Source organism: Neovison vison, chromosome 1 (assembly GCF_020171115.1).
Source record: "Neovison vison isolate M4711 chromosome 1, ASM_NN_V1, whole genome shotgun sequence".
NCBI classification, from domain to species: domain Eukaryota; kingdom Metazoa; phylum Chordata; class Mammalia; order Carnivora; family Mustelidae; genus Neogale; species Neogale vison.
Window position 1 is genome coordinate 316,720,448 of NC_058091.1, and position 67,852 is coordinate 316,788,299.

Below are 67,852 nucleotides of genomic sequence, written 5' to 3' on the forward strand. Positions count from 1 at the left end.
CTGACTCGGGCTTACTGCGAGCCCCCCACGGACAGGGCCCCACGGCAGGAGGCACAGAACACTGGTGCCATGCTTCCCACGTGAGGGGCGCACTGGGGCTAGTGACAGGCCTCCGGGGGCAGCAGCGACACCCTAGCCGTCCTAGGCACGTACTTGCTGAGGACAGCTCTCTGCGCTGTGCTCCTGAAGGGCCAGACCCGCGTCTGCCGTCCCTGTCCTGGGACATCCACTAGGGAGGCACGACATGTGGAAACGAGACATGAGTGGGGTCAGGGGACGCACTGCCGCCCCAGCCCCAGCTTGCGCCGTAGGCAGAGGCAGCCCGGGCTCCAGTCCCCTGCCCAGGACCCGCCTCCCTGCAGGTGCCCAGCCCTCCCGGCTTTCCCAGCACCTTCTCCAGCAGCAGGAGGGGGCAGGCTCATGCCCCCCCCCAAGGACAAGTCTCCAGGCTCCCCGGATCTCCCCGGCAGCCCTGGGGTGTTTGAACCCAGGGCTCGCTCTGAGACCTCCAGTTCTTTCCAAATCTGGACCTTGCCAACCAGACTTGAAGCCACTGCTTACACTGAAGGGTGCAAGTCAAAGGACAAGGGCATGAGAATGGCCGTTTTCCGCGTGCGCTCGTAGGAGTCCTGCCGACAGGCCCAGCAACAGAACTGCCATTCTTTGCAGAAATCTCCCTGGATTCCTTTTAGAAGAAACGCTATCAGGAGTGAGCATGTTAACAAGACTCTGTCCAGCCCCGTGAATGGGGCTCGTCCGAGAGCACCCAAAGCCCTGGGCTCGGCCGCAAGCGGCAGCCTCTGCAGGAACACAATGTGCATTGTGCTTCCCCCGGGCGGCCAGCAAGGGGCTCGGGGCCTGCGAGCCTCCTAAACCCTCAGCACACACCGTATCGGCCCTCAGACAAAGCCCAGCGGCCCCACGCAGCCCTGTCCGGCTATTGTCTCCAGCCTCTCGGGCTGTGTGTTTGCTCTGGGCCTGGCCTGATGCTATCGATCGCCAGGTGAGGTGGGGCTCTGGGCTGGGCAGGGAGGGCAGTGGCCGTCGGGCCCCCGGGGACCTGGCCCAGCTCCAGTAGCCTTGGGGGAGCCCGTGGACTCTTCCTGCCGACACGTTGGCCGTGCACTGTCCTGTCGGACAGGCCTGGAGAGTGGGGACCAGGTTGGCCTACCTGCCCCTGGGTAGCCCATCTCAGGGACAGGGACCCACAGCGGTGCATAGCACGGGGTGCAGACAGGTAGGGGAAACTGAGGCTTGTCTGCAAAATCAGACCTCGCCCGAGGCAGGCGGGGGTCTGGGCCAGGGGCGGTCCGGAGTGTGCGCATCCCGCATCAGCCTTCCGAGCAGAGACGGCTGGTCCTGTGTGGCAAGCAGAGCGTGGGAGCATCTGAGCTGGGGTGGGGGGCACACGCGCCTGGCTAAACCGCTCCCTCCTTCTTCGGCAATGTCCCCAGAGCCTGGGTGCAGAGGTCTCAGAGGGCGGCCCCCTTGGTGTCAGGGCCCAGGTCCTGCTTCCCACAGCGAAGGGCGAGAATTCACAGGCGCAAACGGCCCCAAGAATAAGATCTGCGGTCTCTAGGCCACTCTGGGCACAGCCCTGCCTTCAGAGCCCGGGTTCCCTCCCAGCCTGCGCCGTCCACAGCCCTGGGTGCGTTTTCCATGCGCTAGCAGAGGGCCTCCGGTACGGAGAGGGTGGGCGGCTCGCTCAGCCGGCCGCCGGCTCCCGGGTCCGCTCCGGGTCCGCTCCGAGCTGCTCTCCCTGGGCAGGCTCCCCCGTCGTCAGCTCTGCACCCCGGGCTCCAGCTGGAGGGACGGCTGCACTGCCTTGAGGGGTGATGTCTCCCTCCCAGAGGGTGGGCTTTCGGAGGAAGGGGAGCCATGAGCAAGTGTCCTAGAAGACGGGCAAACCCGCACAGGAGGCAGATCCAAAGGCTCTGAGTCCTGCGGGGACAGAACTCCAGGGCTACAGGGCCTCGGGGGGAGCCCAAGGAGTAGAGCGGCATGACCACCCGAGTGGGGGAATCTCCAGGGAGCGTCGGCTGAGTTCTGGATCAACAATGACTTGGGGCGAAGCAGTGCCAGGAGGTGGGCAGGCCCAGGGTGCAGGGTGACGGCGCTCCCTCGTCTGCGTCTGCAGGCGCACGGCTCGTCTCGGACCCCTGCAGACGGGGGCCCCTCTGCACGTGCAGACGGAGCAGGTGGAGGGCAAGCCCCCTCGGTCCCAGGACGTCGTGAAGTGAGCATGAGGTGACGACCGGAGCACAAACCGGCACCGTACCCAGAAGGAAGGATCGACTGAGGGTTAGAAGGGGAGAGGCCGCACCTCGTCCGTGGGAACCACGGGAAAACCGGGGCGGCCGTGTGACCGTGAGAGCGGACGCTGGGCAAGAGTCTTCGAGCAGAGGGGCCTCCCGCTCGATAACGAGTCCGGCCACGCTGAAGACAGACCAACCCTGTTTACGTCACGGAGAGCAAAAGCTGGCAAGCCTAGAATGACCAAGCCACCAGCGGAGATGACAACGTTGCCGCGTCCCTTTACTACTGACCTGAGCTCAGACGTAGCCGACCCGAGAACACGACGAACCAGTTTGACCGAATGGACAGACGTGGGACCCCAGTTCTGACAAGGCCAGAACACACCTTCTCACCCAGAGCACGTCGGGTATTTTCCACAAAAGCCCAGATGCTACGTCACGAAGCAGGTTTTAACAGATCTAGGAGGACTGACATCATCTGTGAGGAATTCCATGATCTCGGCGACAAGGGACAGGAGCGACCCACAAGTGTCTGGAAACGAAGCAGCTCCTGAGTGACTCACGTCAAAGAAGAAATCACAGCAGAAATCAGAGAGTCTTTTGATGTGAAGAAGGAAAACCAGCAGAGGCACCGCTGTAGTCGTAGAAGGGACTTTACAGCTTCTTGGGAAAATCATGAATTTTAAAAAAAGAAACACTGAAAATCAATGACCAGAGCTTCCAGTTCAAGAAGCCAGAAAAAGAACATCAAAATACAAACAAGGAAGGAAAGAAAGAATAAAGAAATGTGTGAATCGGAGACAGAAAGTCAACAAAACCAAAGTCTGGTTTTGTGAAAAGACGAAGGAAGCTGGTAGACCTCCAGAGACACGGGTCCCCAGTGAGAGAAAACGAGAGTGAGCCAACATGAGAACAGAGAGAGCCGGGGGCGCCTGGGGGGCTCAGTTCCGCGTCTGCCTTCGGCCCGGGTCCCGGGATCGAATCCCGGCGCAGGCTCCTGGGCCAGCGGGGAGCCCGCTTCTCCCTCTCCCCCGCTCGGGCTCTCTCACGACCTCTGTCACTATCTCGCTCTCAAATAAAAAAATAATAAAATCTTAAAAAAGAGAGAGAGAGAAACATCACAGCACAGTCCTACAGACACGAGAAGGACACAATGAGCTTTACATTGATAAACATGAAATTTTAGGTGAAATGGGCCAATCCCTTGAAAATAAAATTTACCAGAACGGATACAAAAAGAAACAGGAAGTTGGAATGGTCATGTACCTACTAGAAGAGTTAAATTCATAGTTTAGTATTTCCAGTGTTCACTGGAGAATTCTTCTGTGCCTTGCCTATCTTTTATTATATTTTTTCCCTACGTATTCTATGTTTCCGATGCTACGTAAACAGTGTGTCTACACGCACTGTCGCTTCCGGACGAGTCTGTGGCAGTGCGGGGAAGTACAGCTATCGCAGAAGGCTGGTTTGGAAGCCAGCGGCCTTGCTCACCCAACTCTCCCTAGTTCCAATCATCCGTCCGCAGGTCCCCGCGCAGGCCACAATCCCACATGCCCGGAAGGGCGGCTCTGCTGCCCCTCCCCCGTGCATGCCCCTGTCCTTACCCGTGTCCCCGTTGACGTCTATAGACGCGTGGAGCAGCTGCGGGACACACACTTCTTCCAGTCCGCGCGCTCCGACTTGCCGCCGTTGCCTCGAGCGGATTCTCGATCTCACCGCCTCTGCGGGCACATTGCCGAGGGCTCTGCGGTCTGGTCACCGAGGGGCCGCAGGCGTGGCTTTTCCAGTATTTACTCCACCTTTCTCTCCCTCACCTTGCTGGGCCCCTGTTACCCGCCCTATGTACTTGTGGGTTCAACTGTGAAGCCTCGTGTTTGGGGTGTTCCCGAACAGGGTGGGTTTCTCGGTGCAGCTGGAGGCCCTCGGGAGCAGGGCTCTGAGAGGTCCGAGCCTGGGACCCATCGGATGGTTTTTTGTAGGAGCTCAGGGTCAGTGGTCTGCCTTGGACCTCCGCTGCAGACGGCATGGGGTTCCAGGGCTGTTTGTGGGGACGCACTACGTCACAGCTGACAGGCGGTGTGAGGATATCGGGGAGTGTGGTCCACGGTAGGGCTCCCTCTTCCAGAAAGAAGCAGAAGCCTGAGACCCTGCAGAGGAAGAGGCAGAGCCTGGAGATGGGGCTCCCACGAAGGGGGTCACCTGTGTCCAAGACCACCAGGATGTGCCTGGGTCTGTGTGAGGTCAGTGGACAGAGGGCTGGGTGGCAGACCAGGGAATGGTCAGGTTGGTTGGGGGGAGGGACCCTGCAGGAGCACAGTAGTCCCAGGAGCCACGGTCACGGAAGACCCCTGGTGTCCCTAAGAGCCAGGGAGGACAGGCCTAGACCTCCGACCTGGCCAAGCAGAGTGGTGTGGGGCAGGTTGTGGAGCAGGGGTGCTGGGCTCGGGGGGGGGGGTCCCTGGCAGCGTGTTAGCATCCCAGGGGAAACAGGCATCTGGGACGCCGGTGGGGGCTGGGGTGCTGGGTGGCACTGTGTGCTACCGGTGCGCCCAGCCAGCAGGGTCCCCAGACGCTGCTCACCTGCAGGCTGGGTGCTAGTTTCCACAGGCTCTAGGCTCACCCAGGGCCACAAAGGCACCCGCAGCCCAACCACGGAAGAGCGGTGGCTCTGATTTGTAAGAAATGCGACTTCAGGGACGCCTGGGTGGCGCAGTTGGTTAGGCGACTGCCTCCGGCTCAGGGCGTGATCCTGGAGTCCCGGGATCGAGTCCCACATCGGGCTCCCAGCTCCATGGGGAGTCTGCTTCGCTCTCTGACCTTCTCCTCGCTCATTCTCTCTCTCACTGTCTCTCTCTCTCAAATAAATAAAATAATAAAAAAAAAAAAAAATTTAAAAAAAAAAAAAAAAAAAAAGAAATGCGACTTCAACCCAGCCGTCACTCACGCAACGGTACATCCGCCGTGGGGACGGCTGTGACCGGCTCCCAGAGGGGCTCTGTCCGTGCAAACAGCACCAGGCACGCAGCACATGCTCAGCAAACACGCGGAGAAGGACCGTGCAGAATCACTGGCTTGGAGAGTAACAGCACGGGTTTCCTTCCCTCTTCACAAAGAGCTGGTGTGATTCCTTGGGTATAAAGGTAAGTTCCTGGGGGTGACGGCGTGTGGGCAGATTTTTTTTTTTAAGATTTATTTATTTGACAGACAGAGATCACAAGTAAGCAGAGAGGCAGGCAGAGAGAGAGGGGAGAGCAGGCTTCCTGATGAGCAGAGAGCCTGATGCAGGGCTTGACCCTAGAACCCTGGGATCATGACCTGAGCTGAAGGCAGAGGCTTTAACCCATTGAATCGCCCAGGTACCCCGGCGTGTGGGCAGATTTAAAGTTACAGTAAATACTTAGCAGACTTCCTGTGCTGTCACCTAAAGCCCAAACAGGTTCAGAACTTTTGTCTGTTTGTGCACAAGATGTTTTCCTAAACCACAGGAGTGGAATTCATAACCAGAAGTCACTGTGACCGATGAGAGGTGACATTTCTCTGATTTTTCTGAAGTTCAGTTGCTCACAGACGCTTAGGAGAGAGCAGGGGGGTTGGGACTGGTTACTTGCATTATTTTACCTGTTTTCGGTATGTCCCATGGTCACGGCCCCTTTCTGGGTGCTAGGCACTGAATTGTGTCCCCCCACCCCCCCCATTCATAAGTCCGTCTTAACCCCGGCTGGGACAATATCTAGGCAGGGTCTCTCAGAGGTGATTAAGGTTCGCGAGGTCGTAAGGGTGAGGCCTGATCGAATGGGGCGGCCCTATAAGAAGAGGCTGAGAGAGCTCTCCCTCCCTCTCCCCACGTCCCTGCTCAGAGGACAGGCCCCTGAGGACACAGTGGCCCCCCAGAAGCCACCTGAACTGGACTCCGTCAGAACCCTGCTCCTGGACTTCCAGCCCCAACTGTGAGCAGACAGGCTTCTGCACTGTGAGCCCCCATCGGTGACACCGGCTCTGGTGGCCCAGGCAGACTGAGACCCTGTTCCTACTGGAAAACCTGCAGGTGACCCAGGCCCCCGGGGAGGGTTGGAGAGCGGAGGGGCAGGCAGCACATGATGGCAGGGCTGGTGAAGGCGTTATCAGACCGTCCTACACCGCGGGGTCCTGAGGACAGCTCCCAGACGCCCGCCACCATGCCCGCTCCCAGGCCCCCAGGTACACACGGCCGCGCGGGGGCGTGAGCGGCGCCCAGCGCACCCCTGAGGGGTGTCGGGCAGAGTTCTGCCAGATGTGGCTGTGGATGGGGACGGCCTGGGGCGGGGCTGCGGCAGCCCCGTCCGAAGCCAGGACTCAGTCAGGGAGACATGGGGCTGCCCACCCAGCCTGCGGCCCCTGCCCACGCCGGGGCGCTTCGGAGACGGGGGTCAGCCAGGTGTGGGTGTTGGGGGACGCGGTGCCCCACACCCCTGAGCCGACTTCCGCAGGTTAGCGCAGCCCCGGCAGAGGCACCGTCGGGCCCCAAGCGTCTCAGGAGCCCAGGCACGCTCATCCGCCACACGCCCACAAACCCTGCCAGGTAGCCCCATGAGCTGGCACCATTTCAGAGCCTCGCTCCTGACTCCGCAGTGGGCATCCCTGTCCCTGGTCCCTGGGACCTTCCTGCGGCCTCTGCCGCACACCGCCCGGGGCCGATCGCCAGGCCCAGCCTCCGGACCCAATCCTGCGCCCGCACGGCGATGCTCAGCTCCCCTATCCCCTGAACACTCCCTGGGCCTCAGAAGCAGCCCCTCCAGGGAGAAAGGGCACGAGCTCTCGGGACAAGCTCTTGGTAAAGATCCAAGACGGTGGAGTCACCGGAGGGTCTTTGGGCGTCACGGCACACGCCGCTCCCGTGGGAACTGGGGGCCTTCCTGTGCAATGAAAGGCCACCGTCGTCCAAGAGGATGCGCTTCCTAAAGGCGTCACTCAGCAACAGCGAGGGAAGAGCGGAGGCGTGTGTCTGGGCCCGGGGCCGTCTTGTCCCGCTGACAGCACGTCCGGGGCAGGAGGCTGAGAACGGTGCCCGGAGAGAAACGGAGACACAGCTGAGTGGGAAGCCAGTCCCCAGCCCTTCATGGTCCACACAAGGCCACCCTGGCAGGCAGTCCCAGCCCCTACGGTTGGACGCTGTGTTCGGCTCACGCCAGGCCTCCTCCCTCAACCGGGGATCCGGGGACCCCGCAGAGCCCTTTCCATCTGGACAGTCCACCCAGGACACCCAGGGAGGACTGATGACCTCTAGAGCACCCTCCCGAAAGGTCGCCCAGACATTCAGCCACCCAGCCAGCTCACCCTGCTGGGCAGGATCGCAACGGACTCCCTACTCCATTACCGAGGAGCACCCCCACCAGCAGGAAACTGGGGCGAGAACACAAGCAATGAAGCCGTCCGGCTCAGCTCCTGGCACCCGGACGTGCTTTCGGATACCCGGAGATGCCTCCGTCTGTCCAGCCACCCACCTGCCCCCCCACCTGCCCGCCTGGCCTCTGTCCATCCACCCGACCAACTTTCCCTGAATGTCCCTGCGTGCCAGGTGCCATTTCAGGAAGGGGGATGCAGCCATGAGCCCCTCACTCATGGAACAGATGTTCCACGGACTGCACAATCATTGAACCGAGTGGGGGGCAGGTCAGAAGATATGGAGGGGAAGAGCCGGGAGGGAGGGACGGGGGCTCCGCGTCACACCTGCGAGCTGAGAGATCGGCTGTGGGACAAGGACCTTGGGAAGGACAGGGGTGCAGCGGCACAGGTCCCCAGGAGGGCAGCTCGGAGGTCAGAGAGGGACCTGCTTCCTGGGGGGACTGGACCTTCCCGAGAGCCGAGCTGGGCAGGGCAAATGGAGAGGACGAAGGCGAAGGCGAGAGGGCTTTGCGGCAGCCCCACGGTGGCTGGACCTGCTGAGCGGGAGAGGGAGCTGCCTGGGCTGGGGAAGGGAACAACGAGGGCACTTGCCTCCTGACGTCTGCGGTGTCCGGGTGAGCCATCGTGGGGTACGGTGCGGGCAGGAAAGGTTATGGTGGACAACCTGCTCAGGCTTCGCTGGCGGCCGAGCCCTGGGGTGGAAGGAGCAACCCACTCCCGCGCTCACAGCCGGCTCCAAGGGCAGGATGGCCCATCCCTTGCAGGAGGAACAGGGGCCACGATGCATGGGGAAGGGAAGAACGCCTCGGATCCGCACCGCCCCTGGTCTGGAGGGAAAGAACCTGCTTTCGGACAAGCTGTTTCATCCTGTTAGGAATGCAGGTGTGTGTTGAAGACGTGGCTGCAGGCTCTCCGGCTGGCCCCCTCCTGGACATCCCCTCGGGCTCCTGCAGGGTCGGCCAGCCCCATCCAGTGTCTACGGATAAGCCTCGGCTTGGGGCAAGCTGTCCCAGGCAACTCGGGAGCTGAGCGAAGGCCACTGAGGGGCGCCCGAGGCCCCGGGAGCCCACCCTCCGCCAGCCAAGCCGGCGGGGACCCGGGGACCCAGGCGCTGCCCTCCGCCCCTAGCGAGGCGGTTGCGCATCGTCGCTTCGCCGCGCGGCTTCGCAGACCTCCGGGCCTGCGCCCTCCAGCCCCGGCCTCCAGCACCCGGCGGGCCGGTGGGGGAGGGAGGTGGACAGCACCGATCGCGGACGCCGGGAGGCGAGGTCAGGGCGACCGGCGGCCGGGGGTGGGCGTGTGCAGGCCGGGCGGGCGCGCCGAGGGCGTGCGGCGGAGACCGCGCTCGGGTGCGCGCAGCGGGGGCGGGAAGGCCCCGCCCCGGGGCGGGAGGGGGCAGCCGGATTAAAGGCCACCCGGCGGGCGGGGACCGGGACAGCAGCCCGCACCCGGAGCGCACCCGGAGCGCGCCCGGACGCGCGCCGCCCGACGCCAGCGCCCACGGCCCCGCACGTCCGACCGCTCGGGCGCAGCGCGTCCCGCCGAGCGCAGCAGGACCCACACGCCATGCGCGTCCCGACAGGCTGCTGAGCGCGGGCGGCGATGTCGGGGCGCGGGGCTGCGGGCTCCGGTCGGGGGCTGCTGCTGGCGCTGCTGCCGGCGCTCTGCGCGCTGCCGCGGGTGCGGGGCGTCGAGGAGGGGCCTGGCAGCGCGCACGGACACAGCCAGGGTTTCCAGGTGGTCACCTTCGAGTGGCTCCATGTCCAGGACCCGTACATCATCGCGCTGTGGATCCTCGTGGCCAGCTTGGCCAAGATCGGTAAGACGCCCGGGGCTCCATGGGTCTCGAGGTCGTCGCCCCGCCGCGACCTCCCCTGCGGCTTGCGCCCGCCCGGTTCGCGGGGACTGCGGGACCCGCCTGCCTCCCGGGACGGAGCGCGACGCCGGCGGAACGCCGGGGTCGGGGTCTCCGCCGGGTCTGCCGTCTTCCCCGCCCCGCGGCCAGCCTCCCCGGGAGCCAGGCCTTCGGGTCAGGCAGGGCGAGGCGCGGACTGCGAGCCTGGCCGGGCCCGGAGCCGCTGTGGCGGTCGCCGAGGGTGACACGGTCCCCGCCGGCGGGGCGCAGCCTCCGGAGCCCTGCGCCGCCAGGCTCCTGGGTTGGGTGTGGGGGCTCCCTTCTGCCGCTTCCAGGCCTGCAGACCTCGGAGCTGCTCCTGCCCTGGGGCGTCCCCAGCCCCATGTGCGGTCTGCGGCTTGTGGGGCTGTTTGATGTGGGGAGAAAGGGCGGTTCTTGCCGTCCAGGGCTGCAGTGCCGGTCGGTTCCCAGGGCAGAAAGAAAGCCTTTGGACTCAAGATTAAACCCAGTAAAACACCACGTATAGAAGCAATTTTTTCCGTTGACAGTGTTTCTCTTTTAAAAATCCTGGTGTGTGGGATTTTTCTTAACCTGCTCCAGTGAGCCAGCAAGTAGGAACCCCAGGTGACTCCAGGGCAAGGTGATGGGAAGGTCAGCCTTCTCGAGAGCTTAGGAGGACGGGAGTTGTGACATGTTGGCCCACCAGGGAGGGTCTTTCTGGAGGCTGTGAAACGGTGACAGCCTGTGGGACTTACTAGGTGGAGCTCGGGGCGGGAGCACCTCGTGTTCAGCAGGACAGGAGGGTCAGGCTTTGGGGGGGAACCTACCAGAGATTTGGGGGCCTGGGGTTTCGGGTACCTGGTTAGCTTGTGTCCCGTTCAGCACCGCCTGCTCTGTGCCCTACTCTGTGTCCTCCCTCCCTGGAGGTCCCTCTCATTTCTGCTTTCTGATTCTTGAATGCACTCACCATCCCTCTCCCCTTCCTCTTTCCCGCCCCGGCTGCTGGTCTCCGCACTCTGTCCTCACTGGGCTTTCTGGGATCTTGCGATAAGAGTAAAACTCCAGCACCCACGTGAGGTTTCGCGCTGTGTCTTCCAAACACATCTGCCGTGGGAGGTGACGACACTGGCCACTTTCTGCCGGTCACCTACGGGACAGGTCCGGCCCCACCATGGGGCTCTGAGAGCTCTGTCCACACACTCACACTGGAGTGACCTGTTTTTGGAACCAACCCGTTTCTGGGGCGGGGGGCGGGGCTTTTGTCCTCCTCCGCCTTCTCTCTCCTGTGAAACCGCCATGAGGAGGACATTGGGATGCTCTGGGGGTCCGCACCCGGACGTGGAGCACCCTGGCTTTGTAATGCAGACGTGGGCTTTCTTGGCGAGCTGGGGCTTCTCCTAGTCCTGCCCCAGCACCCAGACATGGAGACTGGCACCTGAAATTCCAGTGACAGTCACCAGCACTCCCCCCAGCCAGGAGGCCCCGAGGGGAGAGTCTGCGGGAAGGCGGGTGCACTGACCCGAGTTCTTGCCTGTCGCCGAGTTTGTTACTCACCCAGAGGAGCCACGTCCTTGCACGTCTCCGGTGCCTGGACCTGTCCTGAGGGCCCCTTCTCCAGGGTGGGGTGGCCGTGTGCTCCAGTCAGCTCTGTGTCCTGCTTGGGGCAAGCCCAGAACCATTTTCTCACCCGGAGACATTGAAGAAGGCTCGCGGCATGAACACCTTGTCCTCCTTCCCCTGCCGTTGTCTGGGATTGCTGACCCCCCTTGAAGGGACAAGAGTCAAGTCTTGGTGGAGACTCTGAGGGGTTCTCAGGACAACATGAAGAAGACCCTGAGGGCAGACCCCCAGAGCTGACCCAGCTCCCCCTGCAGAGCCCCCCTGCCCTGGGCTGAGCTCTGCCCTCACTGTCCTGTATGTGGAGGTTCCTGCTGTGGTGGCATTGTGGTCTCACGTGGGGACAGGCAGCACCTCAGAGAGACTCGGTCTCCCCATCTGAAAAAGTAAGCCAGGACTCACCCCAGGCCCAGCCCACTCCCAGCCTCCCCCTCAGGCTCGCCCCCTGCCTCCATTCCCTGGAACCCAGAATCCGCTGTGCCTACCCTGCACAGGTCCTCCTGGTGGCTCTGTGCGCAGGCCTCAGGCCACACGCCTCTGCCCTTTCCTTCTCAGCTCCCCACCCCCTTCTGGTCTGGCCCCTTCCCCACCGCCCCTCGGCTGACCCGAGGGGACGCACTGCCATCTCTCAGCCTTCCGGAGCCCCAAAACCACACCAAACCTTACCCGACCAGCCAGACCCCCTACTCTTGCTCAGCCCCACAGACCAAGAGCTCCAACAACTAAGCACTCCCCTCACCTCAGCGGCTGCCCGCAGTCCTGCCCAGATCTTGGAGGCTGGAGCTCCGCCCCATCCCCACCCCCAGGACCCTCTGTTCCCCAAAGTGACCAGAGGAGATCTAACCTGGTCAGCGGTTACCCCTGGGGCTTCCCCACTGCCTGGGCTCCTCCCCCTTCCCTACCCCGTGGACCTGGTTCCCAGCCCCCTCCCTGTGCAGCCAAGCCTAGCGCCTTCTCCTGAGCCCATAGAGCACTCTCCCACCTTCTCCTGCATCTGGGGGAGCCTGGAGGCCCCAGGGCCCTGCGGTCCACGCAGGCATGACGGGAGGGCGTGGACCCTGGCGCGCTCCCTCTGGACCCCACTGTCCAGGGTTCGTGCTCCTGAAGCTCTTCGGTGCAGGAGCAGAGAGACAGTGGGTTTCTGTCCATTTGCGAGCACATGCCAAATGTCGAGCAGCGGCGTCAAGGGTTCCTTTTAGCCCACATCCCGGCTCGAGCTGGGGACGTCAGGTTTCTTCCAGCCACGTGTAGCCTGCTGGGGACCCTGGGACAAAGCCCTGAGTCCCAATGATGGGATGAGCAGCTTCTTGCCGCCAGCAGTCAGGGCAGAGAAAGGCCAGAGGGCGGGGCCATGGCCCCCAGCCTGGTGGCCCAGGAGTCTGGGCTCACGGCTGCTAGCTGTACCTTTGCACAGGCGAGAGAGAGGTGTGGCTGCCTAACCCGTGGGCCCCCAGCCCCTAAGACCCCGTGGGGCTCAGCAAAGGACGAATCGTGAGCGTCTGGGCCTCCAGAGGCCCGCTGCCCGCTACTGAATCTTCAGGAAATTCCGAAGGCCAGGGAGCCCTCCTTCTGGGCCGGAGAGGTGGGGGGCTTCTGCAGTGGGCTTCTGCACCTGCCCCTGAGGGGGTGTACTTCCTTCCTCTGGACCCTGGGGGCCCCTGCGCCCGCAGCTGCCCGCCCCGGGGCCCCTAGGGGCCTTGGGCTGGGCTGGGCTATGTCCCCTTCATTGTGTTCTCTCTCCTTGGACCTTCCTTGGGGACCAAGGGCTGGGCCGGCAGCAGGCTCAGCGGCCCACACTGGCCGTGCTGAGGTCGTGAGGCTGTGGAGCACCGGGTGGAGGCCTCCCTGGGGCTGAGCCTGGGGCTGGGGCAGCTTCTGGAGACCGAGCTCAGCAGCGGCAGGGTCACCCGGATGGCGCTTCTGGGGGGAGAGGGAGGTTGGAGGCCCGAGGAGGCCAGACCAGGCCTTTGGTCTCTCCCCAGGGGTCACCAAGGGCAGGGGCTTGAACAGACGTGGGCTCTTGGACTGTTGTCTTGGTGGCAGGGCAGAGAAGGGTCAGGAGGGGCCGTTCTAGGCGGACGGCTCCCTTTACTCCCCAGCACTATGCAGGGGCTTTCGGGGCACAGGTGTCCAGCTGGCACAGTGGCTTTCGGGGCACAGTGGGTCCAGGGAGGGAGGTGGACACTGGGTCGGATCCGGAGGAGACTTCTGAGAGGGGAGCGGCGAGGGGGTCGAGGTCGTGCCGGGAGGAAGCCTGAGCCATAGGGACAGGCCGGGACAGGACGGCCAGGGTGCGGGGCCGCGTCGGTGTGGGCCGGCCGGTGAGACCCCGGTCGAGGGACCCCCTGTCGGTGTGGACGGGCCGGTGAGACCCCGGTCGAGGGACGAGCCTCGGAAGTGGAGCTCGTGGCGCTGCCGGGCTGGAGGCAAGGGCATCCCCGACGCGGACCCGCTGGCCGGCGGCAGCTTCACTCTCTGAGCCTCGGAGTCCGTGCTGCGTCCACCATGGTCTCTCTTGGGAAAGGGGGAAGCCCAGACTCACCCCCCCGGCCACTGAAACCGGAAGGAAACACCCCGGGAGGGCCCCAGGGGCTGGTGGGCCGGTCTGGCTCGGAAGGCCGGAAGCTCAGGGGTGGTGGCCGGTGGTCTCTCCTGGCCTCTCCCGTGGTGCCCTTGGGGCTTTGCAGGCCGCCGTCACCCCTGGTCTTGGGGGAAGAGTGCCCGGTGGCAGGAGCAGGTGTGTGGTACCTGTGGTACCTCTGGCCCGCGCTGTGCCTCCAAGGGAAGGGCCTCCCCCTGTCACTCTCCGGGCGGCGTGCAGACCTGGGAGCCTGCCTGTGCCATGCCGGCTGCTGGCTTTTCAGTCCAGGCCCTCGAGCCTCCCGGCCCTGGGATCCTGGGTCTTATTGCTTCCCAAACCCTCCCCATCACTGCGATTTTGCCGGTGACGGGGGTGCGTGGACCGGTGGCCTGGGACACACCTGAGCACCCCACCCACACCCTCCGTGTTCCCCGGGGTTCCCTCACTTAATCTGTGTTTTTCTCTGAGGTTCAGCCATGGGGACGGGGCATCTGCCCTGGGGCGTTCCCAGGCTGTGGGGGAAGCCATGGGGTGGTATTTACCTCCTGGGGTTAAAACCGGAAGCTTCTGGTTTTGACTTCGTGGGCTCTGGTCCTAGGACCAGGCGCTCAGCCTCACCCTGTCTGCTCTTTCCTGGGCACCGTCCGTCACGCTCCCCTGCGTTCTTGCCCTGAATCTCCCTCACTCCCCTCGAAGGAAGGCAGCAGGGGGTCTGGAAGAAGATGATCTAAAAGGACAGTGTGAGCAGCGGGAGTCCCCAGTGGGCCCCATCCTCCTAGGGGTGGATGAGTCAGTGGGTCCTCGTGGACGCCAGTCCTGGCAGGACAGATGCAGTCAGTGGGCCTGAGTTAGGACCCAGCATCCAGAGCCTAGAACCGAGGCTCCTTCCCAGAGCCTCTACCGTGCTGAACGTGTACGGGAAAGCCTGCGGGGGATGAGCCACAGGCCGCGCAACGCTCCGTAGGCATTTGGAGCTAACCTATCACACTGAAATGTCCCCAGGAAAGCGGGGCAAAGGTTGGGAGCACCGATAGCCTCCGGGCCAGCCTGCTCGGGGAAGGGACTCCCGGAAGGCTTTGCCTGGGCCAACTTCCTGTAAGCCAAGAGAGCCCTGGCGATACTCCCAAGGCTCCAAGCCACCGCTCAGGGTCTGGACCCAGGTCAGCCTCTGGGGGGTACACACGAGCTCTGGGACCGCGGTCGCCTGAGGCCCGTCTCTGTGCCTTCCTGGCCTGGCCTGCACTCAGCCCCACATTTTGTCTCCTGGTAGACACGTCAGGACACCGCCCACTGCCGCCCCTCCAGGAACGGGCTGCGGGTTCCTCTGTGTCCCTGTGGGTTGGAGGGAAATGTCCCTGCCACATCCACCAGGCCCCAGCCGGGGTCTAAGCTGGGGGTGCCTGCAGTTAGGGTTCCCGTCCACGCGTTTCCCTGGCGTCTGGGGTCCGTCCGGCAGCGGGTTTGCCCCAGAGCTGTCCACTGGAGCGAGGCACTCGCAAGCGAGGGACGGGACTGACCAGGGTCTTTCCATCTCCCGCCCTGCCTCAGCATGTACCCCCTTTTCCCTCTGGGAGGGCTCCTTGGCTCCCGGCTGGGGGCCACTCTCGGGCGCTGGGTCTGAGCTCCTGGTCTTGGGTCCTCTTGCCCAACCTTCCTGCACCCCAGAGCCCCCTGCCTGCCCCTACTAACCCCCCACCCCTTTCCCTATCTCCCCTCCATGCCTTGTGTCTCCTCTGTCTGCTCAGGCCAGCAGAGCAGGGGTGCTGCGTGAGCCCAGGAGCGGCAGCAGCCCCTCCCCACCCCAGCCCTGCCTGTAGAGCCTGTTGGGACCAGGAGATGCTGAGCTCCACAGGCCTCTGGGCTGGCGGGCAAGAGACCAAAAGTGAAGGGGGAGATGGCAGAGGGGCTTGTGGGGACAGCAGAGTCCCAAGGACAGTCAGGACAGGGGAGCAGGACAGCCCTGGGGTTGCATGGTGGCCTCCCACTGCACTGGCACGGCCCCTCCCTGTGTGGCTCCCCTAGACTCCACCCGTCAGGTAAACCCCCGCCCCCTGCTCCCGAGGACCTGAGGTCAGCCCCGTGAAGGCAGGGCCATGTCTGGTTCGTGCCGTGCCCTGCCTGCCCGGCCCCCGGCCTGCCCTGTGCCAAGCGGCATGGACAGGGGTGTAGGAGATGAGTAAGGCCCTGCAGGCCTGCTTCTCCTAAGCTTCATCCACACCTTCCAAGCTCTGGGTCTGGGAAGACGCTCGTCACCTGCCTTCTTCCCCCAAGCTGCCGCAGAGCCTCCTGGGAGCGCCGCACCCAGAGAGCACACGTGGCGGGGGGCGGCCCGTGGCTAAGCAAGGCCAGCGCCCGCCCAGAGCACCCAGGGTACGTCGTCGGGGCTAAGGGTGGGGAGAAGCTCACCCCACATGGTGCTCCCCCGGGCGGGCTGTGTCCCCAGGAGAAGCTGCGCTCACCCCCGACAGCCCTGGCTTCAAGCACGCCCCACTGCTGGCTGAAACCTGCGGCCGATTCATCCCCCCCCCAAGTCATGCCTCCTGGAACAGCACACCACAAATCCAGCAGGTCACAGCACGCCAGCTCTGGGGACTCGGGCACCTCTCCGCGTGGCTGCCAGCTCCCATGCTCCTGTGCCGAGCCTGGAACTTGGGTCCCAGGAAGGTCAGTGCCATCAGCGCGGGGACCACGGGGCGTGACTGGTCTGCTGTACTGATTAATGCAGTCTCCCATGCCTGGCTTGTAGCAGCTGCCTCTCCGGCTGCTGGGAAGTGCTCCCCAGTTCAGTGCTCACTTCACAATCGTCACCGCCAGGGCTGCTCTGGGCCACGGGACGCAGGTGCTAAGGGGCAAATGGGGTGGCATGGGATGCAGGTGCCACAGGACACAGGTGCCACGGGACAAGCACAGGTGCCACAGGACAAATGCAGATGCTGTGGGACACAGGTGCCACGGGACACATACGGATGCCATGGGGCAAGTGCAGGTGCCACGGGACGTGTGCAGGTTCCTGGGTGGGGCAGCCGGCGAGGTCCCACCACAGGATCTGTGGTGCTCTGTGCTACAGGACAACAAATGGAGGGTAGTGCAGAGGGGAATGAACCCGGTGGGTAAGGGCAAAGCATTTCAGGAGTGGAACAGCCAGTGGAAAGTCTCTGAGGTGGGCATGTATGGGTTTGTCTTAGAAGCAGCCTGGGGGGTGTCGGCCAGTGGGGGTGGGGGAGGTGCGGTCACAGGGGTCAGCCAGGCGACCAGTCACGTGCATCGCAGGGAAGAGGGGCCACGGAGGCTTCTGGGCGCAGGTGTGCATGGCTGCCCTGGGCGGGACCAGATTCCAGGGAGGACGAGGGCAACTCGGACCTGTCAGCCCACGAGCTGAGCATTGTAATGGGGGCCTTGTAATGCCAGCACAGTCCCTCTCATTGTATAAGGTTCTTCCCTTAAACCCGTTTGGAACAAACGAGTCAGACACCCGTCTGTGTGTGCTCTAGGGCTCCAGGAGCTGATCGGAGGTTAAGATCACCTCAAGGATTAAAGGCCTTCCCCTCCGAGTGTCCGTGAGACGAGACAGCTGTGCACTAAAGGGTCTCGCCGGGCCGCTGTGGTCTAGCTCCCGTGCCCCTGGCATCCCAGGGGGCATGGGACCGCCAGGCAGGTGAGGGGCGAAGAGGCAGAGTGCGCTCGGCCACTTGCCGGGCCTACCCTGCCTGCCACGCGCCACCCACTGGGGTGACGACGGCTGTCCGTGCTGGGCATGCTCTAGGTCAGCCAAGAGGCCCCGGGCGGGTCAGCGGTCTGGCTGTGGCCTCGGCCTCACCCCGGCCTCTCCGTGGAGCTGGCTGTGTCTCAAGTCCACATCTACAACCAAGTGTTCATTCATCAGTTCTAGAAGGAACTGAGAGCCCCACGGTTTGCTGGACACGGGGGTCAGAGTCCAGGCCGAGGAGTCAGACCAGCCTGGGTGTAGGCTCCCCGTCTGGGGCACAGTTGAGATGAGCCACATGGGAAGGGAGGGGGCCAGCCCGAGCAGGAGGGGTTGGGGGAGGTGGTCCAGGGGGGGGCTCCAGCCCAGGGGGCCTCCATCGGGGCTTGGGCCACCGGTCTGCGATGGCGGATGGCCAGGGCTGACGGTGGGGGCTGGGGGCCTGCTGCCAGCTGTGCACTTTCCGGGTGGGGGGTTGAACCAAGTCCCCTCACCCAGTAGGTCCCTCTGTTTGGGCACCGGGGTGGGATCCTGGCTCTGGGAGGCACCCTGGGAGGTCGCCGCCCGGACCCCCTGCCTGGGGCCAGGGACAGCTCAGGAGGAAGGTGCAGGGCAGCGTGAGGGAGGGCTGGTCCCGCTCCTCCCTTTCCTGGGTGAATCAGGAAGCCTCCGTGAACTCACCACCTGCCGAGCGATCATGCTAAAGTCCACGCTGCCCCTGAGGTCTCGGCAGGGACATCTTCTGCGCAGGCAGAACGGGGAGTTGGAAACGCCTGGTGCCGACAGCCTGTGGAACAACACGGGGGGGACACCGCCGGCTCCGGGGCTTCTGTCCCTTCTGTCCCTCCTGGGACTTAACAAGCCTGGTTGCTGGGGAGCAGGACACTGGGTCCCCCTCAGAAGGCAGCCCTCACACGCTGGGGCCTCGGTGCAGGTCACCTCCAGCCCGCTGGCCTGACGTGGGCCGGAACGGGGCCGCCCGCCGGAGGGGCCCCACGGGAGCACCGTGGCCGTGCCCGCGAGCGGTGGCGTGTGCGCCGCCCGGCTCCTCTGAGCTGTGAGGCTGTGCCGCCTGTGGCTAAAGGTCTGAAATCTCTTCCCCACGCGGCTGCTGGCTACAAGGCCTGCAGCTTCCTGGGGTCTCGAGGTACCCCCAGGAGCCTCTGCAGCACCAGCAGCCCCTGTGGAGGCTCAGGGAGGGCGGGACCGGCAGGCGCTCTGGGGACATGGGGTGAACGATCGAGTTATCATCACCCCCACACACGGGCCCAGGGGAGGGACTCTGCGCTCGCGGTCAAACCCTGCACACAGACCCTCGGGGGAGGCTCCCTGCCCAAACCCTGCAGGAGCCGCCGGGCTCCCAAGGGGGTAGGCCGCGGAGGAGCCTGGAGCTGCGGGATGGAGCAGAAGCCGTGTCATGGGGTCGCAGAGACCCTTCCAGCTCCAGAAGCCAGCAGGAGCCCCAGGCAGGCCCCCAGAGCAGGCCTGGGAACAGGGGGGCCCACAGCGGGGCCAGGCAGCCGCAGCCCCCCTCCACAGGGAGGCGACTCAGTGGCCAGATTCCCCCGAGGGCAGCTGGCGTCTGTGACAGGGCCGGCAGTGTGCGGGGGCCGCCCTGCTCCATGTCCCGTGGCCGCAGAGCCGTCCGTCTGCTCCTTCCGCTGAGGATGAGGATGGAGACCGGCCCCCTGTGTCCCTGGGGGTGGGGAGTGGCCGAGCCCCTGGCCTCAGCCGCTCTCGGGCAGCTGAGGGGCCCGGGGACACCAGCGCGGCTCAGTGCATCTCAGCCCCCCTGGGCCGGCCCCACACCCCTGACTCAGCTTCCGGGGCTGAGGCTGGGGCTGGGAGCCGCGCAGGAGGCCGCCGGGGTGGGAGGCTGAAGGGAAGCGATGCTGAGCAGCCATGGCCTGGCCAGGCTTCTGGAGGCCGGCCGCATCTCACACGCACGAGCCATTCCAGGGCCTCCTGCCCCGGGGCACCTGTCAGGTCTGGTGCCGCCTCCGAGGGACCCGAAGCGACCTTGTGGCGGGCTGGCCACGCTCCCTGTAGTGCCCCGGGTCCCCTCAGCAGGCACGTGGCCTGCGACCTCAGCCCTGTGGGAGGGACGAGGGTGGACGTCAGCAGGTGCACGGATGCATGCGGGTTGCTTTAAAGGTGCTGGGGGACGTCCCGTGGACATGGCGCTCACGGGTGCGCGGTGCCCGGTCGCAACAGAGGGTCAGGTGACCACAGCCGGGTGAAAACCGCCGAGACCAGACAGCTTGACAGCTGCTCCGGGTCCGTGGGTCGAAGGCTGAGGGTGGGGAGCAAGGACCCCCACGTGGCTCTGGGGGCCCGTGTCCCTCTGTGGCCAGAGACAGTGGCCCTCGGCACACACGGTGGCTCCCTGCAGCCCTGCTCCTTGGTGGAGCGATCCTGTGGCCTTGTCCTGGTGGGGGCTGGCTTTTACCCACTGGGTCTTCAGCTGAAGGGGCGTCCTGTGGACTCGGCCAGGCCCGGGGGGACCAGCCTGTGGCTGGCTGTTGGCCCTGCACAGCTGTGCCTCAAACCTTGGCCCCTGGTTTCCCTTTCCTTCCTGATACCTTGTTCCTTCCTGCCCCAGGGCTGGTGTGTTCTGGCCGCCTCTGGCACAGTGTCGCTAAGGTTCGGGTGGGGGTCGTCCAACCATCATTTAAGAAATATGGTCAGTGAGCAGAGCAGAGCTCAGGCGGGCGCTCGGGGGCGCAGGTGTGGCCCAGGCACTGTGACCCTCTGCTGGCCTGCGGTGGGTCAGAGCTCAGCCCTTCCCCAAGCACCTCCCCCACCCAGGGCTTACCTTGCTGGGGATCAACTGGAGAAGGAAGACAGTTTTAAGTTTCCGAGAAGGCCCCCGGTGTGGAGAATAAGCCTCTGTTGTCAAAACCCTTTCCTCATTAACTCAACAACGACGAGAATGTTCTGATGGCTTGAGGCTCCCGCAGCCCTGGCCTTGCCCGGCACCCAATTTCTTGGGTCCCCGAGGCCTGAGAGGGGAATGTTGAGGCCCAACGCCTGCTCACCGGAGGGGCCCTGCATGCGTCAGCAGAGGCAGGATGGGCACACGTGTCTGACGCCCAGGGACGAGGACAGGCTCTTCCGCCGACCAGACTCCCCGCTCGGAGCCTCGAGCACAGGTCAGGGTGGGGAATGCTGATCCCCAGGCCCAGTGCCCTGGGGCCCTCTTCTCACCCCCACACCGGCCCGGGCACCCTCCAGGGGCACAGGGGGTGGGGACCAAGGGGCTATGTCTCTGCACTTGCCTCTCCCCGGAGGCCCCCACCTTGCCCTCAGGGGCAGCTGACCGCTCGGAACCTCCCGCTGGCTTTCTGCTTAGAATCCTGGTTTTCTGAGGCCCTGAAGGCTCTTGCAGCGTCCGTGAGCCGATGTGTCTGGGACTCTCCCCGCAGAGCAGATGGCCTTCCTGAGCCGGGCGCTGGCTCGCTAGTGGGCCCACCCTGCGCCTTCCAACCCTCCCGGCCTGGGGCCGACCCGGAGCCAAACACGAGGACCCGCACGGCCGCGTCGGCTCCCAGGAGAGGGCAGGGGGAGGCCGGCTGACCCTGGGCGGCTGCCAGCGGAGGGAGAGGCGCCCGAGAGCCGTCCCACCCGGAGCTGGGGCCGTTGTCCTCCGGCCTGCCACTGCACCGGCCCACGGGGCCACGTTTAGCTAGATTCTGCCTAAATCCACGGAGCCACCGAGGCCTGACGGTGGGGAGTTCAGATGAATTGTCCGCTTTTCCAGAATCAAGGCTGTCCTCCCTTGTAAGTGCCCTCTGCCTGCATCGGAGGGAGCAGGGCAGGGTCTGCGTGTCCCTGCAGCCTGAGCCGGGCGGACGCTCAGCCGCGCAGAGCCCCGGGTACTGGCCCCACCAGAGCCCATGGAGGAAGCGTGCGGCCGCCATGCGGGAGGCCTGCTGTGCCCTAGCGAGGGCTTGCGGGTCACGGCCTCCACGGAGGCCTTGTCACTTCCCACGGAGCTCCTGTCCTGGGAGGGACACATGTCAGGCTGTTTGGGGGGTGCTGGGCCTCCATCCCGGTGGCGGGTGGGGGGGTAGAGGTGGCATGTCCAGGGGACTCAGCGGGCACGGTGTCCAACACGCCTGTTGGGTCGGGGCGCACGGCTGCGGTGCAGGGGCCGGCTTCTCCCGCAGAGAAGGACTCACTGGACCCCTCACGCCCCGCACGAGGGAGCAGCAGCTCTCCACCGAGGGGGGGCGGAGGGGGCGGGGGGGCTGCGGCCTTGCCCCCCATGCCGCTGGTCCCCGAGGCGGGGCTTCCGGCCCAGCTGCGCTCACGTCCACGCACGCCCCTGCCCTCGTGTGTGAGTCCAGAAGAACCAGGTTGGACGGCGGAGCAGCAGGCGGGAAACTGCGGCGCTTCCCACCTGGTTCCCGTTTCCCGGCCTCCCCACCTCCCAGTCCTCATCCTTAACACGCTGTCACCACCGTCGGGGGCCTGGCCTCCTAAGGCCACTTCACGGTGTCGCCACGCCCCCAGGAGCACCCACACCGCGTGAGCGACGCTGACTTTCAAGTATTACGAGACTCGATGTTTCCAGTGAAGCTGTGAACTTACACAGTCAGTGACCAGCCGGAGCAGGGGGGCCCCGAGCCCACCCTCGGCCCCCCCGGGCGTCCGTCTCCTGCTCCTGCCGCCGCTGAGGAGCCGGTACGACCCTTCGTCGTTTCCCGGAGTTTGCCCGTGGGTCTGCTCTCGGCGTGTGTCGTGTAGCCTGCGGGGCCGGACGAGGGCAGAACAGGGACGTTTGACGTGGTAGCATCGTACTGAGTATTTTCAGTGCCTAGAAGTCCCCTCGGCTCCACTGTCGCCCCCCCCCACCCAGCCCCCGGCATCACGGGTCTTTCTGCTGCCTCTGTAGTGTGGCCTTTTCCAGAACGCCCCAGACCTGGGGTCCTGCTGTACGGGCGTCCAGAATGCAGACTGACTTCTTTGACGTTGTAACATGTGTTGAACATCCATCCGTGGACTTTCCTGTCCCGAGAGCTCACTCCTTCGGGCCCGAATGATACTGTCTGTGGGTCGCAGACTTGTTCGTCCTTCACGCACTGAAGAAGGTCTTGGCTGCTCCCGAGGTCTGGCCCTTGTGAACAGAGCTGCTCAGACGTCCGTTTGCAGGTTCTTGTGTGGACATAAGGTCTCAGTGCCTTTGTGTGAGTACCAAGGAGCGTGGGTGTTGGGTCGCAGGGTAAGGATAGGGTTAGTTCTGTAGCAAGCCACTGAGCTGTCCTCCAAAGTGGCCGCCGGTCCCGCGTTCCCGCCCGCCCCCGCGGCTGCACGCCTGGGCCGGCATCCGGCACTGGCAGTGTTCGGGGCTTTAGTCATGTCGGGAGACGTAGAGGAGTGCCTTGTTGTTTTGACCTGCAAGTCCCGAATGAGGGACGACGCGAGCGTCCTCTCCGATGCCCGCGATCCGGCTGCGCACCTTCCTGGCTGACGCGTCTGCCGGTCTGTCGCCCACTTCTCGGTCGGGCGTCTCTCTTCTCCCTGAGGTCCGAGCTCTTGGTGTGTTCGGGACGCAGAGCCTTCGTCACACGTGTCTTGGGCCGGCGTCTGCTCCCGGCCGGCGCCGGTCTCCGCGTTCTCCGTCTCTGTCTTCCAGGGACCAGGCGGTCGGACGGTCCGCGAGGGCACTTTCTCTGCTCCGCCTCTCACGGGTCGCGCCGCGGGTGGCGCGTCTCAAACGCCACCACCAAACCGGGGCCCGCGTGCCCCCCTACTCCGTCTTCCAGGAGGTATACGACCCCGCATTTGCCACCGAGGCCCGCGTCGCACGTGGAGGCCCACGCCCCGAGGGCTGTGAGGTCTGTGTCCCGCTCCTCCTGCCGCGCGCCCCGCCGTTCCCGCACCGCTGGCCGCGGAGACGGTGTTCGCTCCTCTGTCCGAGGTCGGGACCGCGCTCCTGCGGGTCTGTCTCGGCAGCTCTGTCCTTCCGCCGGCACCGCGCGGACGCCTTGACTGCGGTGTAGGTGAGTCTCGAAGTGGGCGAGTGTCGTCCTGGACTTTGTTCTCCTCCGGTGCTGTGCTGGCCGTTCCGGTCTCTCGCGTGTCCGTGTGACGCAGTCGCCCGCTGGAGCTCTTTACTGTGTTCACGGTCCTGCGGGAGGAACTCACGTCTTGACCCTGTCGGGTCTTCCTATCTGTGCGTGGGGACTGGACTCTGTTCGGTGCACGTAGATGCAGGCTTTACTGGAAGTCTTCATCCAAGTGTAGAGATTTTCCTCATGTGTGTCTTGGACATATTCTGTTAGAGTCATACCTAAGGTGGATTTTTTTTAATTTTTTGTTTGTGTTTGGGTGCTGATATAAATGGCATTGTGTTTTAAATTTCAAATTCGTGCCTTCGTTGCTGGTTTATAGGAAACGAATCAATTTCGCATACCCCGCAGCCTCGCTACGCTCGCTCCCTGGATTCTCTGCACAGAGGCCACATCTAGGAGCACCCCCGCCTGGGCCCAGCGAGGCCAGCACGCATGCCCTGTGCCCTGGCTTTGCTGACCCAGGTTGAGTTACCTTGTCCAGGACGTGTGCATGGATGCCCAAGGCGGGAAGGAGTTGTGATGTGCGCTTGCCGGCTGGGGGGCTCTGGCCAGAGCAGATGACCCAGAAAGCCTGCCTGACCTCCACATGCTCTCTATGTCCTCACATATTCCACCCAAACTTTGTGCCCGGGCCCATGTGCATGGAGCAGGACGCCTGAGGTATGTAGACCCCAGGGCACCCACGCCCGCTACCCTCACATCCCTCCCTGTTGGCCTGACCAGAAAACTGAAAATACAGAACGTAAGCGACATCTCCGCCTTTTGTTCTCATCCGGCTTGGGGCAGAGGCTCGTGATCCACGTCCCGTGTGAGATCCTGACTTTCATTTTACAACATCCCAGAAGGGACTTGATGATCCTCTTATCACGGGGAAGCCGAGTCCGGAGGCATAAAATGATGACAGCTTGCTGAGGTCCTTGGGAGCAGAAGCCGGGGAGGAGCCGCTCTCAGGGGGGCCCCGGCTCTCCGGCGGGCCTGAGGGTGAGGCCTCGGGGGCAGCTCCCAGCCAGCCCGCCCTGCAGGCTGTGCCCTCGCCGCTGACGCTCCTGCATCTGGCGCGGATGGCGGGAGGCGGGGGACACAAGAGCCGTGGGCGGGAGGAGTGTCCCGACGGTGCCGTCTGCCCACATCCGTCAGTCCAGCTTCTGGCAGGACCTGGTGCCTGTGCCGGGCTCCCAGGCCGGCGGCCGGCCTGTGGTCTTCCCACCTCAGGGACTCCTCTGTCCTCCTGCAAGGCCGCATCTGTACCGAGTCAACAGTCTCCGGCGTTTCCTGCTGCTCCGCGCCCGGGGAACGGCCCGTGACGAAGTCCCGGCTTCGGGGGCGGGCGCTAGGAACACCCTGAAGCGGAGACCGCAGGGCCACGGCAGCCCACACGAGTGCCCACGGGCTCCCTTCATGGCACCCTGGGACCCTGCCCACCCAGTATCTGCCCAGAAGGTGTCCTCAGAGAAAACGGCCTTACTGGAATTCTCACCGGAAGGTGTAAATGTCGCTAAGACCTGAACTTGCCCCCCCTACAGAGTATCTGCTCACAGAGCCCTGTCGCCAGTCCGCGGCCCCGCCCCGAAGTCCAGCGGCTTCAGATCCTAGTGCCCGCGGCTTTTCCGGAGGACCCGCTGCTCAGGCTGGGTGTCCCGAGCTCCAGCCAGCCCCCAGGCCGAGATCAGCTTAAACCCCGGAGAAGAACGCTGTTTCCCGTCCGTCCAGCTCCAGGGCACGGGACGCTCCTCCTGGGAAGCAGAATCACAGGGTCCCTGCGGTTCTGCAGCCTTCCCCACATCCCGAGTGACGGGCCGTGTGACTCCGGCAGGGACGGCTGTCCTGCCGCCTTCTCCCCGCTGGCTCCCGTGTCTGTCGCGGCTGGAGTCCAGGGAATGGTTTTGTCGCATAGGGTCCCCACGAGCTGAGCCCCAGCTTCGCTCAGCAGCCCTGCCCGGTGGGCACGGCCCTCAGTACAGTCAGCTTGACCCGAGGGGCTCGGCGTAACCCTCTGCCGGCTGTCCCCCGTGGTCCCAGCCCAGCCCCGGCCCCTCCCCCAACCCCACTTCTTGCCCTGGACCCTCAGTTCTGCTCAGACCTGCTCCAAAATCCCCGGAAGACTGATCCATAGAAACTGATCCAACAGAAATCTGGCCTGAAGGGTTTCTCAAATCTATGAGTTTATGTCTTTTGCCAAACTGGGGACATTTGGGACCATGACTTTCTCAGATTTTTCTCCACCCCGTCCCCACTCGCCTCACCTCTGGGACTCCACTGACACACACATTGGACCTTTCCACACTGTCCCACTGGGCCCTGAGGCTCTCCTCACTCTGTACCTTTTTCGTCCTTGTTCCTGAGTGGGACCACCTGCAGCCGTCTGACTCGGAGAGCCCGATCTCTTCTCCTGTCTCGGCTGTTCAGCCTCTCTGTTGGATCTTTTATTTCAGAGATCAAACTCTTCAACTCTAGAATTTTCATTTGCTTCTTTTAAATTTCTTCTGTTTTGGGGCGCAGCGCACGGCAGCACGTGGGCCGGCCACATGTTTCTGTAGAGGAGGTTTCCTGTGCCCACCGCTCCCTGCCTCGTGTCGGTTCTGGCCATGGCTGAGCCGCCGCAGGCACATGGAGAAGCCCGAAGCCTGTGCAATTTGCTGTCTGGCTCTTACGGAAGAAAATTTGCCAACTCCTGTTCTGTTTTGCTACCGAGCTTTACCATTTTTTTAAATTCCGTAGAAGTATATTTTCCTTTACATCCTTGAGCATGGTTACAGTAGTTCCTTTGAAACCCGTGTCCGCTCAATCCAACGTCTTGATCATCTCGAGATCTCCGTGGATGTGTGGGTCCCATTTTCCTGCTTCTTCAGATCATGTGGTAATTTGGGGGTGTTCCCAGGACACCACGGCTCAGACGTTGCGATGACTCTGTGTTTGGCTATGTTCCTCTGGAGAGTTCTAATTTGTGCAGAGCTGTTTGCCGCATTGCCATTTGATGAGGAATGGACCAAAACTGAAGTGACGGGAGGCAGGGGCTTGTCCCTCTCGTGTGCAGTTCAGGGCTCAGCCAGGAATATAGCAAGAGTTCCTGCAGAGCATGTGGGATTTGGCCTCACGCTGCCCAGCTGCCGCAGCCGTGCCCGGCCCTGTCCTCACTCTGTTGATCCAATGAGACTACAGGATTCTGTTTGAGTTTTAACTGCTCCGCAAGACCCTGGCTGCGGCTTGTCCTTGGGAAAAAGCCGCAAAGAACAGGGAAGTCAGAAAAACAAACACAAAAAAGAAAACAGGCCGCCCCTTCCTTTGAGGTCTGGAGCCCTCCGGTGTCCCTTTCCATCTCTCCATGGTGTTTAGCTGACTGTTCTCCAGGGGTGGATGGTGCATTGGGTCCACCCCACCGGTGTCTGGCTCCAAAGTTATAATTGTCAGAGATCCTGCTCTCAAATCTTTAAGTTAGAGCCACCATGAAATCATAAGAAAGCAAAGCCTAAAGCACGTGATTCTTTATACTCGGAACGCTCTAGAAGCAGCCGGCCCCAGAAGGGTTGAGAAGGAGGGGAAGGCGGTCGGGGAGAATGCCTGACGCGCTGTCGGCCCGGACGTTCGTGGGCTCACGTGACAACTCGTCGCTGTGCGTGTCTGCAGGTACACGGGGGATGACCGATGACACCTGCCACGCGGCCTCACTGTCTTGCGCACCCTACGCGGGACAGCCTGTGGGGTGGACACCTCTGAACACACGAGGAGGCTTTTCTAGAAGTCAAAGCGCTGCTCTGGGTCTCTCCCTAGTGCTTGAAGCTGGCTGGGGCCCAGCCTTCCTTCTGTCTTCACTTCTGTTGTTTACGGTAGCTCAGAACAAAGAAACTGCTTCTTCCCAGAGAACTATTAACAATTTCCATTTGTTTTTAAGATTTTATTTGTTTGACAGACAGAGAACACAAGGAGGCAGAGAGGCAGGCAGAGAGAGAGGAGGAAGCAGGCTCCTGGCTGAGCAGAGAGCCCGATGCGGGGCTCGATCCCAGGACCCTGGGATCATGACCTGAGCTGAAGGCAGAGGCGGCCTCCAGGCACCCCAACAATTTCCATTTATTAATTTAAAAAAATGCACAAAGTCTGCTTGAGTTTTATGCGTCTGCAACATTTAAAGTGTTTTTTGGTTTGTGAGCAGCAGGGCCAGTCCTGAAAGGACCCCGTTGCTCTCACAGCTCGGCTCAGGGTCCCGGAAGCAGGCCCAGCCCGGGGAGTGGCCCGTCTGATGACAACTCAGAGCACTCATCCGCGACACCGTTGCGGCCACAGCCCGTGGGTCAGCGAAGTAGTATTTGAGGGCACTGTCAGGATCTTCACCTCCAGCCCAGGCTTGGCAGCGGACACGCTTCCTGTGACCCCACCTGCTGCCTCGTGAGGGGGCACAGAGGTCAGAGCGAGGGGGTCTGTGCCTCTCCTTGTGGAGCAGGGAGGGGGCCCAGAGGCAGCCCCATCCCGGGAAAGTGCTGGAGGAACCCCACACCGGTCTGTAGAGCGGGTCCTGGGACCCCCCTGCGGGAGTGCGTGTCTGTGTCTGTCTCTGCGTGTGTCTCTGTGTCTCTGTGTGTGCACGTGTGTCTATGGACCTCGGTGTGTGACATTTCATGTCCAGCCCTGACTTGCTTGTATTACTGAGTGAAGGGGTCCCCCGGGCGTGCCTAAGCGCTCCACACTCTTCTCTCGGGAAGGTCTGCCCTGCTCGGTCTGGTTACCCCGTCGGGCAGCGTTCATTCGGCTTGGCTCAGACACGTTAAAGTAAAACCAGAGGATTTACTGTGCTCTTGCGTTTGCGTGGACTCAGCTGAATTTTGTTAAGGTCCTTGGAGGCGGTGGCCGTGGTCGGGCTTGACCCCGGGGGCCCAGCTGCATCCCGAGGGGGTGTGACGCCGTCGGCAATGACCTTGCGGAGCCCCCAGCACCCACTTGGTCCAGGCGCGCTCCAGCAGCGGCCGGCTGGCTGGCGGGCACCTCCTGACCTTCTGCACCCGTCCGGGGCTCCGTAATTACAGCTAAACCTGTGTGTTCCCGCGTCGCTGCCTTCCTCAGCCGGCCGTCTGTGCTTAATTAGGTGTAACTCTCCCGGCCTCAGCCGTCAGTTAGCTGCGGGTTAACGTGCCCTTGCTGGAAGGCACCGGCCACGGTGGTGGGGCGGGGGGGGTACCCCACCTCACTCCCCGTCCCCGCCGCGGTCTGCGCTCCCTTGGCCCACTTTGGCGTTGTCCTCTCCTGTCCTTGTCACTCTCTCGTGTCCGTCCTGGGACTGTGCACACGTGCTTTCCTGCATTAGCACCTCAAATATTTGCTGAGCGGGCGTGGACACTGGTCAGCTGCTGCCCCTCGAGCGTGTGGGGAACCGCCGCTGTTCTGCGGATCTCCGTCCTCGTTCTTGCCCTGTTGCCGCCAGGCCCAGTGCGTCTCACCAGTGGCACAGCGGGTGCGTGTGCGGGACCACTGGCTCCCCTGCCCCTCGGCGAGACACACGGAGGGAGAGGTCCGTGGCTCCTCGGAGCCTCGCGTGTCCTCTGCCCTTCCAGCCGCCAGGGTTGGCTTCTCCCCAGCAAAGGCAGTAGAATCTTGACGTGGAAGGTTGCACCACCTGATTGCTTCCCAAGGTCATGGCCACCCTGAGGGCGCGTGGCCTCTCTCTGTGTGCGCAGCTTATGTTCTGGGGCAGGCCAGATGTGGAGGCCCCAGAGCTCCAAGTTTCCTCTCAGGGTTGCCTTTGCTGGGTCCTTCTGTCTTTGGAGGTGAAGCAAACAAAGGTTGGGACGGAATTAGGATCTTTCCAGCCACCGTTGTAGTCTTGGTGGCCAAGCGCACCAGAGCCCGTGGCCCCTGCAGCGTGGCCCGAGGTCCTGGTGTTCTGCTGACAGGGACCGTGGTGAGGTGCCTGGCGCCCCGTTCCTGCTCTCCGAACCCCTGCCCTCCCCGCTCCTCAGAGGCCCAGATCAGCCCGCAGGGCTGCAGAGTCAGGGGGCCGGGCTGTAGACAGAGATCCACAGCCCCTACCCTGCGTCGGGGATTTCCATGGTGACCCAGTGACGTACAGCGTTGTGGGAAGGAGTCGCCCCAGCTGGAAGCCGCATCCCTACTGGGTCAATCCAGGTTCCCAGCCCGCAACGGGAGCCGCAGGGCGCCTCTAGCAGAACTCGGCCTCCTAAAATGCCCATTATGTGCTTAATGGCTGAACCACCAGCAAATTGCCACTTAGAATCAATCAAGGCTTCCATTTAATTAGCTCATTACAATGCAGCTGCCGTCTGAAGGGGTCACAGGTGATGGGGAGAGCTGCCCACAGGCCCGGCCGGCCTCTGGCCAGCCAGACTCACTCTTGAAGAATTCCCAACCGGAGACCCCGGCCACTCAACACTGTCCCTCTCCCTCCTGACAGGGCTGGGTGGCAGCCGTGGGCCAAGCCTGGAAGGAACGGCTCCCGCGGGGGGCCACGCTGCCCACCTGCCAGCTGGGAGCCCCGAACGAAGGTCCCGGGGCTCCCTCCACTGCCCCCCGCCACGCTCTCGGCCCACAGGACGAGGACAGCAGCATCCGCCCCGATCGGCAGCTCTCGAGGGCCCGTCCGAGGCAGAAGGCTGAGTCCGCATCAGCGAAAGCAGGGCAAGTGAGGCCGGGTCCCGACAGGACAGAGAAGCGCCTGGTGGCCGTGCCGATGGTGCAGGGAGGGGACGGGACCCCACCCGGCCGAAAATGTGACCCAAGAAACAGAAGGAAAGTCCCCACAGAGCTTACATCCCAGGGAAGTGTCAGCGCAAACGCAGACATTCCCGGGGAGATGGAACAGGGAGACGGTTCAGGAGTGTTTTCGGGGGGAAGCACGCGGTGTGAGATCAGAGGCTGGGCAAGTGCGGGAGCAGGAGCACTTCGCGGGAGCGGCTGCGGCGGGAAGGTCTGAGAGATTGCCACAGGCGCGGGGGCCACAGGGACCAGACGACAGGCGGGGCCGGGCCGGGCGGTCTAGAGAATGAGCGGAGCAGACTCTGGGCACCACCGGCCCCAGAGGGGAGCCCCCCTTGCTGGCCGGGTGCTCGCCGCCTTCTGCCCCGGGGTCAAGGACTGCGCTGGGTGTGGCTGTGGACGCACACCTGAGACGGGCCGCCACGGCGGGCGGTGGGGAGTCCGCGGGAAGCTGCCCCACACGGAGGGACCGAAGGGACACCCCAGCACCAGGGGAGACGGGAGTCAGCAGGAAGACCTGTCCTTGCTGCGAGGCTGTCCTCCTGGACGGAAAGGCTCTCCTGACAGACGGACCAGACAAGAAACTGGTGCCTGTCGGGGTGAGCTACAGAAAACCCAGGCCACCCCGTTCCCTGCTCTGTGCTCTCTCAGAGCCCCGGCGTGTGCGACCCCAGGACCCTACCCGGCGGGCTGGTCCTGACACGGGCCGCTGCGGGAAGACACGAGCCGGCGGGGGCAGAGAAGGAGCGGGAAGGGCGGCGTGAGCGCGGAGAAGCGGGATTTCGGGAGCTGACGTCGGTGCGGGAGACTCTCTCTGGGGTTAGGCGAGTCCTTCCGTTTCACGATTTTTAAAGATTTTCTTTGCTAAAGCCAAGTGGAACGTTACAAGTGGGTTAGGAGACACACGTACAAATGGCCTATTCTGGAGCCCTGAACTCAGAAGCCGCGGAAGCAAGGCCGGCAAGTCTCCCTACACGGACGTCCGTGCTACTGAAACCACGCAGGAAGGGAAAGCGTGCACGAGCGCATCTTGACCTCGACAGTGCGGGGACCAGCCCCGGGCACGAGCAGCCTCACCCCCAGGCGAAGGAGCAGCGCGTGCCGGGAATAAGCAGCTCGCAGAGAAGGGACGGACTGTCCCCCAGGTGTGGGGAGATGCTCACAGCTGCCTCAGAACAGGACAGCGACACCAAAGCCGCCAGCAGACGCCGCTGCTCGCCTGTCCGGCACGCGGGCAGCTGTGTCCCCCGCGTGGGCAGCTGTCATAGGGGCGTTTCTCGGTCGCGGACACACTCTGGACTGAAACGCTCAGGCCCGCAGCCACCCGGCCGCCCACGCTCCTGCGGTGTGTCCCGCCTCGGGGCGCCGGACGTTGGGCCTGCCGTACCGAGTGCGCTTGGGGTTCTCGGTGAGTAAAACGCTCCGGCTCTCTCCGTCCACTTCCAGGGCTGACTTTGGAGCGGGAGCACCGGGTCTGAAGTCAGCTTGTCGCTCATCCGCCCGTTTCCCAAGTTAACGACATTGTCTGGTGACAGCTGCCACACAGGGACGCGCCTAAGGGCTGGGCCCTGCCGTCCACGCCGTGTCCCCGTGTTAGACAAGCCGGGTCCCGGGCACCAGCGGCGAACTGACCACATCAGGATCCCGTGTGAATCTCTAACTTGGGGAGAGACTGTGACTAAAGCCTGAATCCTCAGCAGCGTGACCCGAGGCCGGCTCTGGGGCTTCCCAGCAGCACAAGGGCATTCAGTGACCCCAGCCTGAAGCCACCCATGGTGCTGAGAGCTCGTGAGGACGCGCTGTGGACCCATCCTCGGAGAGGCCCACACGCCGGTGCTGCTCGGTAGCCAGCCCAGAGAGGCCACGTCCTGACACTGGAGAGGCGAGGGGCATCCAGGAGCTTGTCACGGGCGTGACCCCCTGCGCAGCCCGGCCAGGGGCACACCTTCTAGAAAGCAGAAGCGTGGTGGGCAGTACAAGGGGTCCCCATGGCCTTGGGTTTGCGGACAGTCATGAGGGCAGGAGAGGGCGTGGCATCCACCCCAGAGAAAGGCACCCCTGCCAGCTGCCCTGCCGAGGACAGAGATGCAGGACAAAGCTGAGCGCGACCCCAAGAGGGCCCCGCCTGCAGGACCACCGGCTCTGGACAGGGACCAGGGGCTTCGTTAACACAGCTTCTGGGCGCCAAGCCCGCTGGGACAGGGGGCGTTACGAACCCGGCTGTCTCTGACATGAACAAATGAACAGAGAGGCTCCCAACAGAGGGGACCCGTACCCCAGACCTTGCTGTGACAGCCCCGTGCTGGGGTCTGTTAGAAAGCAGAGCCCTTGCAGCCTGGGGTCCGCAGCAGGGCCCAGACTGGCAAGGGCTTCGGGTGCTGCTCCCTCTCCCCCAGAGCATCGGGGAGCCCCCCCTTGACAGGCTTGCTGGCTGTCAGCCCCTTGAGCCCACTTCTGGGACACCATGTGCCGCCAAGGAGTCTTGGGCCGGCTGTGTGTGAGGAGAGCCAGGCCCGGGGAGCCCAGTGCTGGACACCTGTCTTCCTCAGCCCACCCCGTGCCCCTTCCAGGCTCAGAGCCCACCCGGCCTTCAGGCAGGCAGAGCCAGGACGCCGCAGCGAGGCCAAAGCCTCGGGATGTTTTCCTGCGACCGGCTGGCGGCCCTGAGGACTTCTAAGGAACCTGCCATCCGTCACTCTGGGCGGCCACTGCCTCGTACGTTTGTCGCACTTGCCCCAGTGTGGTTTGGTCATCGTCAGTCACGTGGCAGTGTCGAGGTGCTGGCTTCCCGGGGCCTCCCCCGCCGGCCTCCCTCCATGGGCCTTCCTTCGCCGGCCTCCTGGGAGGCTCTGTCTTGGGGAGCAGGGACGCTGTCTTCACCCGAGGAGTGTGAAAATTTTCAGAAGGAAGATCAGAAGTTGACGGGAATACAGGGAGTGCGGCCATGGCGGGGATCCAGGAGAGGCAAGAGCCTTCGGGACATGGGGGGCAGACGCCCAGCAGATTCTCAGATCCCAGAAGCATTGACCCCTTCTGCCTCCAAACGCAGAGGCCTGGTCCTTCGCAGAGCACAGTGACCAAGCGCGTCGGTGACACTGGGGCAGACTGAGAAGGGTCTGTGTGGGCCCCTGGCAATCTGCTTCTCTAGCAGACGTGGGGGGCTGTGCAGGAGGGACAGACAAGCCCTCAGGGAGTGTCCTCCAGAGCCAGCATCCATCCCCCATGATGACCCCATCGTTCAGCAGGCCAGGGAGGGAGAGCTGCGCTCAGGCAGGCAGCCTGGAGGGGAGGGCAGGTGAGACCAGAATCCCCCGGGCCCAGTGGGCCAGCCTTCCAAAATAGGCTGGGTCAGCGGGCAGCTGGGACACCTCAGAGGACAGCCCTCCTTTGACTTTCCAAGAAGGCTTCTCCATGCACAGAGCCTTGGCGAAAGGGAAGGGAATTACCCCAAGTCTCCCAGAGGCCGCTGGAGCCAGGCTCTCTGGTCCGCATCCCAGTCGTGGTGAAGTCAGGGCCAACACCAGCCTTCTCACTGCTCTCCTGAGTCTCCACACAGGGGAAATGGCCCCCCGTAGGTCTGTGGGACTGGCTTGCTCAAGCCCGGGGCCCCACTGTCTCCTCCACCCCTGCAAGCTTGCACAGCGGCTGTGGAGCTAGTGTCTGTGGGGGACCCGCGAGACCCTGACCATGAAAGCTCTGTTCCCTGTGTCCTCCGGAGAGCCAGGAAGGGGCTAGTCCCCCCAAGGCAGGGAAATGCCAGCAGGCCTCAAGCTGGGCACGGCTCCAGCACCTCCAGATGAGCTGGATGAGGTCGGAGGGTTGATGGTTGCAGCGGGCAGCCCTGTCCAGAGGGCCGGAAGGGGCCATGTGGGGCCTGGGGGCTGTGGGTGCCCTGGGCTCTGCCCCCCCCAGCTCAGGCCTCCAGTTCTCAGGACCTGGAGCTGCCCCTCCGGACGGACTGTGTCACAGGAGGCCGTCCCTTCCCCCGAGCCCACTTCCTCACCAGTCTTGTGGGCTGCCCAGGGGAGAGGCGAGACCCCAGGGCAGGTGTCCCTGGGCCCTGGCCCCGAGGGCACCGCTGACTGGGGCCAGGGAAGCATCCGCAGGCCCCGATGTCTGTCCTGCGAGCGGGCAGAGGCCCTGCCAGGCTGCTGGCCTGTGCGTCCACAGATCCCAGCAGACCCCAGAGAGGGGACTGGCTCGACCCCTCCCAGGTGTGAGCAGGGAGGCCCAGGAGGTCGTCCGTCCCCAGCAGAGCCTTCCAGCCCCGCGGGCCTGTAGCTGCTGCGTTTCCAGAAGGAAACCCGCCTGCGGGGCAGGGGCCTGCAGGGGCCCCGGACCCGCCCAGTCCCACGTGGAGGGGACCCTGTGTCCTGACCGCCCCTCCCCCACAGGTTTCCATCTGTCGCACAAGGTCACCAGCGTTGTCCCCGAGAGTGCGCTGCTCATCGTCTTGGGCCTGGTGCTGGGCGGCATCGTCTGGGCCGCTGACCACATCGCCTCCTTCACGCTGACGCCCACCGTCTTCTTCTTCTACCTGCTGCCCCCCATTGTGCTGGACGCCGGCTACTTCATGCCCAATCGGCTCTTCTTTGGGAACCTGGGCACCATCCTGCTGTACGCCGTCGTGGGCACCGTGTGGAACGCGGCCACCACCGGACTGTCCCTCTACGGCGTCTTCCTCAGCGGCCTGATGGGTGAGCGGGCACAGCGTCCGGGGAGGGAGTCCGCGGGGTGGTGGATGCTGGGGACAGGGTCATCCTCGGGGTGGGGTCCTCGGGGCGGGGTCCTGGGGGCGCTCTCGGGGCGGGCTCTGCCGGAGCAGGGCGTGGGCGGCTCTGCTGAAGGAAGCTCAGATACACAGTCCAGACCCGGGGAGGGGTGGGTGTTCAGGGTGACGAACCCCGCTGGTGGGTTCACTTGCCGCCTTGCTATGTTAAAAAGAAGGTTTAATTAGTAAACAACAAGCTGTCTGGGCATCTCCGGGCTGAGGCTTGTGCCCTGCTTGGGAATGAAATCCTGTCCAACCAGGTTAGCAGGTGGGCAGGGTAGCCGAGCAGCTGTCCCTCCCCGCAGGGGGGGTTGGGGCTCGCTTCCCTGCACCAAGCACCCGGGGTGGGGACGGCCCTCTGGCAGAGGCCAGGTGGAGGCCCCCTGGTAGACACACACCTGAGCACAAAGATTGGGTCGTTCCCCCCAAGCCTGCAGGAGAAGCCTCGCCGGTGGCCGCTGGGTCACGGGGTCTGTGCATCCGCGGCAGCTTCCCCAGCCCGTGTCTCCTGCCATCCGTGTTCTTAACTCAGCCCTGGCCAAGAGCCGAGCGGCACCCCACCCACCAGGGCGTGAGCCATTATCCACCTGGGAGACTAGAGCAGGCGAGGCCGGGGCTCCCCCAAGGCCTGCACGGGAGAGCACGGCCCGCACTGGGAGGGCGGCCCGTCCGCGACGTGGCTGTGCAGCGCCAGCTCCTGGCATTGGCAGCGACCACGGAGAAGCAGGTGTCGGCACCTGGACGCCTGTCTGTGCGCTCAGCCTTGGCCCCAAACGTCCTACCTGTGTGGACCAGACTCCTAGGGGTGGGCCCAGACAGTGGTTTCCATGTGACTGAAGGAAGTCTGGACATCGCTCCCGGGGGGGTCAGGGCCTTGGGGCCTTGGTGACAAAGGACATGCACAGAGAAAAAGAGGCCAAAGGGCCCTGGTGGGAATTGTCACCTCGCCTGGCCCACGTGCCATCGCAGGACTTTGTCCTCCGCCCGTGGGAACTTGCATGCCACCTTGAGCCTCGGCGACTGTTTGGCACCGTCCCTAGGCCCGACCCGGAGAACCCCCCAGGGTGACGTGGGGCCAAACGCGCCCGGCCAGGCCTTGTGGGCGAGGAAGCTTCAGGTGCTCTCGGTCGCGTCTATCGGCGACGCCTTTAGACAGCTGGGCCGTAGCTAAGGCGACAGGACCCCTCCGGCCCCTGGACGCAGGGGAAAGTCCCAGGGTTTGGACCAGTAGGCCCTGAGGGGGCCTGTGCTCAGCTCTTGGGACGCGGCTGGCCGAGGGAGGGCATCAGGCAACGTCACGGAGCAGAAAAGCACCCAGGGGCCAACGAGTCTGTCCTGTCGCCAGACTCCCGGAGCCGGAGCCTGCTGGGGCTGGGGAGCTGGGGCTGTTTCTGCAGACCAGCAGGCGGGCTCTGAGGTGCGGCTCGAGGCCAGGGAGCACCCGCCGAGGACAGGGCAGCCTAGCCCAGGCTGCAGGTAGGCCCGGCAGTGGGGATCTTGGGTGGACCTCTGGACGGGCACGCCGGGGGTTGGCCCTGCAGAGGCTGTAGGCGGTCAGTCAGAGAGGCCCTGTCAGAGGGGTGGGAGCTGAGGCCCTCCTGGCTGTGGTAGAGACAGGGTCCTGGAGCCCCAGCTGGTCGTCGGGAGCCCACAGTCCGGTCGGGCCCCGGAAGAGCCTGTGGGCGAGGGACTGTCCCACCCGGGAGGAGAGCGGCTCCTCCTAGAGCTGGGGCACTTGCTGCCCGGATGCAGGCTTCTAGAACGGACCCCCAGTCTGTCAGGGCTTGTGGACGCTGAGGGCCATCGAGCCGGGAGGCGTTTAAGGAAGGAACACCTCAAAGGAGGATGTGCCTCGGGGAACCCCTGGCATCTGAAGGCAGAAAGGACTGTTCCCGCCTCCGCCTCACCCACAGCATCTGGAGGTGGGAGAATCCTGAGTGTCCCGTTCCAAAAGGGACATTTCAAAGTCACCGGAAGCTGGTTCTCTGTCACCACTGCAAAACCCAGACTGTGGCACTAGGCTGTGGGGTTTTCAGAGCTCACAGGAACCCCCCTCCATAGACTCCACCTTCTCTCAGGGGCCCTGCCTGGCCCTGAGGCGAAGGTTCCTGCAGAAGCCCCCCGTCCCGGACCTGGAGGCGGCCCTCGGCCCTGAACGGGCAGGCGTCCAGCCCACACGGTTTCCACCTCCCCCACCCCGGTGGGCCCGGCCACGGCCACGGCCTGACTGCCCCCTGGGGTCTGTTTACGCCCACTCAGCCCGGGGAGGAGGTCTTCCTCCAACCAGCTCCTGCGGGCAGGTGTGTGTCCCCAGCAGAGCAGGTACAGGCGACCACAGGCGGGTGTCTGAGCCTTGTGCAGGAGGACAGCTGCTGGGCGGGGCTGTCACCCCGAGCGACTCTGAGACTGAGCTGGGCCTGGAGAGACAGAGAAGGTGTCTCTCGGCTCGACCCTGGGGCCCTGCAAGAAGCGAGCCAGGCTGAGCTCGGAGGACCTGCTCCTCCCGGGTCCCTTCCTCTCCCTCCTCCTCTCCGAGCCCCCATCTCCCTTCTTCTTCCTCTGACCCACCTGGAAACCCCTCCTGCTGGGGGCCCCAGGGTTTCCCCAGACCCTGTGAGGCCTGACCCTCCCCGGCCCCCATCCTTCTGAGGCTTGTCCTGTTGCTCTGATCTGGGCTGAGAAGCCACTTCCCAGGTAGGCTGTGCCCCCCCAACCCCCCGTCAAGCCCCGACCTTCTCCCCAACACTTGCACCCCTGCATCCCCAGACGGCAGACGGCCCAGGGCAGGGCTCTGATGCCATGCTGGGCCTGGCCGGGCACCCCCAGCCCCTCGACTGCTTGTAGCAACCCCCCAGAGGGGAGCAGCCAGGCCCGGGGAGGGGAAGGGAAGAAGCAGGGCGGTCAGTCCCCACTGGGGTGAGACCCACTGTTCCCGAAGGCGGTGGGAGCCCACGGGAGGGCGGCAGGCAGCGTGACCCAGGTTCTCAGAGCTGGCCGACCCCAGAGCTAAGAGAATCCAAGTCCCCGTCCTGAGAGGCCTCCAACCGAGCCGTCAGCGGGGCAGCGGTCCGAGGCAGCCCCCCGAGGCCGAGGGGAGGAAGTGTCCCTGGCTCCGAGGTCCTCATTCTTTCCAGGCCCCGAAGGGCTCTCGCTGACGGCGCCGCTGTCTCGCAGGGGACCTGAACGTCGGACTGCTGGACTTCCTCCTGTTCGGCAGCCTGATCGCTGCCGTGGACCCGGTGGCCGTCCTGGCCGTGTTCGAGGAGGTGCACGTCAACGAGGTCCTGTTCATAATCGTCTTCGGGGAGTCGCTGCTGAACGACGCCGTCACTGTGGTGAGTGGGTGCCCGGAGGGTTCTGGGGCTTGGCACGGGGCATCTCTGTGCATCTCCCGGCCCCTGGCCACGACCTTCCCCGCCTCACAGAGAGGGACTCGTCCCTCTCCCGCCTCGTCCGTTCTCCTGCCTTCGCGGCAGCCGCCTGTCAGCCCCGCCGTCCGTCCGCCCCGCCGTCTGTCAGCCCTGCCGCCCGGGTCCCAGAGCAGGACGCCTCTCTGGGCCCAGACTCCATGCCGCCCGTTCCCGAGTCCCCGGAGGGAGCCGACGGAGAGGCGAACGGCAGTATCTCTTCAGAACGAAGGAAGGAAGACGGGCGAGCATGGGTTGTGTGCGCGTGAAGGCCGATGTCTCCTCAGGAGGGAGCGTGGCAGGTCCCCTGCGGGCGGGCAGGGGCTGGAGGACCCTCGCTCGGCTTGGGTGCGAGGCCGCAGGTGCCTTGGTCGGAGCAGAGACGTCACCGAACGTGGGGATGTATCCCAGCAGCCCAGGGCTTGGACTTCTCGAAATCTAGCCCTGACCGGGCCACGCGCTCCGTGCGAGCGAGCTCTGGGTGACGGAGTGCCCTCCCCACGCAGGCCAGCCGCGCCGTGTCTCCAGCAGCTGCTCTGGGCCCGGGGGCCTGGCCCCACCAGCCCCTCTCCTCGTGCCGGGGCTTTGCACGCACCGCAGGCTACGAAGATCTGTCTGTAGCAGGGGCGTCTCCGAGGAAGCCCTCTCCGGTCCCATCAGTGTTCAGGAGACTGGGAAGTCCTAAGGCTGTGCTGCACCTGATTTCTGACGCAGCAGAGAAGAGGCTCTCGGGGCAAAGGGAGGTTAATTTGGAGCATAACCAGAAACGACACCCACAGCCCCTCGGAGGTTGTGCTGCTCTGTGCCCTGGCCTCGCTTCTCTGTGGAAGCACGAACCCCAGCCGAGCCCCGGAGCTCCCCACACAGCCCTACCGGAGGCTCCCTCTGCCCCCCTGCATTTCCGTGGAGACCCCAGAGCCGGGGTCCAGCCCTCAAGGCCCCTGGAGGCCCAGGCCCTGCCTCCCGACCAGTACATCCTCAAGCCCGCCATCCCTCCTGCTGCACACCCTGCCTTTTGGGGTCCTTGGCCCCCTGAAGCAGACCTGGAGAGGCGGGCTCGTGGCCCACAGCAGCCCCTCGGCCCGGCGCGTGGAGCGGCGCGTCGTCAGGAGGCCCGGGAAACACCGCAGTGCCAGGCTGAGCTCGGCCCACGGTCATCTGGCATGTCTTGATGGGTTACAGTTAAAACGAGGACACGCACGTCCCATGACCAGGAGTCAGCGCAGTCACGAAAAACGAAATTCTGGCTTCATGTAGGAAAACAAAACAGAGTTACACGTGGTGGGGGGCCTTGTGCTTTGCTGAGTGCCGGAAAAGGCCAGGTTTGCTCCGGAAGGTTCTAGTTCCTTCTGGAAAGTTCTTCTGCCTCTCCCATCCCACCTGTTGGCTCATCTCTGGCCTTCGTCTTATTGACCGTGTTGCCCCATGACGCTCTCCTCTCAGTGAATGCTGGTGGCTGCCCCCGGCTGCTCCATCCAGCCCAAGTCCTCAAGGCCTGGGGCCCGAGCCAGGGCGGGCCGACCCGATGTCATGCTTGTCTCTCTGTCGCCCCCAGGTCCTGTACAACGTGTTTGAATCTTTCGTGACGCTGGGGGCCGACAAGGTGACCAGCGTCGACTGCGTGAAAGGCATAGGTGTGTGGCTGGCGGGTCCGTGCGTCTGGGGACTGTGGGGGCCTTGTCTCCTCCCCAGCATGGGGACCACCTCCAGGCTTTGGCACCTGGGCCAAAGGGTCCGTGCGTCTGGGGACTGTGGGGGCCTTGTCTCCTCCCCAGCATGGGGACCACCTCCAGGCTTTGGCACCGGGCCTGCCTCTGGGACCCACAGCCTGTGTAGGAAAAGGCGTTTCCACTTGGAAGCTTCAGGGAGAGTTCCCTCCTGTCCCCAGCGTGTTTCAGGCGCACAGTGTCCTTGGGTCCTGGGGAGGCACGGGCTGCTGTCCCACGGGACCAGCATGTCTGGTTGGAGGACGCGGACCTGGTGTCCTCCGTGACCCTGAGTGAACATGTCTCTGGCAAGGGACAATGGCAGCCTGGCTGTCCTGGGGGCCCGGGAACAAGCCTGCCCGCGGCTGCCTTCTCGGGCTTTCTCCGCGATGGGTGAGGGGCCCGGCCTCCCCGCTCTCCACGCGCCTGCCGGCCTCTCAGGGGAAGACGGGCCTCTTGTTTGCCGAGGGGTTGGCGCCTCTGTGGGGTTGCCAGGCAATCCCCGGCGAGGAAGGGTCTGGACGGCGGCCGGCCGCGCCCACGGGCCAGCGCCCGGCCACAAAGGGCCTTTCAGGCGGTTCAGCCGCGCCCTCGCCCGCAGTGTCCTTCTTCGTGGTGAGCCTGGGCGGCACGCTGGTGGGCGTGGCCTTCGCCTTCCTGCTGTCGCTTGTGACGCGCTTCACCAAGCACGTGCGCATCATCGAGCCCGGCTTCGTGTTCGTCATCTCCTACCTGTCCTACCTCACCTCCGAGATGCTGTCGCTGTCCGCCATCCTGGCGTGAGTGCCCTGCACGCCCACGGCCCAGGCCGCCACAGCCGCACCGTGTCCGGCGCCATGCTGGCGTGCGGGGGCGGAGGGGAGGGAGGACGGAGGGGCAGCGGGGGGGAGGGAGGGAGGGTCCCTGTCCTTGTCCTTGTCCACCCTGTCACGTGCTGGCGTGCGGGGGTGGGGGGGAGGGAGGAGGGAATCGAGGGGAGGGAGGAGGGGGACGGCCCCTCCCTCCCCGGGGCACTGCCCTCCCGGTCCCCTCCGGCCCCGTCCACCAGGCCCAGTTCCCTGTGAGGGGCGAGCAGTCACTCTGGGGGTGAAGAATCTGGTCTATTCAGGTTTTAAACCGGGAGTTGGCGTTTTCACAGAGCTGTCCTTGAGTTCTGCCTACACACAGCCTCTTCTGGGTGCCCCAGGCAGGAAGCTGGCCAACACCCTGTGACCCAAATCTGCCCCAGCAGCCCCCCCCACACTCAAGAGCCAGCTGCCGCCGGAGTGGAAGACACTGGGGCAGCCCACTGGGTGGCTCAGGGCTCAGGTCTTGGGGTGCGGGGAGGCCCAGCTCCGAGCCAAGGGTCGGTCAGTGCGGGGGTGCGCGCCCAGGCCCCAGGCCCACGGCCCCGTGCAGACGGCGTCTCGGCCCCCAGGCTCACAGCGCGCTCATCCTGTCCCCAGCATCACGTTCTGTGGCATCTGCTGCCAGAAGTACGTGAAGGCCAACATCTCGGAGCAGTCGGCCACCACCGTGCGCTACACCATGAAGATGCTGGCCAGCGGGGCCGAGACCATCATCTTCATGTTCCTGGGCATCTCGGCCGTGAACCCCCTCATCTGGAAGTGGAACACGGCCTTTGTGCTCCTGACCCTGGTCTTCATCTCTGTGTACCGGGCTGTTGGTGAGGGGGCTGGGGGCTGGGGGGGACGAGGGGGCGTGGGGGAAGATGCCGCGGTTGCCGGGGAGAGGACTAGAGGGGGGAGGGAGGTCAGGGAGTAGGGGACACGATGGGGGATGGGGAGCAGGGGAGGAGGCACCACGACAGGAGGCTGGGGGATCCACGTGTTGGAGGGCGAGGGTCGATGGGGGGGCAGTGGGGATGTGAGGACACTAGAACGTGGACAGTGGGGACCGGCTGTGGGGGGCCGTGGAAGGCTCGGGGGTCCCTGGGAGCCGCAGCATGGCCAGGTCATGGTTATCTGCAGCGAAGCTTCCTGGCCTTATCACCTTGAGACGGTGAAAGCATAGGTGGGGGCAGGGTGGAAAGTTCTGGAACCTAGGGGAACCCATTTGGTTTCCCCTTGACTCACTCTGGATGTCATCGTTGAGGACGCCGACGGAGGCTCCTGTGAGGTAGGGGGCCTGCTGCCAGCTGTGACCCTTGTGGCCCACTATTGGGGTATGGGCTGGGGTGAGACAACCATCCGCTCTCGGCCTGTCCTCAGGGGGGGCCGCCAGAGTGAGACAGGGTCCGTGGTCCTGGGACACGAGGCCTCCTTTGCTGCCTGGGTCACAGGGAGGTCGGACCCTCGGCCGGGACAGAGCAGGTGTGCAGGGAGGGGTGTGTGTGGAGAGCAGGCCGCGGGGCGCGTTCTCCTGACACGCTCAGGTGCCGGCACCCTCACTGCCACTGCCCGAGCAGGGGATTCGAGGAGGGGGCGAGGCGGCCCCCGGGGCGCGGGGTGTGGGGGGTGCGCGCTCAGTGCCTCCCTCCGGCAGGTGTCGTCCTGCAGACCTGGGTCCTGAACCGGTACCGGATGGTGCAGCTGGAGATCATAGACCAGGTGGTCATGTCCTACGGCGGCCTGCGCGGGGCCGTGGCCTTCGCTCTGGTCGTCCTTCTGGATGAGAAGAAGGTGAAGGAGCGGGACCTGTTCGTCAGCACGACCATCATTGTGGTCTTCTTCACGGTCATCTTCCAGGTAGGCTGGGCGCCCGGCCCGCCCACCCCCCACCTTGCCAGGCCGGCCCTATGCGGGGCCCAGCCTCGCCAGCCTCCGGGCCCTAATTGCTTTTTACTATTTTAGTAACTAGGAGCCGTTTTGTAGGTTTTCCTGCGGCCCCACAGGGGATGCGGCACGATTTGGCCTAAAAATGTCACGTGCTGCCCCGGCTAGCGAAGCCCCAGTTAACATTTCGTGGACCAGACGCATGCAGGGGCGTGTCCCACTTCCCCCTTTGCTCTTGGACAATCTAAGGGAGCCGACGGGGGCCCTCCGAGTAGGGCCGGGTCCCTGAGCACTGGCGGGTGGCTGCGGACTCACCCACGGGGGGCTCGGTGGGCCGGGCGGGCCCCCGGGCTGGAGCCTGCCTGCCTGCAGGGCCGACCCCCGTCTTCCAGGGCCTGACCATCAAGCCCCTGGTGCAGTGGCTGAAGGTGAAGAGGAGCGAACACCGGGAGCCCAAACTCAACGAGAAGCTTCACGGCCGGGTAGTGGGCCGGGGCGGGGGGGGCGGGGCACCTGGGTCCCTCCGGGGGATGCTCACCCGCTTCTCTCTCCTGCGGAAGGCTTTCGACCACATCCTCTCAGCCATCGAGGACATATCGGGGCAAATTGGACACAACTACCTCCGCGATAAGTACGTGGCCGCAGGTGCCCCTGGCTGGCTGAAATGGGGACATTTGGAGGCGTGTCTCCACTGCCAGCTTCCCTCCCTCTGCCTTTCATGGGAGGACCACAGGGTAGAAAGAGCCGCCGATCTTCCCCGTAAAGCAGCCTCACAGAGCGCTCGCTAACCGAGGAACTCTGCCTTCAGCAGGAGCCAGGAAGCCGCTCACCTAACTGTCCGAGACCCCCACCCCTCGGGACTCCTGTTCCCCCAAACTCCTCCTCTCCCTGGCACTCCCCTGTCCCCGGTCCCCCTACTGCCCCTGGAACCTCTCCTCCTGGACACTCTCCTCTAGAAGACCCCCTCCCTCTGGACTCCTTCCTTCCTCTGGGATTCCTCCTCTCCCAGGATCCCCCGGGGGACCCTCTGCCTCTGGGACCCCCTCCCCCCAGGCCTCCCCCAGCCTCCTCCTCCCAGTGGATTCCTCTCTCCCCCCTTCCCCACCATGTCGCTGTAGTTCATGGCCATTGGGCTTCGGCTAGATGCTCCACTTCAGTTCTCTCCTGGCTACCCCCTCTTCTGACCCATAGGACCGGCCATATCCTAACTGGGTTCGATGTAAAGCCTCCTTCGCACCAGCCTGGGTCTCTCCTAGTGTGGGGGCTCAGGGCTTCCTCCTCCCCCAGCCCATGCCTCTGCAGGCAAAATGTGTGCCCCCTTCCCTGTAGCCAGGCCCCAGGGGCCCTGCCTTCACCCGGCCTCGGCCTTTCCAGAAGGCCAGGTCATCAGTTGGAAAGCTCAGCAATGTTGTATTAAATGAGAAAGCAGAATCCCGAATTTGACACACATTCTCGCGGCCCGTGCCTTCAGATAGGAAGGGAGGGACAGAGCACAGGTGGAGAAATAACACCCCTGAGGGTTATTCCTTTTATTTTAAGTCTCCTTTGTGAGTTTACTTGTTATGATAAGTGAAAATCAGGGGTGGTGGGGGGGTGTCTCCTGTGTCTCAGTCCCTGCGAGTCTGGGCAGTGGGAGGGGGCGCGCCCCCCCACATGCTGCCGGGGTCCTCGCCCATCCTGGGGCCCTGCCCACAGCCAGTCCAAGTGCTGACACCGTGTTGGTTTGCCCCCCCAGGTGGTCCAATTTTGATAGGAAGTTCCTCAGCAAAATCCTCATGAGACGGTCGGCACAGAAGTCTCGAGATCGGATCCTGAATGTTTTCCACGAGCTCAACTTGAAAGACGCTATCAGCTATGTGGCTGAGGTACCGGCACATTCCGTCCGCTCTCCTGTCGGAGCTGGTGGCTGAAACAACACCCAGCCGTGGGGTGTGGACAGCCACTGGGGTCTGGGGCAGCGGGCCAGGGAGGGAAGGCCCTGCACCCTGAGCCCAGGACGGGAGTGTGCTGGGCCTACCACAAGCTCACCACATGAAGCTCCTGGGGCCTCCAACCCCCCGAGGACGGCTGTGGGAGCTGAGGCACAGAGGCCTCCCTGCGGCTCTCGGGACGCTTCGTGGTCTGGTGGGTCTGAGACGGAAAACAAGTAGGGCGTACGGAGCCGTGCCCCTCGACGTGTAGGTGCACACACGTTCACGCACGCATAGCCGTGGACACAGAGAAAGCAGGAAGGAGGTCGTGCATCCTGTGGGGTCACAGGGGACACACCTGCGAACAGGCTGTGGTTCTAAGGTCCCTGCAGGTGAGCACGGACAGAACACCTGCCTTCTGTAGGTGAACAAATCCACCTCACGTGTTCTGGCTGAGGGGCCAGAGGGGTCTCTCCACTAAGCAGCAGCCAGTGCCTGTAGTGAGGGGTCAGTGAGGGGCTCGGGGAGCATACGGCAGAGGAGGAACCAGCCCTGCCCCACGGGCTGCACGGTGACCCTCCGGACCTCACTGTCTCGGAGGCTGCGCCAACCCACAGCCTCTCGGTCAGGACTCGGGAGGCGTCCTAGCAGGTGCCAGGACTCCTCCTGGGACACACAGTCCAGCGGCCCCTCCCCAGGGGCCACACGCCTCCAGGCGGTGCACACGTGTGACAGTGACCTGCCCTTTGCCTTGACCAGCCGACTGCCTTTGCCCCATATGTAGGCCCCGGGCCCCGAGGTCACCTCACCAGCCCGGGCCTACTCAGCCTGGGGAGCTAGGGATTTGCACTTCCATCCCAGCAAACCTCACGGACCTCATCCAGGCGGCACAGCCAGGGCCCTGGAAGCATCCGTTCCTTCAAAGGGGAGCACGAGTCCTGTCTCCAGTGGGCTTGTCCAGTCTCCAGTGGGCTTGTCCACACCAAACGTACAGCCCGATATCCCAGCACAACCAGGGGCCCCTCCAAGACAGACGGACACAGGGGAAGGGGCCTCTACACCATCGGCCAAGCTAATGGCAGCGTGCTCCCCCTGGAGCCCCAGCCCACAAGCCCCAGGCACTGGGGGGACGAGGTCCCCTGCTGTCTGCACCTCTGGCCCAGGGCTGGGCGCTGCTGTGCTCAGATCTCTGCCCTTTGGCTCTGCAGAGGCTTCTGTGTCCTCTGAGCCTGGATGGACGGGCAGGGGGCTGTCCTGCCTGTGCGCACAGTGACGTCCCCTTCTGCTGGCGAGCCCTGTCTCTTGTGGGCGCCCTGATGCCCCGAGCCCCCACATGAGAGATGCAGGCTGCGGGCAGCGTCCCCATCGCGCAGCGCACTGACTGCCCCCCTCCAACGACACGGGCCCCTCCCTGCTCAGGACTGGCTCTGCCTGCAGCCAGGATGGCATGTGATCCTGGGCTGGGCCTCTGGGCCGCCTGCCCCACCACATCGGGCCCTGACCTTGGTACCCTCCCAGCCCGCGCCCACCCCTGAGGAGTCCCTGCTCTTTTCCAGTGGCCCCTTTGGCCCCAAACTCCCACCCAAGGAGAGTGGCTGTTTTCAACTTTCGTTCCCGTTGGGCTTGGCTCTATGTGACCTTAGTCTCATTCAGTTCCGGACAGAGGCCTGGGCGTTCCCCTCTCAGGGCAGCCGGGTGGAAGTCCCCAGCGGGGACAGGGGGCACCTCCCCAGTCTGGGGGAGCGGCAGTGTTTCCTGATGCCCACTGAGGGTCTGGGATGAAGGACCCATGGTCCTGTCTTCACTTTCCCCTGCCACCCTCCAGCCGCCAGCTCAGCACGGCCTTACCAGCTCTCCGAGGGCCGGTGGTCGCCCGGCATCAAGGCACTCCACGGTGCGGGCTGATCTGCTCTCTCCTCCCCACAGGGAGAGCGCCGTGGGTCCCTGGCCTTCATCCGTTCCCCCAGCACCGACAACATGGTCAATGTGGACTTCAGCACACCACGGCCCTCAACCGTGGAGGCCTCTGTCTCCTACCTCCTGTACGTGCTCCCGTTCCCCTGGGGTTCCGCCAGAAGAGCCCCCCCCAACCCCGGCCTGGCCCCTCCCGCCATGGCCCGGGAGGCTGCTCTGGGCAGGGGTCTCACAGACCCGCACATCCCAGGCCCTCCCGGTCACAGGCAGCAGGGCCCCTGTGGACAGTCAGTAGCCTGTGGGCCTCTGGGGGCCCCTGAGAGTCATAAGCAGGTGGAGTAGAGGCCCCCGACTGGTCCCCGGGATCTAGGTATTTTTGGCTACAAACGCACCTGTAGGAAATGTGAGCATCCGCCCGACGGGAGACAGAGAGAAGAGGGAGCCGGCAGGACCAGACAGAGATCTGGGGCTGAGGCCTCACCCCCGGCCACCCCTCCCTCCGCGGGGCCCAGGCCATGGGCCTCCTGCTCTGTCATGCTGCACAGCGGGGGCTGGGCCAGCTGGGGGAGGCGTGCGGAGGGCAGGGGGCACTGGGTGTGTGCGGGGGAGGTTCCCGGGGGGTCAGTCCCTGGACCAGCCTCCTGGGGTTGGTGGCGCCCAGGCTCAGGGGTCGAGGGCAGGGCAGGTGGGCGATCACGGCGGCCCCCACGCAGGAGGGAGAACGTGAGTGCGGTGTGCCTGGACATGCAGTCGCTGGAACAGAGGAGGAGGAGCATCCGCGACACGGAGGACATGGTCACGCACCACACCCTGCAGCAGTACCTGTACAAGCCTCGGCAGGAGGTGGGCGTGCGGGGCGTGGGTGGGGGGGTGGGTACAGAGCCTCCTCCTCTGGGACGGCCTCAAGGGCTGGCAGGAGGCGGGGGCTCAGCCTCACCACCGGGTCCCTGGGTGCTCTCGCCCCTGCGTCCATCTGGCTGGGGACGCGAGTGGGGCCGTGAGGCTGGGAGCAGCCTGTGCGAGGTGCCCCTACTGTGACCGTCCCGTGGCCTCTCCCCCAGTACAAGCATCTCTACAGTCGGCACGAGCTGACCCCAAACGAAGACGAGAAGCAGGACAAGGAGATCTTCCACAGGACCATGCGGAAGCGCCTGGAGTCCTTCAAGTCTGCCAAGCTGGGCGTCAACCCGAACAAGAAGGCGGCAAAGCTCTACAAGAGGGAGCGCGCCCAGAAACGGGTGAGGGCAGGGGGCGCGTGGCTGTTGGCAGAGGGACGTGGGGTGCCCTGAGGCTTGGGGTCACCCCAGGGCACCCCCAGGGACAGGCCCGGGTGGGCGCTCTGCGCTGGAACCACTCACAGTGCAGGACGGGCCCCGGAGGGCTCTGGGCAGCGCAGCACGGGCTCGTCTGGGACCGGCTGGGGCGGTCGGGGTCTGGGTGTCGCTGTGCCCCTTAACAGTTTCCTTTTGTTTCTCAGAGAAACAGCAGCATTCCCAATGGGATACTGCCCCTGGAGAGCCCCATGAACAACCTCACCATTAAGGAGAAAGGTACGGGGGGAGCACAGTGGAGTGCTCACCAGCAGGGCCCAGAGACACAGGCGATGGGGCAGGAGAGGCCCAGAGGGCTGTCCTGCCAGAGACCCTTCCCCCTGGCAGCCAGGACCCTCCACGGGGTCCTCCGGTCCCACCCTGGGCAGGGGGCTGCTGCGGGAGGAGCAGGGACCGCAGGGCTGGACACGCGCCCTGGCTCCCGTGTAGCAGGGGAAGACCAGCCGCGGCAGCTTCGCTCTGCCTGCCCTGTGCTGACATGGCGGTCCGGGCACTGCCAGCCAGCAGGCGGCCCAGAAGAGGGTGGGGAGCACTGTGTGTGTGATGACACTGTGGCCTGGTGACAGCCCTCGGGGTGCCCTGTAAGGTAGTCAGGGGCACGACACTGGTGGCTGTGTGCCCAGTCCCCTTCCCTCATGCTGCCCTCCCTTGCCACCAGATTTGGAACTTTCAGACCCCGAGGAGGCCCCGGACTATGGTGCTGAAGTGGGGGGGGGGATCGAGTTCCTGGCAAGCATCACACAAGACACCACGGCCACAGACTCCCCGTCAGGTGAGGGGTGGGGTCAGCCCTGCCTGGGCCGCAGAGGTGAGCATGGTCATCGGTCGCTGATGGGCACCGCGGGACCCGAGAGGCCTAGTGCTGGGTCCATGTGGGTGTGAGTTCCGCGGTGGGGGGCGCAGGGTCTCTGCTCCAGAGAAGGGAGCAGTTGAGTGTCCTGCCTCCTGCGCACAGAGAGACAGAATGGGGTGCAAGGCCTGGAGCCCCAGAGACCTTCCAGGTGACCTTCCGGGTATCGGCGGCAGCTGACGTCGGACACCGAGGGCAGCGCCCTCCCTCCCCGCCGGCCCAGGTTCAGCCGGGACTCTGACCAGCCGCTGCCCTTTCTCCTAGGAATTGACAACCCCGTGTTCTCCCCGGATGAGGACCTGAGCATCCTCTCCAGGGTGCCACCCTGGCTGTCCCCTGGGGAGACGGTGGTGCCCTCCCAGAGGGCCCGTGTGCAGATCCCCTGCTCTCCAGGCAACTTCCGCCGCCTGGCGCCCTTCCGCCTCAGCAGCAAGTCCGTGGACTCCTTTCTGCAGGCTGACGGCCCCGAGGAGCAGCCCCACGCGACCCTCCCTGAGTCCACGCACATGTAACTCCGGCCCCCGCCCACCCGCCTGACACCTCTCTCCTCAGCTGCTCCCCTAGCCAGCCGCCTCTCTGGCTCTGGACCCCAACTTGTGCAGACTCTCTCCAGCAACGCTTACTCCTCAGCCTCTCTTCCAGCTGCGCATTCCCTAGGTCGTCGGTCTGAGCCTCAGCCTGTCCCCGAGACGTTGGGACCCAGGGCTGTTTGAGGGTCTCTTCAGCCCCTGTGCTAAGCCCGTGAATCTAAGTCTTGAGCTCAGAGGGAACTGAGCACAGGGCAGGGTGGGGGCTGCGTGGGAAGGGGAACATCTGCTTCTCTCCCTAAAGGCCCTGGGGCTTTGTGAAAAGTCCATGTGACAGAAGTGAGCCCAGAAGAGCAACAGGTCCCTTTCGACCTCATACAGAGAGGAGCTCAGAGCAAGGGTACAGGGAAGTGGAGGGCGGGCCAGCAGCCAGCCCAGCAGGCCAGAGCCTCTCTCAGGAGGGAAGTCAGGGGCTGGGGGTGGGGGTGGGGGGTAAGGCAGGGGTGGAGGCAGGGGGTAGTGAGGGGCAAGGCAGGGTTGGGAGGTGGGGGGAGGCACCTGTTCAGCAGGGGCTTCCAGGCCTTCTTGCTGGGTCCCTAGAAGGTGCTGTCCCCACTTTACCTTCCGTAGGGAAGAGGGTTCACACCTTTGTGCAAGGTTTTGGGTTCATTTCACGTTTCCTTTGGGTGTTGGGTGTGCGCTCCGGAGGAAACAGGAAGCAGACCTTCCCCCCCCCCCCCCCCCCCCCCCCCCCCCCGCCCAGGAGGGGCTCTCACAAAGGCACTTTCCCATGCATTCCCGCCGAAGCAGGACCTCCTTGTTCTTCTCTCCTGTGGTTGCTTGGGGAGGGTGTCCACCAGTCCAGCTCAGGAGAGGCGGCCCGTGCCTGCAGGGTGGGCTGCCTGGGGCAACATTCTCTTTATGCGTGAAGCCGCCTTTCCCGGGGTGTTCCAGGGACTGAAAGAGTTTGTGGGAGACACCTGTGGGCGGGGCTTCTGTCCGGTGCTTCTGCTGCTCCTCTGCCTCTTCCTGGCTTCTGCCTCTGAACCCCATAACCTTCTCTTCCTTGAACCTCCTTGAACCTCCAACCACTCTCTTCCTTGGACCCTGCTTGTCCTAGAGCGGGGCACTGTGTCTGGAGAGGCCCTGTGGCCATGACCATTCCTGGGCAGGGGGGCTGCATCCCGCGGGCCTGACGCGGAGCAGCAGCCTGTGTGGTAGGGGAGCCCGTGGGGGGGGGGCGGGCTGCAGAGGCAGGTCCTCAGCTGACCCTGTCACTGTGGACCTTGCTGACCACACGGCCAGGGCATGGCCTCTGAGTGTCCCGCAGCATTCCAGGTAGTGGGGGCGGGGCGCAGGCTGGGTGGGTTGGGCCCCCTCCAGGCTGCGCGGCCGCCCTGGAAGATTAGCGGGAAGGTTGCAGGGCCTGGACTGTCCCTGGGAGTCCTGCACCTGCGCAGCGGCGGTGGTGGTGTCCAGAGGCGGGGCCGCCGGCAGCCACCTGGGAAGGCCGGCGACGCCCCCGGCCCGCGGGCCGGCTCCGGCTTTTGGCCAACCCAGGAAGTCACGACCTCCGTGCGGTTTGTGCGGAAGGCCTGACAGTCCGGCTCGGCCCGGGAGCCGCCCCGCGCCGCCGCCTGGGTCCCCCCTGCACCCCCGGCCCCCCGCCAGGTGCCCTCTGCGCTCATGCCGTCCTCTCCCGCAGGTGACACGGGCTCCGACGTGCCGCTGACCGGACGCTCGTCCCCTCCCGCCGCCGAGAAGCCTCCGATCCCCGCGCGGTCCCCGCGCCCGCGCGCCCGGAGCCCGGCCCCGCCCGCCGACGGCCCGCCCGCCGACGCCCCGCCCACCGGCGCCCCGCCCAGCGCCCCGCCCGACCGCGAGCCCGGCGCCGGGCCGGAGCGCCGCGGACCCCCGGGCGCGCATGCGCGGTCGGCGGCGGCGCGCCGCGTGCACAGCCGTCGCTCGTTCCAGCGGCCCCGCGCGCGCCGCCGCCCCGCGCTTCTGAAGCTCGCGTCCCTGCAGCCCTCGTGCCACGCGCCGCCGCACGCGCTGGAGCAGGAGGAGACGCCGCTGTGACGCCCGGGCCCTGCGGTCTCCCCGGCCGCGGAATCCGTCCCGGGGGACCGCGTGTGCCACCGCGCCGGACCCCCGGGATTCCCGGGAGCCACCTGCGGAGAGGCCCCTGCGGGCGACGGAGGGGACCGTGGCAGAGCCTCTTCCGGCTGCCGCGCGGTCTGGGCCCGTGCCTTTGCCCGGACACTCGGCCGTGGGTCCTACTGGGCGCCGGCCCTTGCGTGTTACTGTCAGCCCTGACTTAGCCTCAGGAAGGGCCCTGGGTCCGCGGAAGTGGGCTCCGTGTTCCAGGTCTTGCCGCTTCGTGTCCGCGCTCTCATCTGCACTGCCAGGGACACGGACACTGGATGCCCGCCCAGGATTCCTGGTTCTCACCCCCGGCGAGGCAGGAGCCCAGGTTCCAGGAGCAATCTGCAGGCCGAGGGGCCGGCCCTGTGTGCTGTCCTAACGTACACTTACCGGTTCTCTGAACTGTCACCTTAGGGACACCTTAGGTACAACTGCAGACACGCGTTTGTTTGTCCTTTTGTGTTGTAACTTCCAGAGCTCAGCACGGGCCTGGCTCTGGCCCAGGCATCAGTGTGGCAGCCCCTGGGTTCCAGGAGTTACCCCACGCCCAAATACCTGGTCTCTGGCCTTCCTTGTCCCATCTGCTGCCAGGAGATGGCCGGGGCCTTCGGAAGGTTGCACCGGCCACGTGGGCAGGTCTACACAGCTCCAGATGAATGCAGGGGCCTTCACATAGCGAGCAGCTTACTGGGGCCAGGGCCAGGTGGGGCGGGGACCTGCTGTTTCATGGAGAGCCAAGGGCCTTGGAGCAGGGCTCAGACCTTCACAGGACCTCTGGGCCTACCCTGAGAATGCTGTAACATAGACCCCTTCTCAACCCCTCCAGGGACATGGCCTTGGGCAGAGCTGCACCCTCTACCCCCACCCCCGATCCTCTGGAGGGAGACCAGTCTGGCTGACCTGCGCAGGGAGCAGATGAGGGTGCAGTGAGGTGGCTGCCACAGTGATCCAGGAGAGGCCCTCATCCGTCCTCACCTGTTGCTCAGACGGGGTTTTGTGGGAGGAAGAGGTAGTAAAGATCAGAGGGACGAGGGCCCTCAGACGGACACTCCTAGAAGCTCTTCTAAAGAAGCCCAGCTCAGCCCTGCTCAGGAGAGACTGTGCTGCGCTGTGACCGAGTTCTGTTGATGCAAAAATCCCAGCCATCACGGGCGAGGCCTGATAGCACTCCAGTGTTTTCGTAGTGCGCACGGAGAGCCTGGCGAGAAAGTGTGCGATCTGCTCTTCATACCTTTGCTGTTGAGAAATACAAGGGACAGTCACGGGGGCATCTGCTCAGCAGCCCAAAGCTCTTGACCCCGAGAGCGGATCTGCCCATCACCTAAGTTACACAGGTGGGGAGGGGGGCGGGCTCCATAGTTCTTCCCCACACTGTGCAACCTTTCTGACCCACTCCGTGAGCACAGAATCCAGCCATTACTGGGGCCACAAAACCTGCCGGTTAGTGACCCGACAGACTGCCCCCAGGCCAGCCTGGTCACCAAGCCACAGCATCTAAGCACACCTCCAGGAAGGCGCCCACTGCAGCCAGGTCAGGCTAGGGTCCGCAGCCCAGCTGGTCCGGCATCTCGCTGCCTTAACCACTCACCTGGATCGCTGGATGGACCCGGACCCCACGCCCTGCTGCAGAGCTAGAGGCTGAGCCGGGGAAAGCGGCTCACAGGCACGTCCTTCAACCCCAGAAAGAGTAAACGGGCGGGTCTTGAGGCTCAGCTCTCAGCTGGTGTTTCCTGTCCTGGATGGGCCCAGGGCCGAGTGCAGCCCTAAAGGAGCTGCAGTTCCAGGTGGGAAAGCTCCCAGCAGAGCCCCACATGCCAGTGCTCGTGAGCGCGCTCTGGTGTTTCCTGCGTGGAGTCTTACACAGGCTCGCGCTGTGGATACACTTCATAAATGAGAACCCTAGCTAGTCCTGTCCTTGTAAAACAGAATGTAAGCAAAGTCTCATGAATGTATTTCCTTAGGAAAACTGTTGTAAAACTTTTTATTATAAAAGAATTCCTATTTATTTAGTACTGAATTTTGGCCTACTTTCTGGTAGATTGTAAAGAACACAAAGATAGGAGTTGTGGTCTTTCACTTCTGTGTTTTCTTGAGAATGACTTGGTTACAGTGCTTATATACTGTGTACGAGTCCGTCATCTGTCGTGAAAAGAGATTTAAAGAATTTCATCTGAACTCGAAATGCTAACTTAGGAGTGGTGTAAATTGCGTATGTTAATTTTGTGAATGTAATCTTCGTCAAATTTTGTGTAACTGTGATCACAGAACAATGTGCCTTACGGCGTTGGGCATGCTGGGCAGGGGCCCCGCCGCAGACCCTGTCACACCCGCATGATCATGTCTATTAAAGATGTTTTAAGGCGGACCGCCTGGGTGGGTCAGCGGGTTAAAGCCTCTGCCTTCAGCTCAGGTCGTGGTCCCAGGGTCCCAGGATCGAGCCCCACGTCTGACTCTCTGCTCAGCAGGGAGCCTGCTTCCTCCTCTCTCTGCCTGCCTCTCTGCCTACTTGTGATCTCTGTCTGTCAAATAAATACAAAAATCTTAAAAAAAAAAAAAAAAGATGCTTCAGGGCACTTTGGGTGGTAACCGTGAGCAGTCCCATCAGGAGAATGTACGACGCAGCTCGCTGTAGGCGAACCGTGATCCGGCTCTAAAGTTAACATGGACGCCTGTGTGCGCACGCATGTGACCGAGGCAGCCCCTTCGGGTGGTGCAGGGAGATTGTGGGGACACGGCTGCTGGTGCATCCTGGGGTCTGAGACCTGGTTCTTCCCAGGCACAGACAGGCGGGCACCTGTGCTCACTCGCTTACTCAGACTCATCACTGCACACAGCGAACAGGTGCCCAGAAAGGGCAGAGCAGCACCACCCGGCCAGGGTGGGGGGAGGAAGCAGTCGAGACACCGAAGGGGGTGGGGCGCAGCGCTGAACAGAGATGCGCAAGGACAGTCTGAAGGCCAAGATGAGACTGACGGGGGAGGCAGAACTGCATCTGCCCCCAAATGTCCAGGTGAATCCTGTCCCCCTGAGGTGGGTCCCACCCCCAGGTGAATCCTGTCCCCTCAGAGAAGGATCCCACTCCCAGCAGAATTTCATCCCCCTGAGGTGAACCCCCCCAGGTGAATCTGGTCCACCCAGGATGGATCCTGCCCTCCAAGATCCTTGAGTTCTTGTGTCACAGGCACATTTCTTTTTTAGAGAGGGCACAAGCCCGCGGGGTGGGGCAGGGGTGGAGGGAGGGAGAGAGCCCCAAGCCGACCGCCGGCCGGGTGCACCTCTGGGCTCCGCTGCGGCAGGCCGCTCACCACACCCCCTCGCAAGAACACCTTCGCGTCCACGACCCCTCAGTCCCTGCGGGAGGTCAGACTTTACTGAGCAGCAGAGTTTGTGTTTACACTGTGTGGAAATGAAGACCCAGGGGTCAAGAGGGACAGGCACCACAGGGGCCCTCAAACCGGAACATGCCTCACAAGGGACGTTACAAAGCACGCGGAAGCCGGAAGTACCACAGCCGCCAGAGTACTTGTTCTTTAAGGCGCCGTGAGTGCGGCCCAGGGGTCCCGGGCATCTCACGGCTTTCTGGCGGCCACACATCTCCAGGGCTGGGGCCTGGCAGGCTACTTGAGGAGCTTTGCCACGTTCAGACTGGGAACCATGATCTCCTTGAAGATGGGCACATAGTTCGGGTTGGCCTGTGTCGGGCCCTGCTCCAGCGTCTCGATGATGGTCTGCTTCAGGTCCCGGCTCGTATCCCCTCGCATGGCCAGGAGTGCGCCGATGTGCTCGTCCCTGCAGGTGCGGGGAACACGGGCACGTCGGGGGTGCGCTTCCCGCCGCTCACCCCTCCACATCCAACTCCATCTGCCCCCCGCACGCCCCCCGGCCTGGCTGGGCCAACACGGAGGCCCCAGAGCAGGGTCGGCAGCTGTGGACGTGCGGCGCATGCCCCGCGTCAGGACAGGGGAGAAACCGGACTTCTCCCCTCACCGTGCCCCTTCCCTTCAACCACAATCACGAAGTCTCGTACGCTGCTCTCTTCACTCTCTAACAGACCACCTAACTAGAGTGCGAGACGCTGATGAGCCCAGGATCGCCACTTCGTCCTGCTTCAGGCAAACCCACAGCACTGACAGAAAGACGCTGGCTGAGACAGGAAGGGGGGGCGGTCCTTGGTCGCATGTGACAGGCACCTGTGCTCCCCTCCCCGAATCCACGAGCACAAGATGAGCTTCCAGAAACCACTCTGCTCTGCCACCTCCCCCCAGTGCAGAGCGTGGTGACGTCCCACCTACACTCAGGCCACCTGTGCTCTGACACCTGGGAGGTGTGTGACCCAAGGCTGGGAACCCATGGGCTCCAGGTCCAGTAGCAGGGCTAGGGGACGTAGAGGCACACAGATGTGCCCACTCTGCTCCTGGCTATCGTCCGCACAGCCTGTCCTCCCAGGAACTGGGCCCCCAACGGTGCTCACACCTGACGGCCGGGCCTCTCCATCTTGTCAGTGACCCTAGGAATGAGCTTACTGCTCTGTTCCACAATTTCTAGCTGAAACAGACGGCTCATGGGCTCTCACCTAATGTCTGGATATTTGCTGACCAGCGTGGAAACTTCCAGGTAGAGCAGCGACGGGTCTGTCAGCTTAATAACTTCGGCGATGGCCGCGATGGTGTCACAGTGCCCGTCCGCGTCCTCACCAAAGCCCTGGAAGACAACGTGTGTGCAGCTGCCAGCGCCATGAGGGGACACAGGCCGAGTGTCTGTGGAACTCTGTGGCCCAGGTGACCACCGAAGGCTCAGGACTGGCCCCCAGGGGAGCTGTCCCGTGTGCCCTCGGCAGGGACGCTGCAGGCAGGGGGGCCGGCAGCCCAAGAGGTGAGACCCGTCCGGCTGGCACCACTCCCATGGGGCTCGCGGTAACGCCCTAGAAGCCATCCCAGCCACAAGGTCCAGCAGACCTTCCCATGCTCACAAGGAGGACCCACTGGTCATCTGGTCCCTGACAGGACTGGCCCGGACCAGCGGGCCTCCACATCCCCGCTGGGGACACAGAGCCAGAGCGGCACTCACGGCGGCCAGCTTCCGGAACAGGAGGCGGAGCTGCGCGGCCTCCCGGACCATCCTCTCGGCGCCCTCCTTGCGCTCCTCGGCGCTGCGGAAGGAGATGCGCTTCTGCATGACGGCCCGCAGGTACTCCAGCACCACTCGCCGCTGCGCCTCCGCCGTCATCCTCTGCCGGCACACGTGGCGTCAGCCAGGCAGCCCCTGGCTCAGATGCATCCTGCTCAGATGCCCGCGCCCCTCACACTGAGACACCACCCACTGAGACCCCCCAGGCTCCCCAGAGACCCCTCCCAAGCATCCCGCAGGGAGGCCCCCACCCCCCGCTGAGACACCCCCAGGCACCTCAGTGAGACCCCCTCCCCTTCCTAAGGATCCCCAGGCTCCCTGCTGAGACACCCCCCAGCCCCTGCTGAGGCTCCCCCCGGCCCCCCCCCGAGACCCCCACCCCTTGCTAAGGATCCCCCAGGCTCCCACTGAGACAACCCCCCGGGTTAAACCCCTGAGACCCCCTCCGGGCTCCCCGCTGAGACACCCCACCCCACTAGGTGCCTGCTGAGACCCAGGCTGGCCAGGCAGCCGCGCAGGACACCCACCCTCCTGCCCGTCGACAGATGCCAGGACCTGAACGAGCACATGCGCGCGTTCACTCAAGTGCGTGGTGAAAGGAAATTCGTGCCCAGTCGCGCCTGCAGATGAGCCCTCCTGAGAAGCCGCCCCCGGAGGGCAGCACACACCCCCGGGCTCCTCAGGCACCAACTACTAAATCGACATACCACGTGCTGCAATAAATGCTGGACCTAAAAGCCAGGCAAGCAACGAGAGAGCAGCACCCGGCCTTCTGACCAGCCAGAGGCTTCTGCAGAGCGGGTGAGGGAACCAGCCAGGGCTCCAGTCCGCGGGTCTCCTGACAAGCATCACTCTTACTGGCAGAGTCATAACAATTCCCTTTCAACTGGGCACTCAGACAAGGTGACGCTGGGTCCCAGTCACCACAGGAGGACAAAAAGACAGGAAAGGGTGAGAACCAGAAATGAAAACCGTGTCACCGCGCGGTCGACACAAGCGTCTACGCAGCGATCTGAGACGGAACCCAGAAACAATCAGAAGTTTTACAGAACGTATGAACACGAGGTCGGTATGTCCAAACCATTTCCTATGAGCCAGGAAAAAACATATGGAAAGCCCGACTTTTGAAATCCCATCACTCGACATGGCAACAGCAGCAAACACTGCCCGAGACCCTGAGAATCCACGAGAGAGGCAGGCCCAGGCCCTGCAGGAGGAAACGGGCTAGCTCGGGGACACCCCAGAGGACATGGAACAGGGCTGGGGCACACGGGCGCTCTCCACATCTGGGGCAGGGCTCCTGGGTTCTCCAGGGCCCGGCCACACAGACACGAGCTCTGGGGCCTCCACGGGAGTGGGAAAGCCGGCAGCCGGCTTGTGCCCTGGACGGGGATCCTGCAGAGGGAGCTGCCGCTTAGTCCCGATCCACAGCTGCTGCCCCCCTCTCCCTTCCAGGGCTTTTGGGGCTGCTGAGGTCTGTATCACGAGCATGGCCAGCGTCTGTAGCCGTGTGTCAAGGAGGGTTTGGTGGGGTGTCAGGAGGCAGGAAGGTTAAATGAACAGAAGCACCATCGCCTCCACCTGGCCTGTCTCCAGACATGACGTCTCCTGCCTCAGGTTCATGAAACCACCCGTGAACGTGCATTCACAGAACCAAGCGGACACAGAACTCCACACAAGACGGCAGGTTGGCTCCAGCCTGTAGGTGAGCTCACACCGTATCTCTGTGTCTACACGCTTACCTTTTTGTACGGCTTTTTAATTTTGGCAAAATCACTGAAATAATCTTCCACAGTAACACAAATAATGTCCACGGCATTGGAGCCTAACAGCCACTTCCTTGTCATCAGCTCACTGAGATGTTGCTGAAAAGAGCACAGAAAATGTCACCTGGACACTGTCCCCGAGTCACACGTATCCAGAGGAAGGTGCTGTAGAGCCTCAGTGATGTTCTGTGACAGAAATACACACGTAAAAACCCTACTGCCACGGGATCTGCAAACACATCCCGTAACCACGTGAGACACTGGCTACACGACTTTGGGGACGTGGAGATCTGTCCATACGCAGGCCGCCTCTACTGTTCACGTATGTCATATGGCTATTCTGCATTTACCCGTTCCCAACGGACATTTAAAACCGCTCACGTTTTGCAGTTACAAAGAACAGTGCAATGAACCTGTGCTTTTCTGCAGGTGAAACCCCAAAAGCAGAACTGTTCTGCCAACAAGTGTGCAAACTAAACCCCGGAAACTTTCCACAGGGCCCTCCAAAAGCTACAGCACTGGTCCTGCAGAGAACACATGAGAGCAAGCCCTCTCCCGGGCCTACAGAGCTACTGCCCGCAAAGCCACAGAGAACACTCGGTGTGAGCGTGCGCATCTCTGAAGACTGGGAAGACCGGGCATTTTGTTTTCAGATTTCGGACATCCGTAACACCTTTTCTGTGAAAGGGTGTGTCCTTTATCTCATTTTTTGTTACAGTTTTTTTTTTATTTGGAAATAATTTCAAATGTATCCATTTCATCTAACCCATTTAGATTATAATCCATAATCCTCTATCCATGTACTAAGCCATTTTCGAGAAAGCATGCGACATCACAAAATGATCCCACCGATCGCCCCAGAAGATCCTCGCCGGTTCCCTTCTCCCAGGAGCACCCAAGATGATCAGAGTTTTATTTTTTAAACATACTCTGGTTTCTGCCCATACATCAATGTAACGCCTACATCTTTGAAATAATCCCTCCTTGTTCTTGGTGCCTCTGACATGATGCTAAGTGCATTCCGTCAGCGACTCTGTGTCGTACTTTTATTCAAAGCTGAGACTGGTCCACGTGGTGGGTGTGCAAACTTGGAAGAATTCTCAATTTGGTTCTGGTATCAAGAATTTGCTAAAGAACATAGTCTGTCTTCCTTCTATGTACTTGTTTCCATTTTATAATCCGCTGAGATCAGTCTCTTTATTATCTAATGGTATTCTGTTCAACTATACACCGGAAGGACCTCTACTCTGCACCTGCATCATACGAGGCGTACCTCACAGAAAAGCAAAGGCCCTTTCATAGGGAGAGAGGTGAACCGGAATGTCGGCTCCATCTGGGTCACAGGGTGCGGTCACAGGGTGGGTCACAGACCCACGCTGGACGGAAACATGATTTTCAGCCTGGAAACAAAGCAGCAAAGAACCGGCTCCCACCTCCAGGTCCAGGAAGACCTCCTCCAGCAGGCTGCTGCAGCCTTCCTGTGCAATGGTGTCCAGAATCCCATCCATGCTGGGCTGGGTCAGAGACACGCCCTCTTCCGTTTCACTTCTCAAGTACTTCCTTTTCAAACTGACGATGGATTCTCTGTAAGGAAACAGGCAAGGCTCAATGAAGCAACTGAGAACACTTCCCTTCTGCCCTTTCATTCTGGGGTCGCCCTGTGCCCCCACGGTCACTTACTTAAAGGTCTGGCAGTTGTTGATGATGGCGATCATATACTGGACGTAGCAGTGTGGGTGCTGCCGGTCCCGGAGGTGCTCCTCTTTATACGACTGGGCCTCCTCTTTGTATCTGGGAACACACAGCCCCCAGCAGAACCATTGGTAAGGGGGGGCCTGCGGGGTGTGCCAGACTTCACAAGGAAATCACACCTGATGAAGACATCTGGCTTCGTTAACATCTGACCAGGTAAGTCTTGAAAAATAAAATAAATTTCTGGATGATCTATATACTAATGAAAAATCAGGGAAGCTGATCATTTTAAATGGATTACTAAAAACATACTTTGTGTCAGGCTCTGAAATATGATTTAGTATTCTGAGTATACAAGTATTTGTGAGGGAAAATTATTATTTTATCTAACACACAATTTGCCTAGAAATTCATACTATAGTGTTGGGAGCATTATCAAATATTAGATAAAATGTCACTTTCTGAAACTTTCCCTAAAAAAGTCAAATTAAGACATTACTCAAAATAAGTAACTTTCATTTGAGGTCAAGAAAACAAGCAACTGAGATGACTACGTGTTTTATCTCTGAAACTGTCCGGCTCACACACCAGAACAGAACACTACAACACACTGTACGTGTGTTTAAAAGACCTTATAAAAGGAGCAGAGTTGGCAATTAAAGAGAAATATTTACCCCACCTTTCTGTCTAACGTGTGGTTCAGGTAAGCAAACTTCTGAGGCTGATGAGGAAAATTTCCTCTTTCTGCTAACAAAACTGGGGCCATGACCCTCAGGGGTACGGCTGACGGGGACTCTCAGTCTGCAGGGCAGGACAGGCGGACCCCACACCGCAGTGTGCCACAATGCGGAGCGTACCCCACCTACACCGGGTTCTTGCGAAACAGCAAGATAATAAAGAGGAATCTCACAAGCCTTTAGAGCCAACGTGTGGCTCCCACGGCCGGCAGTCAGGGCCAGGTAAGAAGGTGCTGGGCCCTCGGACATAACCTGCATGTGTCCACAGGCCAGTGGCTCACAGAGGGGCGAGGCTCTCCCCGAGACCAGGGAGCCCAGACCGGCTCCTAGCTCAGTCTCCACACACCACTAGAAGGAGGCACGTCTGAAAGCACTGGGGAAACCCAAATCCAAACTGGGTGTGAGCTGGCCCTCAGCCAGATGAGGGCACACAGGACGAAATGCCAAAATGGGACTTGCTTTCAAATGCTTGGGGGAGAGGGGCAGCTTTTGAAGGAGGACGGCGGGTCAAGCTTTTTTACACCAGTCTTTCTGCTTCTGTATAGTCTGAAAATCCTCCCGAGCAAGTCAAAAGGAGGAGACACAGGCCCCAGCCCCGTTGAGGGGGAGGGGGCGGCGACTCCCAGTGACCGGAACTGGAGCCGCCCCCTGACGGGAGTCCCCCCCCAGGCCCCGGGCAGTGCAGACAAGTGAAAGGAAGCATTTGGAGGAGAATCAGGCCCACGCGGGCTCTCAGGAAAACAGCGTCATCTGTTCCAAAGGCTTGTTTCAAAATAACAAAGGTCACGACAACAAATCCAGGCCTAAAGTACTTTTTAATATCAGGCATATTAGGATCAAAATTCTGCTTTTAAGTTTTAAAAACATACACTTTCTAAATGAGCACACTGGCAAAATACATACCTACTCAGGAAAGAGTTCATTTGCTGAAGACACAAAACAAGTACCTTTGTTTTCAAATCTTCACTTATCTGAGCAGCAACTTGAAGATTCTGTTCGAACATCTAAAAATTCGAGAGTTTATGAATTCTAATATAAACTCACAGCGGTGCAATTTCCCATTATATAAACCCCTATCTGCCAACTGGTAGCTCTAGTCTAAAATCGGGGTGGGGGAAACCACTCCAAAAACAGCAAGTCAGTTAAATGGACAACTTTCTCATCAGATGAGAAAACAACAAGTGAATCACTTCCTAATTACCTGCAGACGGGCTGATCTCCACACGGAGGGAAATTCGTGTTCTCAGTGAGCTGAGAAGCAGATGGGGGGGCCTAAGGGGGTCGGGTGCAGCTGGGTCCCATGGGTGCCAGGGGCCGGGCTGCGACTTGGGATGTGAATTCCTTACGAAGTACCGGGAGGGAACACCCTGGAGCTGAGGAGAGCTACACGTGGAGAGGCGGAGAGGGCGGGGAGGCCTGCGGTGCACAGTCTGTCCTGACACCAGTTTCCAAAATAAAGGGGACGGGGAGATCCCTGTGCGGCTCGCGGTGTCACTGCGCCCGGCTGGCATCCAAGCATGTGCCAGCAACGTGGTCCCACACAAGGGTCAGAACGTGACTCAGCCCTCCTCCTGCCAGAACCCTTCCTCCGGGAAGAAACGCAGAGGCCAGAAGAAAGGGACAGTAGGGAGGCTGGAGGGCGCCAGCAGGTGCTGTGCATCCAAAGGCAAAGGAACCAGAAGAAGACGGCGCAATTATGGTTAAACGTCAAGGACACTTCCCCAAACCCACGGGGTCGTACTCAGGTGGCATTTTGGGAGATGAATCTCAGCCATTTTCAACATCAGAGAACATCAAAGCCGCAAACTCAAATCTGAGCGTCACGTGCAAGTAACAGGCAGTTCGGCTCCAGCGCAAACTCAAATGCTTCAGGAAAACTCGAGTAACTCCGGGCAAAACTGTTTGGACGGGTGACCCTTGGCGCCTTCTGCTCCGGAGAAAGAGGGGCCTGAGGCACCCGGAAGGGCTCCCTCTGTCTTTAGGGAGGGAGGCACTTTACGTGCATTTGTCGACCCCACGGCCCCCAGGGGCGGTCCAGCAGTGGACCTCGGAAGCGCACGATGGTACCTGGAAGACGATGGCAGGGAGCGTCGTCTGGTAGGACCCATCCTGGTCGGCTTCGGGCTCGGTCTCTCTTATCCAGTCCTTCTTGTCTGTTTCTAGTGCTTTCCGCAGCCAGGCAATGATGTTCGACTAAAGAAATTTGGCATCACAGAAAAAGGAAGAGCAGAACACGCCCCTCTAAGACAACGCACACGGCCTTTCCTCAGCCGCGCAGCGGCAAAAACCAAACTCAGGGCCCTGGGAGTCACTATTCCCAAACAAGGGGACACCAGAGAAGCCGCTCCACAAGCCACCTCTGTGCCAGGTGCTGCCTCCACCAGCCGTCGGGACGAGCACCGCGGCTGCAGGCCAGGCCAGGCCGGTCGGCTGCACACGGAAGCACGAGGCGGACGTGCCCCCAGCAGGCTTGTCCCCAAAAGACCATACACCAGTGCCGCCACGCTGGGAGCGCGGCCCCTTCCCTGCGTCCCTCGGGGGGGCTCAGCCTCCCAGTCGGGGTGCTGTCAGCTGCTCGGGCGCCCCTCGGCCAGGGAGGCAGGCCCTGACCTTCCCATGCTCCTCGCAGACCACCTGGGGTCACGGGTGTGTGTGTGGGGGGAGGGGCACCTGGGCCCCCCCCACTCCGAGGCTCAGCTCGGAGGCTGGCACCGGCGCCCATCCGGCTCCCGGGGGCCATCAGGCTCCAGCCAGAGGGCGCGACTGTACCGTGGGACACACGCTCGGTCTCCACAGCCGGGGCCCGAAAACCAGCCGCCCTCCTCACGTCCCTGGGCAACACACACTAGAAGACGCGACGTCCCCGAACCAGCCCACGCGCCCCGCGGAAGGCGACAGAAGACAGGTCGCTCCCGCCTCCCTCCGCCCGCGGCCTCCGAGCGGGACTGAGCGCGCCACGCGGCCTGGCTCGGCCCGCGCCACTCACGGTGAGGATGGACATGTACGTGTTGAGCAGCTCAGAGACCACGTCCGGAGAGAGCAAAGGCTCCAGGATGCTGACGTCCACCTCCGGGGCCAGCTCCGCGTTGCCCATCATCTCTGCACTGCGGCAAAGCCGGGGGCGAGAAGAAGAGTGAGCGGGCAGACGGGGCGCTCAGCTAAGTGTCGCCCTTTCCTCGGACACGCAAGCGCCCGAGCGTCCTCGAGACCGTGGCGGGGGGGGCAGGCCCTGGCGAGCGCCGGGCCGGGGCGGGTCCCACGGGGCCCCTCTGTCCCTGGCCTCAGCCCGCGGCCCTCCGGAAAGCAAGCCCGGAGCGGAGCCGTGCGCGGCCGACGCCCAGCCCCCGGGGAGGGCCGGGGCCCGGCGAAGCGGAGGGGCCGGCGGGCAGGTGCCGCCAGCCACGCCATGACCAGCACGCACGGGCCGCAGAAGCCCAAGCTGAAGTCGGCCGGGCCGCGCCCCGCGCTTCCTGACGCACACGCTCGGGGGAGGACCAGGGGGAGCAGCAGCGCGGCCCACAAGCGGGTGGGAGGAGGCGGGGACGTGGACGGGGTTTCAGAGGCGTTCCCGTCAGGCGACAGTTCTCGTCCTTGTGCGGCCGGGTTCTCGGACGTCCAGAAAAGTCACACGCCCCGGGCCGCGCTCCCTCAGGACACATTTACAGGCAAGCGCGGAGCCCGAGCCCAAGCACCGGCTCTCCGGCCGAGGCACGAGCTCTTCCCTAGCGAAAGGCACTTGGGGAAACCCTGCAAGGGTCCAGAGACGGTTCGCTCCGCCGAGACGTCACCCGAGCCCCGCTGCCGTGTGGCGCGTCTCCAGCGTGAAAGCGGCCCCCTTTCGCACCGGAGTCCAAAGGCTGAGAAGGCGGCCGCTCGCAGCTGCGCACGCGCAGCAACGCGCGAAGGCAAGACCCGCAACGGCACACGGCCCCGGGCCCCGGCCGGCAGCTGGCGCGGCGCCGAGGGCCCAGACTCTACTGCCCTCCGCGGGCCGGCCACGTCCATACTGGGCACGGGACCCCGCGCCTCGGTCTCCTCACGCACAAGATGAAGAAGACCCTCACAGTACTTTCCTCGTGGGGTAACGAGACCTCAAGGCCCGAACAGGGAAGGCCACGGGCTGGGGAGAACGGTGACCGCCCCGGACCTGCGGGCTGGGAGAGGGCAGCGCCCGGGGGACAGTACCCCTGCCTGGCACAACGAAGCCGCAGACACACCAGAGCGGCCGTCGTCATCGTGGGTGGGAGAGCGTCTCTCCTACGTTTTTCCATGAAGACGTGACCATTCTCCACTACAACCGGTTACCAATATTCACACAAAACACCCGAACCCTTACTGATAAGCAGGAGGTTTAACAAATTTCTGCACATGAGCAAAAAGACAGGCTAAAAATAATCACAGCACAGAATTTTATACTGTTCTCGATTCACAAAACCCAGCAACATCCAAAAATGGATCTTCCTCTCATCTAGCTAATCTTAAAGAACGTCAGCATACGGCACCGCGGCCACAATTCCCAACCCTGCGTCGGACGAGGACAAGCACCAAACGGCTCATGTCCCTTTTGCAAAGGGACAAAACCTTGAGGCTGACACACAAAAAGAACGGATCTTTCCAGGGTACTGGTGAGAAGAAACCGAGCTGGGAGGCACTGGCAGCCAAGAGGAGGGAGGAGGGAGCTGGTGCCTCCCGTGATCCGTGCTGGTTCCGGGACCTCCTGCGCCCACGTGTCCTCCCCCGTCTGCCGGGTGGAACCAGACGCTCGGGAGGCCACCGTGAGGCGGAAGGGGCCTAGTGCACAGTGGGCACTCAGTGTCACAGAAAAGCCCCATGCCGAACTCCTCACTAGGGATGGGAAGTCAAGAGCGGAAGCACCACCCAAACACAAGAGCGTTCACACAGCCGGAGGCTGGGCCCTGGCCTCGAGGCTAAGCGCACAGACGGACCCGAGGGGAGACTGTCATCAGCAGAAAACGAAGTCTGAGGGAGCTGAGCACATGCAGCAAAGCAACTCAACTGTGTGTAAAAGAAAATACAAGAGTGACTTCGGAGTTACCTCGTGTAGGTGTTTAGGACCCACGTCAACAGGCTCACGATCTCATTGGCTTCCAGGTCTTCGGCCGCGAGCTCCTGCATCCGCGTGCTCAGGGCCTGGTGGTACATGCTCAGGAGGTTTCTGAAGATCTCGTAATGGGGAGGGAAGCACTGAACCATCAGGTTTTTGGCAACAATGAGGTCATCCAGGACGTACTTCCTGATGATTTCCAGGTGGCGGACGAGCCACATCTTGTCGGACTCCCTGGTGTCTGCCTGTGTGCCCTCAATTCTAGTAGTCACGGTTCTGTCCAAGATCGCAAACATTTTCTCCTTCCAATTCTTGGGCCTCCCGGGAGGAACAAAACTAGTTTGTTTCTTTCGGTCAAGTATGCGCCTGTCGATTTTTTCTTCCCTTTCGATAATTCTAACAACCGAGACCAGCAAGGTGGGATCACGGCGAACGGTAACCAGTGACCTCTGCAGCACCATCCACAGCTGCTTGGCCAGCTCGTCCGAGAGCCCCTGCGTGCTCCCGAAGTAGCTGTGGATGAGGGTCATGTCCCGAGTATTCCCACTGTCCATGCGGTACTGCTCGTACATCAGCCCGTCCCGGGAGCACTCCAGGTCCATCAGCTTCCGGTGCGCCTGGAGAAGAGCCCCTTGTTCTATGAGGTCCTGGGTCTCCCGCACAATTTCGGGCACTAGGGAAAAAGGCACAAGATGAAAGTGTGAAAAACCACACAAAAGGCTGTGCAGGAGCCTGGGACGATGGCAGAGGAGGGAGCCCCAGGAATCTGTCTCCGCACCCAGACAGCAACTGCACTGGCAGAATCTGAGTAACTATTTTGGAAGTGGTGGGTCTGAGGAAGGCTGGCACCTTCCAGCAGATGGCCTGGCAGTAAACTGTGGTTCATCTGGTCCACCCCGGCTCTTAGCACAGGAGCACCTTCCCAGCCCCAGCCCAGCCTGACACGCATTCCCAAAGCGGCTTGCACAGAGCTTTAGGGAACCAGGCTGAGCAAAAAGGACCACATCCTCCAAAACCCGGGTTCTGTGCTCCAGCTGCTGGTCACTGCCTCCAATCAGGGGGAGGCACACACAGCGGTGGAACACAGTTACTGCGCTCAGGCCACCACTGTTGCCAACCCCTTGCCCTAGAGTCAGGTGACTTCCGGATGATTTAAAGAGCTAGTGCCCCCCTTTCCCCCTCCATTTTTACTCCCTTCCCCTTCCAGACATTAAAGACGATGACATTCAAGCACAGTCTCATGTGGGAGAGTTAAAAAGCGCCTGCACATTCTCAGGGAGAGGTCTGGCTCAGAAAAGACCTGGGAAGACCTTCAGTTTACCTCTTAGTCTGACCCTCAGCACAGAGAAAGCCTACCGCACAACAAACAAGAATCAGCATACCCTGCAGAAGAGGAGAATCTGATTTTCAGAGCTACTATGTTACTAGATTCACATGTCCAACATTGAACAACAAAAATCACAAGACATAAAAAGACGCAGAAAGGTATGAGAGTCAAGGGGAAAAGATGACCAACCCCGAGAGACACCTGACGGCCCATCTATTGGATGAAGACTTCACTTTTATTTAAAGATTTTGTTTACTTGTCAGAAAGAGAGAGACAGAGAGGGCGTGCGCACAAGTGGGCACAAGCAGGGGAGCAGCAGAGGGAGATGTGAGTTCCTACTGAGCAAGGAGCCTGACACGGGGCTCGATCCCAGGACCCCGGGATCACAACTTGAACCACAGGCAGCCACTTCACAAGCGCCCTCTACTGGATGAAGACTTTAAAACAAGTCTTAAATGTGCTCCAGGGACTAAAGGAAGACGTGGGTAAGTCCAGAAAATGACACAGAACAAAACGCAAACATCAATGAAGACAGGGAAGCCTAAAAAGAAACCAGAAAGAATTCTGGAGGTAAAAACTACAGTAACTGAAACAGAAAAACCTACTTCAGGGATTCAAAGGCAGACCTGACAGAAGAAAGAATCAGCAAAGATGAGGTAACAAAAATTACTAAGTAGGAAGGACAGAACGAACA

The 67,852-nt window shown here is 62.7% G+C and overlaps 2 protein-coding genes and 1 long non-coding RNA gene across 7 annotated transcripts in view; 1 reads left to right on the forward strand and 2 right to left on the reverse strand.

The window, feature by feature from the left end:
* The first annotated feature begins 9,239 nt into the window (after window positions 1-9,239).
* On the forward strand, window positions 9,240-51,069 carry SLC9A3 (solute carrier family 9 member A3). 3 transcript variants are annotated; one of them, XM_044234410.1, is made up of 17 exons: window positions 9,240-9,456; window positions 34,564-34,866; window positions 38,115-38,275; window positions 39,903-39,981; window positions 40,655-40,832; window positions 41,499-41,719; window positions 42,538-42,740; window positions 43,160-43,249; window positions 43,328-43,398; window positions 44,503-44,632; window positions 46,604-46,719; window positions 47,305-47,434; window positions 47,653-47,829; window positions 48,069-48,141; window positions 48,581-48,694; window positions 49,037-49,280; window positions 51,005-51,069. In XM_044234410.1, exons 1-17 carry the CDS (start codon window positions 9,240-9,242, stop codon window positions 51,006-51,008), a joined length of 2,511 nt encoding a protein of 836 aa, XP_044090345.1. In that variant the 3' UTR covers window positions 51,009-51,069. The 3 variants fall into 3 exon arrangements, with proteins under 3 accessions (XP_044090345.1, XP_044090366.1, XP_044090356.1); XM_044234431.1 differs by having other exon boundaries at window positions 43,160-43,195; XM_044234421.1 differs by lacking the exon at window positions 51,005-51,069 and having other exon boundaries at window positions 49,037-49,284.
* LOC122896335 lies at window positions 10,854-11,923 on the reverse strand. The gene is made up of 3 exons (XR_006382407.1): window positions 11,849-11,923; window positions 11,047-11,487; window positions 10,854-10,927 (listed from the first exon to the last, which is right to left on the reverse strand). It is a non-coding gene; the product is annotated as an uncharacterized LOC122896335 (long non-coding RNA).
* Window positions 51,070-54,792: 3,723 nt separating the features above from the next.
* Window positions 54,793-67,852, reverse strand: part of EXOC3 (exocyst complex component 3) — a 20,770-nt gene continuing 7,710 nt past the window's right edge. For 2 of the 3 annotated variants that reach the window (XM_044234458.1, XM_044234452.1), the window contains 10 exons: window positions 65,823-66,504; window positions 63,753-63,870; window positions 62,834-62,959; window positions 61,670-61,770; window positions 60,018-60,128; window positions 59,771-59,921; window positions 58,314-58,436; window positions 56,512-56,673; window positions 56,018-56,145; window positions 54,793-55,233 (listed from right to left, as the gene is read on the reverse strand). In XM_044234458.1, the coding sequence (XP_044090393.1) occupies window positions 55,062-55,233; window positions 56,018-56,145; window positions 56,512-56,673; window positions 58,314-58,436; window positions 59,771-59,921; window positions 60,018-60,128; window positions 61,670-61,770; window positions 62,834-62,959; window positions 63,753-63,870; window positions 65,823-66,504 (1,874 nt within the window). In that variant the 3' untranslated portion in view covers window positions 54,793-55,061. The remainder of the gene's footprint in view (window positions 55,234-56,017; window positions 56,146-56,511; window positions 56,674-58,313; window positions 58,437-59,770; window positions 59,922-60,017; window positions 60,129-61,669; window positions 61,771-62,833; window positions 62,960-63,752; window positions 63,871-65,822; window positions 66,505-67,852) is intronic. The other variant, XM_044234467.1, reaches the window with a different exon arrangement.

What these genes read in the sequence shown, in the direction of transcription:
- SLC9A3 (XM_044234410.1), top strand. Translation starts at nt 9,240, where the DNA reads ATGTCGGGGCGCGGGGCTGCGGGCTCCGGTCGGGGGCTGCTGCTGGCG. An exon ending in CTTCCTCAGCGGCCTGATGG is followed by an intron (nt 34,867 to 38,114) that starts GTGAGCGGGCAC and finishes GCTGTCTCGCAG; the next exon opens with GGGACCTGAACGTCGGACTG. An exon ending in TCGCTGTCCGCCATCCTGGC is followed by an intron (nt 40,833 to 41,498) that starts GTGAGTGCCCTG and finishes TCCTGTCCCCAG; the next exon opens with CATCACGTTCTGTGGCATCT.